General features: G+C 36.0%; 5 protein-coding genes across 6 annotated transcripts; 2 read left to right on the top strand and 3 right to left on the bottom strand.

Annotated features, from left to right (window-relative positions):
• Window positions 1-14,925: 14,925 nt before the first annotated feature.
• Window positions 14,926-18,837, top strand: LOC107774280 (cystinosin homolog). The gene is made up of 8 exons (XM_016593774.2): window positions 14,926-15,221; window positions 15,321-15,453; window positions 16,259-16,348; window positions 16,480-16,604; window positions 17,206-17,248; window positions 17,450-17,567; window positions 17,684-17,733; window positions 18,363-18,837. Exons 1-8 carry the CDS (start codon window positions 15,103-15,105, stop codon window positions 18,507-18,509), a joined length of 825 nt encoding a protein of 274 aa, XP_016449260.1. The 5' UTR covers window positions 14,926-15,102; the 3' UTR covers window positions 18,510-18,837.
• Window positions 18,838-19,295: 458 nt separating this feature from the next.
• Window positions 19,296-21,991, bottom strand: LOC107774279 (myb-related protein 315-like). The gene is made up of 3 exons (XM_016593773.2): window positions 21,720-21,991; window positions 20,601-20,730; window positions 19,296-19,992 (listed from the first exon to the last, which is right to left on the bottom strand). Exons 1-3 carry the CDS (start codon window positions 21,850-21,852, stop codon window positions 19,425-19,427), a joined length of 831 nt encoding a protein of 276 aa, XP_016449259.1. The 5' UTR covers window positions 21,853-21,991; the 3' UTR covers window positions 19,296-19,424.
• A 7,155-nt stretch (window positions 21,992-29,146) lies between these two features.
• Window positions 29,147-30,277, bottom strand: LOC142175548 (uncharacterized). Its single transcript, XM_075242553.1, has one exon. It carries the CDS (start codon window positions 30,275-30,277, stop codon window positions 29,147-29,149), a length of 1,131 nt encoding a protein of 376 aa, XP_075098654.1.
• A 22,628-nt stretch (window positions 30,278-52,905) lies between these two features.
• LOC107774278 (putative carboxylesterase 16) lies at window positions 52,906-56,944 on the top strand. The gene is made up of 2 exons (XM_016593772.2): window positions 52,906-54,009; window positions 56,299-56,944. Exons 1-2 carry the CDS (start codon window positions 53,120-53,122, stop codon window positions 56,834-56,836), a joined length of 1,428 nt encoding a protein of 475 aa, XP_016449258.1. The 5' UTR covers window positions 52,906-53,119; the 3' UTR covers window positions 56,837-56,944.
• Window positions 56,945-66,103: 9,159 nt separating this feature from the next.
• On the bottom strand, window positions 66,104-68,792 carry LOC107822001 (uncharacterized). 2 transcript variants are annotated; one of them, XM_075242191.1, is made up of 3 exons: window positions 68,405-68,792; window positions 66,769-66,903; window positions 66,104-66,676 (listed from the first exon to the last, which is right to left on the bottom strand). In XM_075242191.1, exons 1-2 carry the CDS (start codon window positions 68,648-68,650, stop codon window positions 66,808-66,810), a joined length of 342 nt encoding a protein of 113 aa, XP_075098292.1. In that variant the 5' UTR covers window positions 68,651-68,792; the 3' UTR covers window positions 66,104-66,676; window positions 66,769-66,807. The 2 variants fall into 2 exon arrangements, with proteins under 2 accessions (XP_075098292.1, XP_016503980.1); XM_016648494.2 differs by having other exon boundaries at window positions 66,813-66,903.
• Between the last annotated feature and the right edge of the window lie 3,297 nt (window positions 68,793-72,089).

The raw sequence follows: 72,089 nt of genomic DNA, 5'->3' as shown, positions 1-72,089 counted from the left end.
TGAGAAGTTACCCCTTATTTTTCAATTTGTACTACATCATGTATCATAGTAAATCAAAAATCTACTTATACAAAAGTAGCCACAGTAAATCAAAAGTTTACTAATGCAAAAGAAGATACAGTAATCAAAAATTTACTTATACAAAAGTAGCCACAGTAAATCAGAAGTTTACTAATGCAAAATCATGCATCACAGTAAACCAGAAGTTTATCAATGCAAAAGCAGCTACATCAAATCAGAAGTTTACTAATGCAAAAACAACTACAATAAATGAGAAATTTACTTATACAAAAATAGCCACAGTAAACCAGAAGTTTACTAATGCAAAAGTTTGTGCCATAGTAAACCAGAAGTTTACTAAGAGATAGCGCATGCCATGATAAACTTGAAGTTTTCATTTGCCATTTTTAAATGAGCTATTTGAGAATTCAGATAAGCATATACTGAACTAGAAGATTCTTCAATAATTCTCTTGTGTTGTTTGTTCTCATAATAAATTGATTATACCAGCTAAAGTTGGGACTAAGACCCCTGATTCTGAAATATATAAAAGGTGAATATGGGCTCATTCACCTGTCATGTGAACCACTTATAGATGCATATATAAGATGGTTACATGTATGTTTATTGTCAACCTGCAGTTGGCATTTGAGATTGCTTTTCTCAATTAAGAGCATAACTTTCAGATTATGAAATCAAGATAGTTCATCTTGATAATGTTGCTTTATATCCAAGTTGGTTTAACATTGAATACCTCCTACTAATAGCTAAATCGTTGCTTATGAGAACAAAGATTCATGTGTTGGTCTAAGATTTTCTAAATTGCATATAGTAGCACTTGTATGCATCAGACCAACAATATATGATAAGTTCTCCCCCCACAATTGGTTTAGGATCAGAAACCAAATATTTTTACTATGTTTTGATGTGTGGTATATGATTAATTTCTCTACCACAATGCACAAAGATATGTTTCCCAAATAAGATTGGGAATATATGTTAGTTTTCTAACATTTGGGGAATGGAATAAACAACTGAAAAATATGCTATATGAATCGAGTTATCATTAATATGATCTTCACTTAGAAGATAATTCAAGTCAAATGCTAGAAGCATTTGCTGATCCAAAATTCAATATCATATTTCATCTACAAATGCTCCTATTAAAATTAAAGTCCCTAAAGGATAAAGTTTACTATACGCGTGAAGCATGGTAGACCAATCGATTCCAAAAGTAACAATCCATGAAAAATGATAAGGATTTAATGATCAAAATGATCATAATGAGGAGGAAATGAGCTCTAGTGAGATCACGACATAACATTTCATGGAACTCCAGAAGAAGTTCAGGTACTTGAAAATAAAGAAAGTGATGAGATCTCAATAGGTTATGTCGCTTACGAACCGATACAAAGTGATCGTCGACGATATCTTTGATACAATATAGTACACAATACTGTGAAATATTGTGTTAATCAGACCAATAGTCCAGACAATTGAAGATGTCATGCCATTTAAATGCAAGGCATAACCTATATGACTCATTTGATTAAGTCTAAATGAAGATCCTTGAAGGATTTAAAATGCTTGAAGAATATAATTCAAAGTCTCAGAAAATGTACTCGATCAAATTATAAAGATCTTTGTACGGTTTAAAGCAATCTGGGCATATGTGGTATTATCGCCTCAGTGAATATTTGTTGAAAGAAAGTTACACATATGATGTTATTTGTCCATATATTCAGAATTGATATACTTGTTGTTTATGTTGATGGCATAAATCTTGTTGGAACTCCAGAAGAGCTCCAAAAGGCAATTGAATATATTAAGAAAGAATTTGATATGAAATATCTTGAAAAGATAAAACTTTGTCTCGGTTTGCAAATTGTACATTTAGCGGACAAGATCTTTATCCATCAATCTGCCTATACAGAAAGGGTCTTAAAACACTTTTACATGGACAAAGCACACCCATTGAGTACACCAATGGTTGTTCGATCACTTGAAGTGGATAAGGATTTGTTCCGACCTCTAGAAGAGGATGAGGAACCCATTGGTCCCGAAGTACCCTATATCAGTACAATTGGTGCACTAATGTATCTTGCTAATGCTACAAGGCCTGACATAGCATTTTTTGTTAGTTTACTAGCAAGATATAGTTCTTCTCCTACACGGATTAAGGATTCGTTCTTACCTCTAGAAAAGGATGATGAACTCTTTGGTCCTGATATACCCAAGTCTCTGTACTGTACTCTTATTCCCTTGCTCAGGTTTTTTCCCTCTGGGTTTTTTCTGGTAAGGTTTTTAATGAGGCAGCTTGTAATGTATATTATTAGTGTACTCTTTTTCCTTGACTAGGATTTTTTTCCCACGGGGTTTTTCCTAGTAAGGTTTTAACGAGGCACATAATAATGAACATCCAAAGGGGAATGTTTTGAAAATATTATTGTGGATGTTCATTTATTACTCCACTGTAGATAATCTTCCTGAAGAAGATTATCCATTTAGTACTCCATTGAAGTTTTCTACAAGCAGCTAATGCAGGCAGGTTGCAAGCAACTCAATGAAATGACTTGTAACAGCTTCTTGATTTGATGAGATTAATTTAAATCGATCTGAAATAGTGCTGGATAATATTCTCTACAAATTCAACTTTTGAGAAGATGGTATACAAGATTGTAATGCGGAGACTCGAATATTTGAAACAAGGTTTTCATCAGGGGGAGTAAATTACGCGATGCACTCTTTTTTCCTTACTAGGATTTTTTCCCACGGGGTTTTTCTTACAGGTTTTTAATGAGGCACCTAGCAATGCGTATTACGAAATATGTGTACTCTTTTTCCTTCACTAGGATTCTTTCCACGGGATTTTTTCCTATCAAGGTTTTAATGAGGCACATTATCTTTTAAATGAACATCTAAGGGGGAGTGTTATAAATATATATTATATTATGGATGTTCATTTAGTACTCTGTTGTAAATAAGCTTCATGAAGAAGCTTATCCATATGGGACTTCGTCGTAAATATGGTTATCTATTTAGTACTCTATTGGAAATAAGCTTCCTAAAGAAGCTTATCATTTCGATACTCCATTATAGATAAATATTACCCCCGACAGAAGATTATCTATATCTGGTACAGTAGCAACTTATAAGCAACTTACAAGCAGCTTACACAGCAGCTTGCGGTAGCAGCTTGTATTAGCAGCTTACACAACAACTTCTTTTCTTCTATAAATAGAGGAGATTTCAGTTCATTATGTACATGAATTTGAAGTTGAATAATAAATCTCTCTCTCTCTCTCTTCTTGTCTTCGGTTTCTTTACTTTAACGTCTTTATTATAACAATAACAAGATACCAACAACAACCTCAGTAGTAAATATTTCATTGTTCATACTTGTTTACCCTAAAATTCGAGTAACAATTAAACATATATTGTGGTTTTAAAGATATGTGATTTAATGCAATACCAATTGATAAACAGGGAATTAAATAGATAAATTAGAGAATAAAATAAATCAAATTAGTATGAAAGCCAAATCTCGACCTCGACCTATGGTAGTCTCAAGGTGTGATAGTAGGAATAAAAAACGATAAAACAACTCTGATGAACAGTAAGTGAAATAGCAAGAAAGTAATGGATGTATATTTTCTTATCAATAAATAATGAATGTTTACAAATGAATGGGATCCCTCTTTATATAATAGGGGAGTCCTAAATAAGGTACACTTTTAATTATAGTAGGAAATCATATTTGACAACTGATTAACCGTCGAGGATCAATCCAGTCCGAAGTTCACGCCATGACCTTCGGTCCGTTGCGGGTATCTCACTCATTGCATTACTGAACTATACCGACATCATCTCAAAGTATGCCCTATTCTGACCTCGGTAAGTGATATCGACCTCGATCTGTTAAAGAAACATCGACCCTGAACTTGACATCTTGGCCTTCCGATGTGGTATCACTTTTCCATCAAAGGACGAAATCGGGTAGCCCCGATTTTTATCGTATACAGATAGTCCCCTTATTTTTTAGAGTAAAATAATAAGAAAAGACTTGAGCCTCGATCTTCTGGGGACCCCAAGAATGACATTGTCCCATGACGTAAGCGGTCGAGGTGACCGAAATGTCCCATCGGTACAGTTCCCCAAATCATTAATGTTTGTCAGTGGGTGGTCGACCACTAACACCACCGAACCATTGCCGTGAGTCTATAAATACCGGCTTCCTAGTTGAATCAAAACTTTACTTTCACCTTCACAAAGCTTTCTAAGTCTCTTCCTCTCTCCACCTCTTCCCTCTCACCACCCGTTGATTCAAGTTTTTTAGTACCAAATATACCAAACTCCATTTTTTTCCGCTTCCTTCTACCTGAACCAATGGCGAAAACCTCCAAGACCATCCCATAAAAGGAGAAGGCTTCTTCCTCTTCTTCCCGGATGGGTGGTAATAAAATGTCGGTGAAATCGCTCCGTCACGAGTATGTTTCCGGCACTTGTGTTTTAAAAAATGATTTTAAATTCGAGAACCCTCAATCGGTCCCTAGCTGATATGAACACATATCGAGGCCAAAGGGTTGGAATTCACTCTCAGCCACCTTATACGGTTGTATCGACCTCATCTTTTTTGAGGATTAATCAAGCTCCAACGCCGATCTACGAAGTCCTTTTTTGCGAGAACCGATGAGGACAAGGACTGAGGTTGGATGAGCTGGTTTGTGGGGGTAAGGACCTGCGACCTCATCCCAGAGGAGAAACTGCCATTCCCCAAGAAGTGGAACCCTGATCGTAAGTAACGTATAACCATTAATCTTTGTATTATATTTTTTTGCTTTATGTAATACTTTCATATGTTATGTAGTGGTTGCTTGGATGCCTCGCGCGATCCCCAACCTCGAAGACTGGGTTCGAAAGCTGGCTGTAACTTCCTCCCATGTCGAGCGTTGCTGGCGTGAATTGGCAAGGGGTAGATGAGAGGCCAAGAATCATGGTAAGTTTATCCTGCAAGCCTTCGATGAGAGGCCTTTTAAATGTCTTCATTTATTATTGACCGCTGATATCTGACTCAAGTACGAGCATTCTTTCCGATACTCTGCTGATCGACATGGCTCTCTTCGGAACCCATCGTTGTACCTCAGACCAATCCTGAATTGATCTGATAGGCTCAGGCTGTCGGGCCCTCCGAGTTGCATGGAGATAATACGCCAAGTTTCGGGGCCTTCGAGAATGTTATCCTGAATGAAGGTCAACTTTGGGTAACTGGGGGTCCCTTTTGATCTTGATACAGATAGTTTTTTTAAAACGTATGGGATAGACTTCTGCTTAGGAGTTGCATGTACTTAGGAACTGCCTCGGGCCTTCGTGAAGCTTTCGTGATCGGAGCTTCCCGTGCTTATTCCTCTTTTTAGAAAGGGAACCATGAGACCAGGTACTGCCTTGAGTAGAGTGATGGCATTGAAAGCTTCTCGAAGTTTGACTTCTTTTTGGCGGGTATCCTCGAGGTAGAATGTTGTCTCGAAATTGGAGATAATACGGATGACTCCTCGAGTCTTGGCTTCTCGTCGAAGGATGCTTCCAGGATCGGGTATCACCCCATCGATCTTTATCGAGGTTGTTGGCTTCCTAGGGCTCACTCCGGGTAGGCAAGTCATCGCTGCTTCTCGCATATATGTATGGCAGCTTCGACTTCTTCGTAAGACCTTACTATTTTATATAGTTGCCCTTCCGCTTTGGCATAGGTTTATTCATTTCTTTAGGCGCAAAAAGCGTTGGCGCACGTCTTTTCTTTGATCTATTAGTTTTACCATAGTCATGGCAACTACTTCGGGGCCGGCCCAGCAGGGAGTGGGGAGTGCTGCTCCCGGCGCTCAGGAACCGCAGGAGTTCGCTCTGAAGACGGTGTCTTTGATAAGAAGGGAACATCTGGAGATGGTGAGGAGATACTGTGGATGGAGAAAGGGGATAACGCTACAGGTGCTTTCCCCAGATGAGAGTATTATGGACTCTACTGATGGATTTTTGAGCGTATACCTATACCCTTTGGCATTTGGCCCCCTTGATAGGGTCGTGCTTGATTTTTGCTTGAAGTATCGGGTTACTTTGGCATAGATACATCCGTCATTTTGGCGAGTGGTGTTGATGATGAGGTTTTTTGCAGAGAAGGCTGGGCTTGAATTCACGCTTAACCACCTCGTCAGGCTATACTGGCCCTTTCATCACCAAGGGTCCACGCCCTTTATTGTTGATGATGAAGAAGACGGGGATCAAAAGTGGTCCAGCTGGTTTATTCGGGTCCGGACGACCGACATTATCCCTATGGAGCTTTTGCCATTTCCCGAGGGATGGAATTATGCACGTAAGCAAAGCGTTTGGTGCTTTTTCAAATTTTGCCTATAGCAAAAATCAGTTGAGTAATTGTGTTTTCCCCTTTTTGCAGCAACTTCATGGACGCCGAGCAAAGTTCTTGACCTGCCCGGCTGGGTCCGGAGGCTGGTGACCCATTCGACCTGCGATGAGCATCGGTGGCGAGCTGTATTCCATATCAGATAGGGAGCAAAATACCAAGGTATGCGCGAACGCTGCCTTTGCCTTGGCCTTCATATTTTTGAGGTAACATTTCCCTCCCTTCTTTTGTACTGGCTTTGCCATCTGTACGTATCGGTCAGTTTTTTGGAATGAGGCAGTGCTCTTCCAAAGGTAAGAAGGAGGCGTCGGTCTCCGAGCTGAGGGACGATGGTGATAAATGGGATTGGCACCCGCAGTGTGATGGAGCTTTTAGCAGCTGAGCGGGCATGTGTCTTCGAGGAGAGGGAATCGTCCGAGCCTGCTGTTCTCGAAGTATCTAATTCTCGGGAGGCAGTTCCTCCGTGTGAATATGCTTTGCCCGAGGTTGGTTCTCCTAGGACCGAAGAGACAGGATCAACAAGAGTGTGTTCTGACTTTGAGGAAGTCCGTCGGCTTTACTTCGCAGTGAGTTTAGGCGAGGTTTTCCTGTATTTCGCGCCCTCCTCCCTTTATTGAGTTTTCCTTGTGCAGGCCAGTGATAGGCTTATGTCTGAGCTACTCCGTCAAGGGGCCAGGCTTCGGAAAATCCTAGACAAGGGTGAGTCCTTTCGGCTCCTTAGCAAGGAGAAGGAGGCTGAGTTGCTGCATTGGCGATATGAGGTGTACCAGAGCTCTAATTACAAGAGCTATTTGACGGAGTAAGAAACCTCTTGTAGCACATGCTTTGCTCCTTTTGGAAGTTAAGGTTAACCCCTTTTTGTTATATTAGCTGCAGAAAAAGACGGAGGCCTTTGGGTACCTCAAAGGCAACATTGACCCCGTCATAACTACTTGTGGTGAGCTAAAGGCTCAAGTGCAAGCTCGATCTCTAGAGGAGACAGACGCCTCGTCCAAGGTCCTTGCCTTCAAAACCCAACTCCACTTGGCTCGTGACAATTCCAAAGTTCAAGCGGATATGATCGGGAAGCTTGAATCCGATTTCTCAAAGATCAAGGCTGAGATAATTGATGCTCGGGCTGAAGAGGCACTAAGACGAACCAAGGCTGATCAGGATATGGCCATTCGTATAAAGGACAAGACGTTGTTGATGCACAAGCCAAGCTGAAGCGAGCCCTCGACCGGGAGAAGAGGATCGAGGAATATGTCCATTGCAGATCCCGAAGAGAGGTACTCTAGGAGATCAGTGTAAGGGGCTTCGTTCTCTCGGAGGAATTGGCTCGAGTAAGGGCAGACAAGCATGATGCTCGATCACTCCTCGCTGACGTTGCGGAGGCGAATCTAGCAAGTTGTAGCCCTTTGGTGCAGAGTGTATATTTCGCTGTTTTCCGCTTTGTATTTGATACTTGTAGAGTGCATTTGTAGATGGAGAGTGCCCCTTTTTTGCGTATGTAAGATATGAAGAAACTTGAAGATTTACTTCTTCAGCATCTCTTTCTGTACTGCTTTTGACCAAGCGAGCTGGTTTCAGTGTTTGGCGAGACCTTCGTAGGTCCGAAACTGATTAGGTAGGCCCGAAGGCTTTAAGTACGATCCTTGACGTGAGCAGGCGTCGGGGCCTCCGCATTTTTCCTAGCTGTTTGGGCTTAGTCTCCGAGTCAGGTCGTGACTCGAGCTTGCCTGACCTTCAATCTTTTGTGCCCGTTTGGGCAGACAATGATTGTTCTCATTTCTTGCCTTTGGGTATTTCGTTGTTTCAACTATTTTGGGTCCAGTCTCCGAGTCACGTTGCGATTCGAACTTTAATTGACCCTTAAGTTCTCTCCTGCCTGCGTGGGCGGACAATGGTGGCATTCATTTCTCGCCTTCGGGCATTTGTTGTTTCAACTATTTCGGGTCCAGTCTCCAAGTCGCGTTGCGATTCGAGCTTTATTTGACCCTTAAGTTCTTTCCTGCCTATATGGGAGGTTGACGATGGCCTTTTGTGTTTCGGGTCTAAGTGACCTTACAGGCGCGTGACTCGGAGGCTCACTCGGCTGGCCATAGTGGCATTTATGCCATGCCCTTAGGCATATTGCAGTTTACTTATTTCGGGTCAAGTCTCTGAGTCGCATTGCGACTTGAGCTTTAATTGACCCTTAAGTACTTTTGATTTTCAGGCCGGCAATAGTGCCTTTTACGCTGTTTTGGCCGTTGAGACCTTTTAATATGTGCCCCAGAGGCTTGCATAGTTAACTATTTTGGATCCGGTCTCTGAATCAGGTTACGATTCGAACTCATTTTAATCCTTAAGTTGTCAATTTTCAAGCTGGCAACAATGGCTCTTATGCTGTTTTGCCCGTGGGATTTTGTAGGTTTTCTTTTTCGCTCGTTAAGGTCTTTTGAAATAATTTTGCCTGACCCGTCGTCGGTTCTGGAAGAACCTCGATTTCAAGTCGTTATCGGCGATGTTTGAGCACCTCAGAGGGTTTTTAGCTCGTAGGTCGAGTAGATCGACGCCTTGTAATTTGGAGCTGACATGGTCGAAGCCCATTTTTTTTGCCTGTTGAGGGAAGCTTGTTTTAACCGGTTCTTTCTGAAGTATATTCGAAGTAATGGCCTGCGATTTTGTTTAGCGACGGTCAGGCATCCCCGAGTCGCATTATTTTGGATGACCGTAGTCATATGTGTTTGGCCGGAGCCATATTTGATCCCGAGTGATAGTTTAGGCGTCTACACGGAGGATATGCTCTTTCGGGATTCTTACAAATGCGAGTATAGCCTAAACTTCGGGATTTTCATGCCTGTTGAGGTCTTACAGTTTGTCATGCCTGTTGAGGTCTTACAGTTTGTCATGCCTATTGAGGTCTTACAGTTTGTGTTGCTTTGTAGAATAGATCTGGTTATACCGAGTTCGCCCGCTATGGGTCTTACAGTTTCGGGTTTCCCAGCGCATTGGCGATTAGTGACAACCTCTGAGTCATCGAGTTTGTTTAAGCTTGGAGACCGCTTTTAGTGAGCTCGGAGTTGCCTTGCAGGGGCTTTATGATCCTGGAGTTTCGACCCTAAGGTCATGCGGGTGCTGAATTGTTGACGCTAAGTCTCCGAGTATCTCGGGACACATTTGGTGGAGAGGTTCCTGCTGAGAGTACGTTGCCATTTCCTTGTTTAGAGAATAAGATGCTGAAAAGATATCATTTTATTGCTTGGCATAAACACACATTTATCGTGAGCTCGGCCAGCGCCGGCGCGCTCTTTGGACCATTCGATCCGGTATATAATTTACTATTAAAGCTTAGTCTGACGTTTACCGGTCCTTCCAAGGGGATGGTGCCCGTAAAAAGAAAATCATCGCTCGTCATTTGACCTTAGGAGAAAGCCTGTGATCTTGTCGGACCCTCTTTTAGGGGTATATTGCTCCTCTAATAATCTTGTTGGTGGGACCCTCTTCGGGGCAAAAATCTGATCGAGGGAAGAGAGCGTGGCGGGCCCTGCTAAGGCCTTGGGATTTTCGAGCGGAGTTAGAACTTCCGAATGTCCCAACCGATTGTCTGCATACAGTTTAGTAAAAAAATAATAAAGGAGTGAAGCAGTTCTTCCTCACCGTGGGATGTATAGGCGACGTTTCGAGATTTGGTTGCCCTTTCGAGGTATGAGCCCTAATGCAGCCCTCCGTTGTGTTTAATCAGGCTTGGCCGAAGATGTGATTGGTTTACCCTTTGATCTTTCCGAGGGTGGAGGCATTGATGCCGGCGATGCGCCATATGGTGGGGAATTTCCCCTTGTCGCGTATTACTCTCTGTCGACCTTTTTTTTATTCCGCCCTTTGCGTGTGATTTCATTCTTTTGGTGAAATGGGACCGACGCTATCTCCAGGCGGCGTACCCGCGGCCATATGAATAAGACGTCCACACTTTGCATCTTCTTTGATGGTATAGGGCCCGGCGTCCCAGCTCGAGCTTTAGATGGGCTATATCGAGAAAACGGTCTTCCTGCTTGTTGTGGTGATCGCCATTTGGAATCCATCAAAGATTAAGGGCGCGGGAGCAATTTCGTTTGTTAGTCTGAATCGCCCCATTCACCTAGGTCCGACATTGCCAGTATGCTCGATCGAACCACCTGTATTCATGAACACATGTTTTATTTGGAATAGATCAAATAAGGGAGAGGGTTACCAATGCGTTAGTGTGAGGCCGAGGCGAAGTCTCGGTGTCCTTTTCTCTGGATGTAAGGGTGTCCTCTGGAATATATCCCTGGACCCGTTCTTCCCTAGGGGTGTCGTCACTCCTCCACTGTCGTGGTAATACGCCACGGCTCTTTTGCTTCGTTCTTCCTGGTTTCCTTCCTTCCTTAGGTCTGGATCCGAGCATGATCGCTTGGTATTACTCGGTGGAGATTTTTATTGAGAAGCACGACCGTTGTTCTCCTGAGCTGATGGCCATTTTTGACCCTATGACCGCGCGCGTCCTGCGGTTCCCACACCGGGTCGTGGTTCTTTTGAAGGGGACTTGGCCGAATAGGTCTGAGTCGTTTAGCGTCCCTGGTTGCGCTTATGGTGATCACGATATTTGGTATAGCAATGCTAAAATCATATTTTGTTGGGCGGGGTGCCCCTGCCAGCCGTGCCTCATCGAATCTGGTTCTACCGAAGATTTCTCGAGGAGGTTGCCTTCGAGATGTTTCCCAATCGTTGCGAGGTAGGTTGCATCTTGTGGTGTTCCTCCTATCCGCGGCGCACGGGTGGTACCACCACTTGTTTGGCATTAATCGTTTTGCCGGGAGCCTACTTGGGTACTCCAAGCCCGATAAGGTTTCCGGGTGGCCGTCCACGGCCCTGATTCGTGGCTGGTGCCGGGTACGGGCTCCCGACCAGATCTTGGTTGGGTATCTGATCAAGCTTCGTTTGAAATGTCCTGGAGTCGTCGGGCATGGTTCGTTTAAGCTTAGGGCGAAGGCCTGTATTGCCCAGTTGTCTGAAACCGGGGGCGATCATATTCGTTCTATCAGGGAATGAGGCGCGACTTCCTATGGTGTTTCATTCTTTCTTTGTTCGGCCTCGGATATGTCGGGCTCTCCCGTTACTGCTTTGATGGCATCGGCGTGTGCTTCTGCAGAGGAATCTGTTGGTATGGTAAGTGAGTTTATGAGGTTAGGCGCTAGGCTACGGCGCCACATCATGGTTTCTTTCGAGAGTGTTTCCCTACTTTTTCAATGAGACGGGCTCGAACTCATCATCTTGAAGGTTGCTGCCTTTTTCCGCGCACGTGTAAGCAGTGGTGCGCTCATCAGGATTCGAGGTCCTGTCGTACCTAGGGAGTTCCAACGTACCAAATTTCCGTGAAACGGGTTTCAGGATCGCTTTTTCGGGGGACAACTGTTGCATGAACCTCCATGAACCTGTCTCGATCCTCTTGGGGAGATCCCCAAGCATCTTCTCTATGGCTGGGTCTGTTATCGATCCAGTGTTGCTTGATCTTTCGGGTACTCATTCGGCATGGGGAGCTATTTCCGGTGCTACTATGCTGGGAGTTTTCGGATGGCTCTACAACTGAGCGATAACCAACTGCTGTGCCTGCAACATTTCAAAAATATCGTGAAGACTAACTTCCTGTGTTTTCCGAGCCAGGGTTTGTTGGGATTCCTGCTGGTCGATATGCTGAATGCTCTCATCGGTGTACGAGGCTTTGTCAACCTGCTGCGCGCCTCGCAAACCCGCATCCGCTGGAATCGGCCCAGATGCATTATCGGGGTTCTACAACATCGTGCTAACCACTGGAACAACCACACCATTTCTGCCATGATTTTTGGGGTAGTCATTCTCGACTTTGTTTACTAAGCCAGACATTTTAACCTAAAATCAGGAGATCTTTGGACAAGAAAAAGTATGAAAGATAACGTGCATTTGTGCAATGGAACCAGCAAGAAAATAATCACTATTATTTTTAGCCCACGGTGGGCGCCAAACTGTTTACCGTAAAAATGGTAACAATAATTAAATTTGTAAATGGGATTCTAAAAATACGTGATCTATTCTCAAGCTAGTTGTTAGAGCATTTGATGCTAAGAATGTGAAGTTTTACGATGAAATGTAAGCTAAAACGAGATAGTAATCAATCCAAGGGGCACGCTGCCCGGGAATAGGACTGGTCGATGAGGGACCTCAGGGTCGAGCTCGAGCTACCGGGGATAGTCGGGAATGGGATAACAGTTAAGGATATGATTAAACAAGACTCTTTATGGTCAATACTAAGCGATAAACAAAGAACAAGTAATAAGGCAATAAAAGCTAAATAGCCTCGAGCCAGTGAGGGCAAGCGAGTTAGAGAGGAAAAAGAGAGAGAATATATTATTGCACTTGTGGAGAAATGGAGCGACATCAGTCCCTTACAAGGTAGTGTGAGTCCCCTTTATATAGGAGGGGAACTCGACTACAAGTACGTGGGCATTAATTACAAAGTATGGAGATGGGATGGCTTGACGCGACACCTCAGCATAGGCTCTAGATAGGCCGGCCCTATCAGACTTAACCATGTGCCTTGGGAGCTTCCTCATCTGTCCTGCCTTCGATCTCCGTCTTCTCTGAGTCGGGCCTCGACGAGCCCCGAGGTCGGAAACTCGGTCGTGGCTTCCCGTCCTCGGGGTCTCGAGGCGTTCTTGCGAAATGACTTGACAGCGAGAAATCAAGTCCTCTGATTTCTCCATGTACAATATTCCAATCTAACCCTATGACACTCCTTCCCATACTAGTTATCACATGTTCAATTATTTTTTGCCACGTTAGTGGAACTCTTTGTAGAGCAGTAAAAGAAAGTTTTATCAATGACATTATAAAGGGTCTGATACCATATGTTTGCTACAATGAGAAATGCTTTAGTGCAAAGCTCAATATATGCAAAAATATGCGCAAATGGTCTTGAATATATGACCCTAATTGCTTCATAGAGAATTTTAAGTTTAACAACTATTGTTCATCATTTGCCTCATGGACAACACTTTTAGCTTTTAACTTTAAAGTTCTATTCATTAGCCAAACGAAGATCAAAAGTTAAAGACCACCTCAAAAAAAATATCATATTTGTGCAATTTTGTGATTTTGAAATGAGTAAACTTATAGAGATTTAAAGTATATATTTTGCCTAATGTCTTATATGAGAGTCCTAAAAAAGGGCATTTACATCTATACCCGCTTTTGGGTCACGTTTTAACTTGTGCCCGCTTTGCAAAAAAAATTACAAGCATACCCACTTTTTCGCATAACTTCAGCATATGGGGCTGAAGCAGCAAAGACAATCACGCGACAGGCCTAAAGTAGCAAGTGTGCTGAACCAGTTTCTGCTTTGGAGATAGTAACTAAATACAGTTACTAAATACAGTTAAGAGAAGGAGAAAAATCTAATTCTCCAACTTATTATCTACAAAAAAGAATATTATTTTGTTCGCGACGGGCCTAAAGTAGCAAGTGTGCTGAACCAAGTGTGCTGAAGTTTTTGTTTATAATTGCTGAACTTAAGCATAGTAGCTGAAGTTTTGTTCTCCATTTGCTGAAGTTTTTGTTTGTAATTGCTGAACTTAAGCATAGTAGCTGAAGTTTTGTTCTCTATTTGGTAAGTTTTTGTTTGTAATTGCACTAAATAAGCTGAATTTTTTTTTTGTCCTGGATCCATTAGTTTTGTCATTAAGTTTTTTCAAAAACTTCAGCAGAAGATGCTGAAGTTATTTAGTTCATTTATAAAAACTTCAGCACTAAATAAGCTGAAGTTTTTTTGTCCGGGATAAGCTTTTCCAAAAACTTCAGCAGAAGATGCTGAAGTTATTTAGTTCATTTGTAAAAACTTCAGCACTAAAAACTGAAATTTTTTTGTCCTGGATTCATTAGTTTTGTCATAAAGCTTTTTCAAAAATTTCAGTAGATGATGCTGAAGTTATTTAGTTTATTTGTAAAAACTTCAGCACCATATAAGTTGAAGTTTTTGAAAAAAATTTCTAACATACTAGATAAATAATCAGATTGCCAACAGTATCTAAATCATAAATTTTAAAAACAATAAATGTGAAACAAATAAAATTATCATTGTTTACTAACTTACGTACGTGGAAATATTCACAAAATAATTGTCTACTAACTTACATAATTATTTATAATTTATTTTTAAATAATCTGATAAACATATTTATGGCAAGCATCCCATGAACTCAAATTTTATAGCAGCACCAACAACAACAGCAGAAGAAAGAAGAAGAAGAAGAAGAAAACAAAGGAGAAGAAGGAGGAGGAGAAGAAAGTGGGCTGAAATTGTTTAAAAAGTGAGTACAAGTTAAAACTTTTAAAAAATAAATATAAATTAAATGGGGCGATCAAATAGGCGCCCCGTGCCATTTTTACTCTTTAAAGCGGCTAGCTATGCACTTCCCCCAATGGAAGTAGGCGTGAACTGAGACGCAATTCGTGGCCGAATTCATTTACATATATAGCCACATCTTTGGGGCCCGATTCAGTTCATTTCCCAGGAGGGTCAAAAGGTCAGTAGGCCATTTAAACCGTACACAGTGCACCCAATGATTCCATTGGCTTAGCCATATTTCATCACCAAAAAGGAATCTTCACTTTACTACAAATATAAAGATTCACTCATTCATTTGTTTGGATTTGGAGAAAAACAATCCAAAGAGTAAGTTATGGCGGCGTGGAATTCAATTCCTCTGGAAGTTCTGTACAATACTTTAGGATGGATTGCTTTTTTCTCTTGGTCCATTAGTTTTTACCCTCAAGTCATCTTGAATTTCCGACGCAAAAGGTCCTCCCTTTTTATTTTCCTACTATTTTTTTTACATCAAAGTTCATACCATAATGGATTTTAATTTAAACCCTTTTTGTTTTGTGTATTGAAACGCAGTGTGGTGGGATTGAATTTCGATTTCGTGGTATTGAATTTGACCAAGCACTCATCGTATCTCATTTATAATGCTTCCATGTTCTTTAGTTCTGCTGTTCAGATGCAGTATCGTCAGAAATATGGCTATAATGAGGTTTGACTTTTTTGCTTTTTGTGGTTTTCTAGCTTAATTCCGCTGCTTTCTGTTCGAATTATATATATGGGGACAAAAAATTAAGATAGATTACTAATTTTAAATTGGCACTTAAGTAGGATCGAGGTTTAAAACAAACTACTGAACGGAAATTTGAGTGATTTAAGCATAGGAGTAATAACCTATTGATCTCAGGTTCAAATCGTAGCTACTACTTAGAACCATGAGGTTTTATGTTCAAATCCTAGGTCGAGGCATAGAAAACACTAGGTGATTCTTTCCATTTGCCTAAGCGTTGGTTGGCAGAGTTCACGGTACATGTGCTGGTGGGAGATAGCAGGTATACAGTTGAACACTCGAAGTGTGTGCGAGCTGGCCCGGACACCACCCATCATAAAAGAAAGGAAAATCTACATCTTAGCTACTATGACATTAGCTTAAGCCTACATCTTAGCTACAATGACATTAGCTTAAGCCCATCTTTGGTGGGAAGGATTATCTGGCATCTGTCCTTATGAGTTATAGCAAGCTGCTCGGTGGGCTAGTGAGGCACACAAGCTGGTGAGACACCATAAAGAAAAAGTACAAGAAGGCTGGTGAAAGCAAAATTTTTGGTTTGGAAAGCAATCCACTGGGGTTTCCTTGCTAACTGGTCACAAAGTAGTAGTAGTACTTTTGTCTTGTCTCATTTTCTTAAGAACTTTTAGTGTTTTGATCTCTTTTTAACTTGATTGATATTATGCGAAGAAGGCTTTCATGTAGTTCGATGACTTCCTTGCTTATTGCCTTGATTGTTTAACTGCAGATGATACCTGTGGCTGCCAATGATGTTGCTTTCTCAGTCCATGCTGTTCTATTGACAGCATTTACCCTGTTTCAGATTGCTATTTATGATGTAAGTGGACCATTCCTATTTGCTTTTTTAAGTTCAAATTTTCTATGGATAGGGAACTGGAAATGAGGTGAAGGACTGAGACCCTGATAAATGCCTTTTACTCACTTTGCCGATGATTGCTTTATTTACAGCGTGGAAACCAGAAGGTTGCAAAGACTTCTATAGCGATCGTGTCTGTTGCTTGGTTAACTGTTGCAGTTTGTGTGTTCGTAGCTCTCCCCAGCCATTCTTGGCTTTGGCTGGTCTCTTGCTTCAAGTAAGAACCCTTCCTGATTGAAACATAGTTCCTCCCCTTGAAAATCTCATCAGTTATTTTGATTGAAGTTAGAAGGCTAGCGCTGCCCGTGCTATCTATATCTCTTCTTCCAAGATTAATAAGGACTAACAAATAAGGCACCGATTTTTGAGTGTTTACTTAAAGGGTAAGAGATTTGTATAGTAATAGATGATCATACGTCAGCCTTCGCTGGCCACTTCCATAGTACCTTTTTCCTTTGGATAACCGAGAAATCCCCGAGGCTAGTGGTACACGGTTTGAAACTCAATGGATAATGGCCGTCCCTCTACCCTTCCACTTAAATACCTGGCTTCTGTCTGCGCAGGGTTCGAATCTGTGACGTCCGCCTAACCGACACATCACGTGATGAGCTCTTACCACTAGACCAAAAACGGGTGGGGTGGGGTGGGGGTGATGAGTGTACTTCTGAAGTACCTTATGAGCTTGATATCTTCTTTGTCATTTTCTTTCTAAAAGGCAAGTTTTTATACCTTATATACATGGTGTATGAGTTATTTAGATTCACTGGTAATGTGCATGTTCCAAGTGCTAATGTTTTATGTTTGACTCTTGATTGCAGCACGTTGCAGGTTGTTATGACAGTGATTAAATACATTCCTCAGGTAATAACTGCATACGTTCAGCTTGTTTGTTTTCAAAATTCTTGCACCTTCCGATCAATTGGGCTCTCTTTTTGGTTCTCTTTACTTTAAATACTAGAATTGTTTGATACGTGTATAGTCCTGTATTTCATTGATTCTGCTTGTTAGTGTAAGATTCATTCTACAGTCTGGATTAACTTCTTGCCTCTTTCAAATCTATAGGCTATTATGAACTTTCAGCGGAAGAGTACTATTGGATTTAGTATTGGCAACATTTTGCTGGACTTGCTTGGAGGTTTGACGAATTATGGACAGATGGCAGTGCAATCCATAGATCAAAGTGAGTTTCTGTCTTTCAAATATATGGACTTCTTCAGAACTAGTTAAATTTCTAGTAAAGTATAAGAGAAGTTATATTATGTGCTTAATATACTGTTTGAAACTCCTTTTCCACAGATTCCTGGGTGAACTTTTATGGAAACATAGGCAAGACTTTATTATCACTGGTACGGAATGTTACTTTTTATCCATCTATATATTTGCTGTGATCATCATGTCTATAGCTATTATACCTGATTTCGCTGTTTAAAAACTTTATTATACTTTGTTCTCTTTATAGATCAATTAATGAGATAATGAGGGGTTACACTTCCAATGGTATAAAATATACTCCCTCCGTCCCAATTTATGTGGCACTCTTTCCTTTTTAGGCAGTCCCAAAAAGAATGCTACCTTTCCTTATTTAAAAACAATTTATTTTTAAAATTCCTTCTTTACAAACAACAACAACATACCCAGTGTAATACCACAAGTGGGGATAATTTCTTCTTTACCCTTAATAAATTGATTTACAACCACACAAATACTATGGTTTGTTTTAGACCACAAATTTTAAATGTCTTCCTTCCTTTCTTAAACTTCGTGCCGAGTCAATGGGGCGGAGGAAGTAGCAAATTAGAGCTGGAAATGGTGCAAGGCCTTCTTGGTTTGAGCTAGGGATACTGGGATACCTTCACATAAAACCAATAAAAAATAATTTCTTCCTAATTAAGTTCCTCTTTTTTCCTAATGTTAGCAGTTCTATTGATAGTATCATGAGGCTCTGACTATTTGGTTTGGTGGATGAATGTTGCAGATATCAATATTCTTTGACATTCTCTTCATTTTGCAACATTATGTGCTCTATCCTGCTTGGAAGACTGCAACTTCTCGAGATGTTGATGTGATAGGCAAGAAACCATTGCTTAAATCTTCCGATCATGAAAACAAAGAAGATGTATAATGCATCATTCATATGAAAATGTCTCCACTGTAAAATAGAAAATATATATTTTAATCATGCATACAGTTACACTGAAATAGATGAGCCTAAATGGAGCGGCATGGACAATGAATTCATATAGCCGACCCCAACTTGCTGGTGTTGAGGCATATGTATTGTTGTACACTAGTTATGAAGTAAAGAAACTTCTTAAGAGAAAAGAAACTGCTTCAGTAACTTTCCTCTTTTGTGAATATGTAAGCATGAAGAAACAATGTTGGTGACATGCCTTGCATGTGTTCTTTGGCTTTTATGTGTATCTAGTTGGCTGATTGATGAAAGATGATAACCGAACTCTTAACATGGTGTGATATCAACGTTTCTTTTTGAGAAGTTTTTCCAAACTGACTAGTGTAGTTTACAAGTCATGTTCATCGCAGTGTTATCAAAGGCGCGTTTAAGCCCTGACGCGAGGCTCAAAACATGTTGAGCGGTACACCTTGCTTAACATGCGCTTCAGTGTTGTCATCAAGGCTCTAAGACATATTTTTCCTTGCTAACGAGCGTAATCTGAAAGAGCCGATACTAAACAGTTGATATTTCACTTTATCGTAAATTTTCTTCAATTTCTTTGCCCATATATTTAGTACACATGCTTATAGATATTAGTCTTGGATTACACATACATATTTGTAATTTTTCTCCGTTTGTGCCTTTCTTCCTTAAAGCCCATACTTTATTTGCATTTTGCGCTTAAAACCCCAACGGACCTTAGAGCTTTTTTGCGCTTCTCACATCGCACGGCAGTAGTTCAATAACAGAAAGGACCTCTTTTTGAAAATGAATTCGAGAAAGTTGTGTATTAATCTAGAATACTTATGATAGAAAAGGATAGATGTAGCTATGGAGATAGAAGGAGGAACAGAAATAGAGTAATCAATGGTTGTAGTTTCTCCAAAAGAAAAAGTCTTCTCCAACTCCATGTTGATTGACATTGTTGTCCCATGAGAAAAGTGAATCCACACTGTAAAACCATTGCTGCATAGAGTCTTGTCCTTCTGCAGGGACAACATTACTTGAGGATTCTGTAGCAACTGATGCTGATGAAAGATTGATGGATTCAGCAGTTTCCAAAGAATATGACACAGTTTCAGTAGTATTGCTCAACAAGTCCACATCCAAGTTTCCACACAAATTGGAACACTCATTCTCTACTACTGAGAAATCATTAGTAATATCATCAATCTTGATGTCTGTTTCTGTCTTCTTAGTTTTACTACTTGTCGACGAATTCATTGTTTCATGATCATGTGTTTGCATGTTGGATTGTGTGATCATCTCGTCTGGTTTTTGTTCAAGATTTTCAAGATTAATTGGCTTAATTGGATTGTGAGTTAAAGGGTCTATTCCCAGAAGCTTTAATCTCTTCTTAATCCGAGTGTTCCAGTGGTTCTTGATTTCATTATCAGTCCGGCCTGGAAAATGTGATGCTATCTTAGACCACCTGCATAAAGAGTTTAACAGAAAAGTTTTAAGTTTTATACACAAACAACAACTCAGTATAATTCCACAAGTGGAGTTTGGAGAGGATAGTGTGTACGCAGACCTTATCCCTACCCTGGGATAGAGAGGCTGTTTTCCGATAGACCCTCGGCACAAGAAGATGAAAAGCGACAATAGAATAATAAAAAACAGTTGTATAAAGTTTTTTTTCAAAATTACATTTAGTTGGCCTACAAACAGCAGTTAACTCTTAATGACACCTGAAAAGTGATAACTTACATACACTAATAATGTAAAGATTTTTGCACTACCATGAATTGTAACATGTCATAGCAGGCAACTTGCTTAATTTTCAAGTTATTTATCTCATTTTTACGGATGATTATATGTAATTATCTTTTAGATGAGCTGAAAATTTTACAGTAACAATGCATAGAAGTTAAACTCTCTGAAAAATAGAATAATAACCTATTATATCGGTTAAATTAAACTCATAGTATAAACGTTATTTACTTTTCGGTGTATATAACTTAAATCCTTATCTGAATCAACATTAAATGGTGAAAAATATGCAATAATATTGCTCTATACTATCTCAAATGAACAAACCTGTTACCAAAAGAGGCATGAAGTTGTATAATCTGATTCTCTTCAGCTTCTGATAGTGGCTCTCTTTTAAGATCTGGTCTCAAATAATTAATCCATCTTAGTCTGCAACTTTTTCCACATCTCTGTAAACCTTCATCACACAATAATTCAGTGTCACAAATTAAGCATTGTACTTTTAATCATCTATATAGGAAAAAAATTGTTAAAATATGCGAGTTGCAAAACTCCGCGTGTAGGCGTTGCAGCTATGATATATACATACATCATCGAGTTAGAGTGTGGTGGAATGGTTGAGATCCCTATACTGTTAACCAGAAGTCTCGGGTTCGATCCTAAGGAATAGAGAACTAAGGGGTCGTCTGGTTGGAAAACAAGTTATCTTAGGATTAGTTATCCCGAAATTGTTATCTTACCTCCCATAGGGATAAAAATATCACTCCAGTTTCGGGATAACTAATTTCGGGATTAGTTATACCGTGATTTTATCCCAACCAAACATGGGATAAATCATCTCAAATTAATCTCGGGATTATTATCTCTTATCCCTCGCATCAAACGATACCCAAGGGTACAAAGCACTTTATCCCTCAACGGTCATACCGGGCACGAATCTGAATTAGTCGAGCCGAGTATAGTTTGGATACCAGATGATTAGCACAAAAAAGAAAGATATAATAAATGCATACATTATCGAGTTGGAGTGTGGCGGAATGGTTGAGATCCCTCTACTGTTAACCAGAAGTCTCGGGTTCGATCCTAAGGAATAGAGAACTAAGGGGTCGTTTGGTTGGAAAACAAGTTATTTCAGGATTAGTTATCCCACCCTCCTATAGGAATAAAAATAACACTACAATCCCGGGATAACTAATTTCAGGATTAGTTATACTGCGATTTTATCCCAACCAAACATAGGATAAACTCATCTCAAATTTAATATCGGGATTTTTATCCCTTATCCCTCGTACCAAATGATACCTAAGGATACAAAGCACTTTATCCCTCAACGGTGATACCGGGCACGAGTCTGAATTAGTCAAGCTGAGTGTATTTCAGATACCAAATGATTAACACAAAAAAAGAAAGATATAATATATACAGACAGAAAGCAAAAACTGAAACCTGCAAACTTGGGAACCATTTTCCAACATTGAATGCCATTGTTAAGAATAAAGTTCAACAGCTTATGGTCTTCATCAATAGTCCAAGGACCTCTTTTTAATCCAATTTTATCACAACATGGCTGCCTTCCCATTTTAGTAGAGTCTTGTTTAGTGACTCTATTCAAGAGAGTTGTAAAGAAACTAAAGAATAGAGTTAAAAGCACAAATATATAGGTAATCTTTTTCTTCTTCTCAAGGGGAAAATGAAGAGGAGTTTGTATTAGAAGCAAAGAAAAGATGCTGCCAGATCAGTTAGGACAAATAATAAAAGAGATATGCTTCTTAAGAGGGGATATAAATGATTGATTGAAAAAAAAAATTGTAAAAGTTGATGTGCATGCAAGACCTTTTTTTTCTCTTTAGAAATGCAGGGTAAGACTGCGTACTATAGACCTTTATGGTTCGGTTCTTTCCTGAATTCCGCGCATAGCGGGAGTTTAGTGCACCAGGTTGCCCTTTATTTTTTAATAGAAGTGGTCAATCATCATCACATTAACCATTTACGGCCAGACCTTTGTATAACGACATCTCTATATAACAAGCATTCCCTCTAAAAGCCAAGTTTTTGTCGAAACCAATTTTTATGTTATGTGATAATATATGTCCTCTATAACAGCAGTTCTCTATAGCAGCAAAAAAATATCGGAACAAATGAGGCTTTTATAAAGAGGTTTAACCGTATATGGCACTTCTCAAATTTTTTTGATATAATGATATGATATCTGAAATTTGACAAGAGTGAGTTGCTCTAGTGGTAAGCACCCCAAGAGCAAAGTGGGGAGTTTTTGGAGGGAAGGATGTCGAGGGTCTATCGGAAACAGTCTCTCTACCCTAGGGTAGGGCTAAGGTCCGCGTATATACTACCCTCCCCATACCCCACTAGTAAGATTATACTGGGTTGTTATTGTTGTTGTTGTTGTTGATATAATATCTGAAATCTATTGGTCCGACTAATTAGGATTTGTGCACTGCATATGACCGATTAAAGGGTGACACACACCCTATCAAGAATTTTTCAATTTCAACGGTTCGAACATTAAGAATGAAGGGATCTCATCTATCCTACGATACTCCTCGATAGTGCAACTTCTCAATTGCTTGGAGTATAATAAACAATTCAGAAGGTATTATTTCTTTGACTTTTTTCTTTTCTTTTTTCTTCTATTTAGGAAGAAAATAATAAAGCAAGCCACAAAGTATCAACAGACGTGGGTCATCTTTGATTCCATTGAGAAATTTAATAAGAATATTTCAGCCAAAGTCTTCTTCATTAGTGTTTATTCTGCTGCCAAAAATAAATAATTTTTTTTATTAATACTCAAATGGATTATTCCTCTTGTCCCTTTAAAGCTGGCCAGTTTTGTCGTTGTAGGCAACTCCTTTTCTTGTTTAGTGCAAATTTAATTTGCTATCTCACATACTATTAACTTGTAACTATCTCAAGCCAGAAAATTAAAACAATAAGGTGACAGAGATTAAGCTAACGTTGGACCATAAATTCCCAAATTTATTTTGAAAAATCTGATTTAGGTAAAATTTGGTTTGAAGATGAAAATGTGTTTGGACATCAATTTTCAAAACATATTTCACTTTTCTTTTTTGGTTGAGAAAACATGAAACATGACTTATACCCACAAGTTCTAAAAACTATCACAATTCACAAATACCCTTCATCAATAACATTCATTATATTATCGCAAACTATAGTCCTGAACATAAATAAATTTGGTACAAAATTATCATTTTTATAACGAACTACATAATACACTATCAGATGAACGAGAAGACGAAGCAACATTGTTACAAAATAATAAATGGTAAGCTCTTTTATAAAATACAAAAGTTTGGGGCAATTTTTAAAAAATGCAATAGTAATATTTTGGGCCAAAACCAGCTCTCGAGCTGAATTTGGGATTTGGATTTGGGTTTTGAGAATTTACCAAAATATAAATAAAATTTATGAACAAACATGTGTTTGCCAAAAGAAAACCCAAATTTGGCAAAATCTATGGTAAAAAACGGGTCGTCATTCCAAGAATATCCACGTCGCACCACTTTAAAAAAACCAAAAAAAATCGTACTCGTCACATTAAACAAAATAAAATTAAATACTTATGTGGTACATGGTGAAAGAAAAGTTGGATGACTAGAGGCGGACCTACAGCCATGTTTGAGGGGTCACGTGAACCCCTTAATTTCGACAAAAACTTTATATATACATAGTTGTATATACGTTGGAGACCTCTTAAATATTTTCCTTGGCACCCTCATTAACAAAATTACGCCTACAGCAATAGTCCGCTTCTAAGAATAAGTCTTGCTCCTTGTCACACGACGAGGGTTCGAAACCCGCTTGCTATAATTTTTTTGATGGTGCCCCCGTTATTCTCAAATCCTGGGTCGGCCTCTGTGGATGACTATCCATAAAATTACTCCGGATAAAGATAAAAGAAATTCTCAATTTGAACTTTACATCACTAAGCTTAGCTACTTTAATTTGTCAAAGGTCAAAGCAATTAGCAAAATTTCAACCAATCAAAAAGTCAAGAGTTGTTAATCATGTTGTGGTTTTCTTTGGTGGCATAAAGGGTTCTATTACTCTGTAAAGCAACGTAAAATAAAACATCATTATCAGATTTTAAGGAATTAATTAAAAAAATACTTCAAACCAAATTATACAATTAAAACTTAATAAACAAATTAAACATTGAGTTCATGTACCTATCTAAGTTTTTTCACGCATACAAGTCAGGCATATATTCTCTAATGATTGTTATGAACTCAATTCAAGTCAAGTTCAACGAACGAAGTTTAAAGAGTAGTTTAAGCAGTTGTTTTAGTGATTTTATATTTAAAATATTGAAGAACATGATATTTCTAGGATTTTATACAGTACAATATACATAGACAAGAGGGGTTAGCTCTGATGGTAAGCAACCTCCGCTTCCAACCAAGAGGTTGTGAGTTCGAGTCTCCCCAAGAGCAAGGTGAGAAGTTCTTGGAGGGAAGGATGCCCGGGAGTCTATTTGGAAACAGCCTCTCTACCCCAGGGTAAGGGTAAGGTCTGCGTACACACTACCCTCCCCAGACCCCACTAAGTGGGATTATACTGGGTTGTTGAAAAAAAAAATATACATAGTTTACTAGCCTATTTGGCCAATCTTTTAAATCCACTTATTTTAAGAAATACTACTCTTTTTAAAAAGTGTTTTTCTCAAAAGTAATTTCGGGGAGAAGCAACTTGTGTTTGGTTAATTAATTTGAAAAGTACTTTTGAGTAGCAATTATTATTTGGCAAAGCTGTAAAAAAGTATTTCTAAGTGTATTTTTCTCAAAAAGTATTTTTTTTTTAAAAAGTGCTTCTGGAGAGAAACTACTTTTTTCAGATTCTCCAAAGCTGCTTCTGCTTCTCCTCAAAAACACTTATTTTTCTTCTAAAAGCTTCGCCAAACACTTCAGCTTTGCAAAAAAAAAAAAAAAAAAAAAATTTGAAAAATAAAATATTTTTGGCCACGGAGAAACATGGCCAAATAGGCTATTACTAAAGTTTCTCTCTCTTAACAATAAAAATTGAACATTCTTGCAAGTACGGCTCTCTAAAATGCGATTTATAAATACCATTCTGCAATTCCGATTTACAATTCGGATTCTCAATTTATTATTTATAAGTCGCTTATAAGTATCATTTTTCAGTTGCAATTTATAAGTCGCATTTCTCAATTGCGATTATAAGTCATATTTGTTAATTGCATTTTCAATTGATATATTGTATTTCTCAATTCCTTGATTATAGTCATATTTGTGGATTGCGATTATAATTACTATTAAATAGAAGAAAGAAAGAGAAGAAAAAAATTACTCGTATAACTTTTACATGAAATAATGCATTTTTGATCATTTTTACTTAACTAGTGTAACTTTCCTAAAATTACATATCTAGCTTAAATGCCGAATGTTGGGACAAAGCCTACATAAACTATTTATTTCTTTATTTTATTTTTATTTTTTACCATATATAAAAACGTATTATTTCTTTTAAAAATAGATTAATAAAAAAATAATGTGACATAATAATTTTTGTATTATAAATACTTAAATAGTATGTAATTGTCTATCTATGTTACTTACCGTATAACCATACGTATATTATAATCTGTACGAAGAACTTATTAGCCAGGATTATTCTGATAAATTTTTTTGCTTGAAATAATATGACATATAGAAAAATGATATTTGTATAACTAATATACTACAAAGTTTTTTTGCCATTTTCGCCCGACTCATACATCTCATAAATTTAATACGAGGTATAGGGTTTCAGAAATCTATCTATCTATATATAATAGAAATCTATCCATCTATATATAATAGGAGAGGCAAAGACACCATTGTAAGCCAAGTGACAACATAATAAAAGCCACTTGGCAATTTCTTTTTAAAATTATTATGCACTATGTGTCATTAATAATTAGTTACTATTTTTGAATTTGAATTTTAAACATAGGAGAAAAGTCTAATTTGAATTTGAAATAATTACAAATTTTATATTGAAAATAAAATATAAGAAAAGTCTAATTGCTTATTTCATATAATGTAGAAAAAAGTTCTAAGAATATTCATACATTTTAATTATACTAGTCTTTATGTTCGTGTGATGTACGCGATATCTTGTGCTAAATATTAAACATGTGCTAAAAGTAATACACTTTTAATGCGTAAACTACTTGTTATTCGTACATATAAAGTTAAATAATTAGTTCCTTGAAATAAAAAATAATAATATATAATTCAAACCAATTTATTAATAAAGTTTAGCACAATTGATCAAGGATAAAACTGTTGCAAGTAGATATATTTCAAATTATTATATTAAAATTGGTAAAAAGACGACTAGCTCAATAACGCTAGTAGATAAGAGCATGAGTATTTCTTGTCTTTGTGACGCATTTCTTTAATATGAACTAGTATTAGTACTCGTGCGACGCACTGACAAATCATTTCAAATTGCAATGTATGTTGTTTGAATCGTGTACAAATAACCTTAAAATATATATCTCTCGGATAAAAATTATATAACATGAGAATTTAATTATGAAGCAGGATCGTAGTAGACAACCAATCTATTTAACATATATTTGTAGCAACCTGACCCCTTGATTTTAGTACTTGCATTTCATTCCGTGGTGGATATTAAAGAATACTAAACATGTCATATTGTGATCAGTCTTGTTCGAGCACATTAGATCATATTATTTTAATAAAATTCTTACAGTCACTTTATTTTTATCAGGAAGTCAAATATGTCTTATTCATCACATTATTTTTACGTAAATTCTTTTTTTTTGTTTATTTTCTTATAGTTATTGTATTATTTAATATTTCATATTATTATACCATCATATAATTTTTTGTTAGCTTATAATTAAGTTAATGTCTTGCTTATTATCCTTTTAATAGTACATGATAAAAATAAATGTTTAATTCTAGAAATTTGATATATTTTTATGCTTTTATCCTCTTATTCATAATATTTTAATCATTTAAATTTGTCAGTAATATTTTTAAATATAATTAATTATTTTATTTTATCTATATTAAAATTAATTTAAAGTATAAGTATCCTCACACTACCTCTATTTTCTTTTTAATATACATTCTCTTTCCTACTATAAATGTTAATTAGTTTTATATTAATACATAAGTTATTTGATTATCATGTTCCAAATATATTGAGTTCTTTTATAATTAATTTTGTATTAGATGCAGTTAAATTTTCTTTCTTTTTTAGCTATAAGATAAAATTTAATTTTAATTTTAATTTTCATTATTAAGATTACCAATATTAGAATTTTTTTGTATTTTTAAAAAATTTATTTAATCATAGAAAAAAATTCTTAATTTTATGAACACATTATTTCTAAATATTGAATTAATGTTTTTACTATCATTTTAATTCTTTACGTAATATTTTTTTAAAAAAAGAAAATTCATCTCAAACTCAAATAATTCTTATCATTTTATTTTCTAAACTGGACCACATTTTCAAAAAAGTATGCTATAAATTCAAACTCAAACTAACTGCACTCGATTCAGATGTTAATCATAAGTCTAAAATATTAATACATAAGTGATTTGATTATCATGTTCTAAATGTATTGAGTTCTCTTATAATTAATTTTATATTAGATGCAGTTAAATTTTTGTTCTTTTTTAGCTATAAGATAAAAATTAATTTTTAATTTTCATTATTAATATTACCAATATTAGAAATTTATTTTGTATTTTAAAAATTTATTTAATGATAGAAAAAAATTTCTTAATTTTTTGATCACATTATTTCTAAATATTGTAATAATATTTTTACTATCATTTTAATTCTTTACGTAATATTTTCAAAAAAAAAATCCCATCTCAAACTCAAATAATTCTTATCATTTTATTTTCTAAACTAGACCGCATTTTCAAATAATTATGCTATACATTCAAACTCAAACTAACTGCACTCGATTCGGATATTAATCACAGAAAAATATTTTCTTAACTGTTTGAACATATTATATCTAAATGTTTTAGTAATATTTTCATTGTCATTTTACTTCTTTACATATTTTTTTTTCTTTTTTAGTTTGAAGATACAAATTTAATTTTAGTAAAATTACCTATATTAGAAATTTATTTTATAATTTAAAATTTTATTTTTTATTGTTATTTTATTTTTCATAAATAAGACTTCAATTCCGGGGTATTACTCATAATTTGAGCATTCGCATCGTAGTTTTAAGAACTTTCTAATCTTAAATTCAAATAGTCTTTTCTTTTCATTTCTACTAGTAAATTTCTAATAAGTTAACGTAATTTTCCTATTTTTAATCTAATATATAGTCTTATTATGTTTTATGTGGCTTTTCATTAACTCGTAACTTTATTTAATATCATTCTCAACTACTTTTCTTTAATAATATAAGATAAATATATAATTTTTTAATTATAAAATAAATATTTATTTTGTTTCAAAAATATTACTCGAAAAGTTTAAATTATTTAAAATTTAATAATATTTTTAAGTATTGTATATTTACTTTATATTATTTTCTAAACTTATGATTTATAAATGTCCTTACATTATCTCTAATTTATTTTTATTGTTCAATATTTTTAGTTTTTTATTTTACTATTAGACTTGAGTTATGTGGACTTATATTATAATTTTTTTATCATAATATAAAAAACTTTCTCATCTCAAATTTAAATAAGTTTTACACTTTTTTTTAGGTAATTAGCATTTTATTAATCACCGATAATCTTTACATTTCATAGCCTGCTTATAACTCAGCAGCTATATCTATCAAAAACTCAAGAAAAACAATTTCATCCTACATACTATGTCTAATGAAACATAAAATGTTGAACTAAACTACTGATTCCTTTTGTAGCTCGCACATTACATATGTAGGCTATTTCTCTAGCTATACTATCAGCACTTCTACTTCTCTGTTGAAATATTCTCATGTTCCTTTCAATCCAAACACCATGGGTTACCTCTGCATAAACCATTATGTATAGTTGTGCTCCATAGGATCTGCCCTTAGCTCTCTGTGTTATCCATTCTTGATGTTGCCCCCAGTTATCTCCAATTACTTCTTGCCTTCGCATCCATTGTAGTACCTTTTGCCACACTGTTTTAGTAAAGGAGCAGCTCACAAACAGATGATCTCTAGTTTCATCATTCAGCTGACATAAGGAATATCTTGGATCCACATTGACTCCCGATTTAATCAATCTATATGCAGTTAGAAGTGTACCTTGCAACTGTACCCACATTGTGAATATAACTTTTGGTTTAGCTTTATTTTTGAACATCATAGAATTCCACACAACTCTTGGACTATTTCCCAGTAACTGATAATAGAACTGGCTGATCATGCTCTTTTTGGCTTGTTGCCTATGTTGAATTTGTTGTAGTACTGTTCTGGCACTTAGAATCTGTCTCACCATCCAGCTTGCCTGTTGTGGGATTGCTATGTCTTCTATCCTCTTATCTTTGATGTAGTATGCATGAATCCATCTTATCCATAAGCTATCTCGTTTGCTTGCTACATCCCAACACAGTTTTGCTATAGCTGCCCTGTTCCACATTTGTAAATTAATCAAACCATATCCCCCTCTTAACTTAGGTGTACACATCCTATCCCAAGCCACCAGGGATTTTTTGGTAATGGTGTTGATCCCAGGCCAAATATAACTTCTGCAATAAGCCGCTATCATCTTCATAACTTTCATTAGTAAGTTGAATAGTTGTGACCAGTAAGATTGAATACCAAATAGGACAGTTTGTACCAGCTGCACTCTTCCCGTATAAGAGAGCTTTTTGGCAGTCCATGAAAAAATCCTTGCAACTATCTTTTCTATTAAAGGATGCCACTGTATCAGGGATAGTTTCTTGGTAGCAAGAGGAATACCAAGATATTTAAATGGTAATTCTCCTATTGTGTAGCTCAACTTTTGAATAATTTCCATCTTAGTACTCTGTTGTACTCCTCCAAAATACACTGAGTTCTTTTTCAAATTTGCTTGTAAGCCAGATACTTGAGAGAAATGATTGAAGCAGTCTTGAATATGAGAAACAGAATAATCCCTAACTTTGCACACCTTGGATGGAACTTAAAATCTTTCTCCTCCTTCAACTTGTTAAGATTTATGCTGAGATACTCCATTACAATTGCAAACAAGAAAGGGGATATGAGATCACCTTGTCTTAGGCTTTTGGCAACATCAAAAGGTAGAGTAGTCTCTCCATTAACCATAATAGTGTAGTTAACAGTTTTCACACATTCCATTGTCCAATTCACAAATCTTTCTGGGAATCCCATTTCAGTCATGACTTGCTCTAAAAAACTCCATTCAACTGAATCATAGACTTTTTGGAGATCAATTTTGATCATGCATCTGGCAGAAATGTTCTTCCTTGTATAAGCTTTGACTAGATTATGAGCTAATATAATGTTGTGTGATATCCTCCTTCCAGGTATGAAACCAGATTGAGCTTCACTTATCACTGATGCTATCACTTGTTGTATTCTGCCAGCTGGGACTTTAGAGATTAACCTGTACAACATGGTGCAACAAGCAATAGGTCTGTAATCTTTTATTGTACTAGGATTGACCATTTTAAGGACCAATGTGATAGAGGTACAATTCACTGCTTTATACTATTTTCCAGTACTGAAGAACTCTTTCACTGCTTGACTGACTTCATTGTTGATAATCACCCATGCCTTCTTGAAGAAGTAAGCATTGTAGCCATCAATTCCTGGTGCTTTGTCACTGTCAATAGCACATAATCCATTATAGATCTCTTTGTCAGTCACCTCAGCACATAGAGCAAGTTTCTACATTTGTGATAGTTTTCGCCCATTACTCATGATCATTCTATCAATTGCAGGCAGAGATTGAGCTGCTGATCCGATTAAAGATTTATAGAAATCTACCACTTCCTGCTTTATGTTGTCAGGTTGAACAAGTTTATCTCCCATGATTGATACAAGTTCATTTACTTGCTTTCTCTGACTTCTTTCCTTCATAACATCTGCAAAATACTTGGTATTAGAGTCTCCCAGTTTGATCCACTTAGTTATTGCTTTCTGCCTTAATACACTTTCTTCAATAAGGGACCACTTTTCTAAGTTCTGCAATAAGCTTTTCTCTTCTTCAATCAGATTGTCATTATATGCTGTAATTATCTTCTGTTGCACCTCCTCTAAGGTTGTTCTAGCTTGTTCAATCTTCATACTAATAGTTCTATAGTGCTCAGTGTTTAGGGTCCTGAACAAAGGCCTTAACCTCTTCAATTTTATCCAAATTTTCTTCATTTTGCCCTCAGCGAAAGATTGATTCCAGATTCTTTCTATAATGGATATAAAGCTTTCATGATCTGCCCAGACATTAAAAAATCTAAAAGGTGTTTTGCCAGGTTTGGGAGCTGAGGAAAGAGTTAATAGCATTGGACTATGATCAGATATGTATGGCAATCCATATTTAGTAGCCACATGACCCTACTGCATCATCCACTCATAATTGCCAAAAGCTCTGTCAATTCTGCTGCTGATCCTTTCTACACCATGTTGCTTGTTTGACTATGTGTAATAGTCACATGTCCATGCCAGTTCATTCAGAGTTAGATTAGCTACACAGTCAGCAAAGTCCTGCACTTCTGTATATGTAATGGGGTTGCCCATCTGCCTGTCATTGGTATGTAGGACTGCATTGAAATCCCCACATAGAAACCATGTTTTTGCGTTTCCTGTTGCAATGTCCTTCAAACCACTCCATAATTGTTTCCTTTGCTCTATGGTATTGTAACCATATATAGCTGTAATTGCACAATCAATTATTCCCACCCTATCTTGTACCAAATAATGTATGTATTGAGCTGCAACACTTAGGATAGTAACATTATACCACTGCGAGTCCCAAGTAAACCATATCCATTTATTTGAAGCATCCTGATAGTTGGTAGCATAGTTCCACCCTGGCAGTATATTTGATATGATTTTACTAGCATTATGTTCCTTAACTCTTGTTTCCACTATGACTGCTAGTTTTATTCTTTGGTTACTAATATATTTTTTTAACTCTTTTTGTTTATACCTCTTATTCACCCATCTAATATTCCAAAATATCCACTTCATCAGTAAGTTAGCCTACCTCTTCCTTTATCAGGAGGTACACTACTCAAACACCATGATCCTTTAGTCAATGGTCCAAAAGAATTCCTCATAGCAATGGCTGATAAAGCTGGAAAATTTGTCATATCCAGTTCAAACCTGTCCTCTATAGCTTTGCCTTTGTCCATTGAGTTTTCCATTATGCTCTGTTGCTGAGATAAAAATCTTAGTTTTTTCCTATGATAAAAAATATTAGTTTTTTTTCTATTTATTCTTTATTATTGATTTTACATTATTCAATACCTAATATTATTACATTGTCATGTGAATTTTTATTAGCCTGTTTGAATTTAATATCTATTTTTACCTCACTCATTCTAATATAATATAGATAAAAATTAAAATACTTTCTCATCTCAAATTCAAATAATTTTTATCATTATATTTTCTTAATTGGATCATATTTTTAAAAAATTATGGTATGCTTTCAAACTTAAACTAACTAAACTCAATTCAAATATTAATCATAGAAAAATATTTTCTTAATTGTTTGAACACATTATATCTAAATGTTGTAGTAATATTTACGTATAAAATATTCGTTTGCACGATTTATCAATATTAATATGAATTTATTTTTCTTGTTATTAAAATATCTTTTGCTGATTATTTAATTTTTCTCTTACCTTATAATTAATTTGTATATTTTATGTAAGATCTTATTTTGCTGCTTGAATTTATTTAGTTTTTAAATTCAATAAATCTTTAATATCTTAAGTAATTTTTAGTTTTATTTTATATTTTAACTTACTCCAAAGTATAAATAGTCATAGGTTTTCTCAATTTTCGTCTTTATATATTATTCTTTTTCTATTATAGTTTTTAATTAATTTTTCACCTCCATATTTCTAGCTAACATAGAAGAAAATTTATGAGTGGATCAATATATAGATATATATAGATATATAGATTATATTTGTCTAGATCTATTTAGATTATGTATAAGATTCATTAAACTACCTCCATTAATTATGTGTTTCTATATATAATTTCTAATTATTAATGTTGTCCTAAAATTACCAAGTGGCTTCATTTTAGCTTGCCACTTGGCTTAACCACATGCTTCACTACTCTCCTTTTAATATAACTAGTATTAAAACATGCGCGATGCATGGATCGTATTAAAGAATTATAATACTAAACATTTCAAATTGTGATCTTTGTTATTTGAGCATTGATCACATTGCTTTGAAAAATAAAAATTCAACCTCCATTTTTATTTTCAACATAATATATCTAATAAAAAATTCTATATGAAAATTTTCTATTATTCTATTTTTTTATTTTCTAAATTAATCATTAATATCTTCGTGCATTATCTACTTACTTCATTTTTTAATTAATTCAAAGTATAAATGTCCTCATATTATATCTATCTCATTAGTTGTGCATTTTTTAGATCTATCGTAAAATTTTAATTAATTTTTCGCATTTAACATTTTTACCTATAATCAAAATAATATCATATTTAGTACTAATTTGTGATATTGAATTTGTCCAGATTAAAAATAAAGAAGTTATTTTGTTATTTTATTATACATCTACTAATATTTTTAATAATTTTTAATTTTGTATTACTTGGCATAACCAATTAAAACTTTCTTCTCTTTTATTTCAATCATAAAATGTAGTTCACAAAAATTAATCCGAGGGAGAAATCACACAAATATTTTCTTTACTATCTTAATATATGTCAACAACATAAATTTACCTTGTCTCTTGTATTGAGGTCAAACCAGTTAATAAGTAAGCTCTAAGAGTATTGCACCATCAGAATTATTTGTTTCTGGGCTAGTTTTCAATTGATAAGCATACACAAAGATTCAAAAGTTAAAGAAGTATTACAAAAAATATCTATTAATAATTTTTGGGATTCAAAAAATCATATTACAACTTTGTGGAAATAATGGTCTTAAAACATGCCTGAATACATGATCAAATTAACATATGCATAAGCACATGAATAATCCTAATCCAGCACTATTCAAAGACATACAATTTAACAACCTCGTTAAAAACAATCGGAACCAAGATATCATAATTAAGTGATATGACAATTTCGAAATTGAAATCTTAAAATTGTAAACAATCTCTTAAAAAAGTATTAACATACCTTTTCTCGTAAAGGATACTTGTTAGTTAATGTTCAGTTCCCACATTGATCCAATTGTATTCATTTACCTTTGAAAATCTAGAAAGGTCAAATAGTTAGATGTTCTATATCATTTGTTTTACAAATAAAAAATTCAAATAAAATAACGTCTGAAACACTATTTATAAAAAACGAAGAGTACTCACATAAAATACGCTTTTAATTGAAATTTTTTTACTTACCAACTACTACAACATTAACTCGTGATTCTATTCTCATACTGTGATGACCTTTTAGGTCATCACTTGTGTTGTAATGAAATTCTACGTTTCGAGGCCTTAAAAACCTCCCTTAGCACCACCTCGATTTGTGTGCGCAGTCCGGACGCGTAGCCGGAAAGCTTAAATGTGAAAATATGTGAAAAATGATAAGTTTTGACTGTAAAATGAATAAATTTGACTTCGATCAATGTTTTGGGTAAACAGACCCGGACCCATGATTTGACGGTCCCGGAGGGTCAGAAAGAAAATATGGGACTTGGGCGTATGCCCGGAATCGAATTCCGAGGTTCCAAACCTGAGAAATGAATTCTTAAAGGAAATTATTTAAGAAAAATTGAAATGAAATTTGATTAAAACATGATGGTATCGGGCCTGTATTTTGGTTCTGGCGCCCGGTATAGGTCTTATATATGATTTAAGACATTTCTGTGAAATTTGGTGAAAAACAGAGTTTATTTGACGTGAATTGGACTTCCGGTTGAGGAGTTATGAACTTTGAGAGTTCTTGATGAAAATATTGAGTTTTGAGGTTTAATTCATGATTTACATGTTATTTCGATGATATGATCGGACGAGTAGGTCCATATGATGTTTTTGAGTTAGTATGCATACTTGGTTTGGAGTTCCGATTGCTCGGGTGAGTTTTGGGTAGGTTTCGGGATGTTTTAAACTTAAAACGAGAAGTTGCAGGTCTCTGAACCCACCAGTGCGGTCCGCAGTCGACCTCGTGCGGAGCGCGGTGGAGGCTGTGTAGTCCGCGGTCGGCTTTGTGCGGTGCGCGGTGGAGGCCTTTGCGGCCGCAGTCCATTTCGTGCGGTCCGCACAGGGCACTAGACCGCAGTACCCTCAGGAAGGCTTGTGCGGCCGCAGTCCATTTTGTGCGGTCCGCACAGGGGGTCTGAGAGGGGTATAAATAGACGTGATTTTCAGTCATTGTGCATTTTTCAAAACCCAAAAAACATAAGAGGCGATTTTTCAAACAACCTTTCTTCTCCAAATCAATTATAAGTCATTTTTAACTAGTTTTTTTTTAATCATTAACGTCTTTTAACATGATTTCAACTTCAAATCAATGATTTTTATGGGGGAAATTGGGTGTTTCGGGTAGAACCTAGGTTTTTCAAAAATTAGGGATTTGGACCTCGATTTGAGATCCGATTTCAAAACAAATTACATATTTGAGCTCGTGGGGAATGAGTAATCGAGTTTTGGTTCGAACCTCGGGTTTTGACCACGTGGGCCCGGGGGCAATTTTGACATTTTGGGTAAAAACTTTGGAAAACTCATTTTTTCATGCATTCAAATTGATCCATTTAGCGTTTATTGATGAAATTAAGTAACTTGTGGGTAGATACGAGCGAATTGGCGGCGGAATCAAGGGATAAAGCTATAATTGAAATTTGAATTGTGTTCGAGGCATCGAGGTAAGTGTTTGGTCTAACCTTAGCTTGAGGGATTAAGAGTTGTGTCTTATTTGCTACATGCTAATTGTGGAGTACGACGTATAGGCAAGGTGGCGAGTATCTATACGTTGGTGTCAAGCATGCCCGTGAGTCTTGTATTATAATTGTTATGACTCTGTTGTGGTTTATTGCGCTTCATATGTTGTTATCACCGTTGTTCCCTTGCCGGGAAGTTTGTTCGGTGTTATTGTTCCCTTGCTGGGATGTTATTGAAATATCATTTTTCCCTTGCTGGGAAGTTGTTATATTGCTCCTGTTCCCTTGCCGGGATTCCCTGTGATTATTGTTGGCTTGTAAATCGGAGCGGGCGGTACGCCTACCACAAGGTATAATGAAATGGGAGCGGGTGGTACGCCTACCACAAGATATAATGAAATGGGAGCGGGTGGTACGCCTACCACATGAAATGGGAGCGGGTAGTACGCCTACCACAAGATATAATGATATGGGAACGGGTGGTACGCCTACCACAAGATATGATGAAATGGGAGCGGGTGGTTCGCCTACCACAAGATATGATGAAATGAGAGCGGGTGGTATGCCTACCACAAGATATGATGAAATGGGAGCGGGTGGTACGCCTACCACAAGATATAATGAAATGGGAGCGGGTGGTACGCCTACCACAAGATATAATGAAATGGGAGCGGGTGGTACGCCTACCACGAGATACAGGAATCGGGATCGGGTTGCACGCCTGCAACAAGATGTGAAAAGAAAATGAAATCTGCCTTTGTTTTTTCCTCATTCTTGTTAGTGGTTGATTTTGATTCCTTCATACTTCCCTTGATGTTTTGTTTTACCTGTTATTCCCCGTAGCATGTTTTCCCCTCCTATCTTTATTTGGTTATTTCTGTATTTCTTTTCCGCCATATATATATATAACTGCACAGGTTTATCTGGAGTCTGGTCCTAGCCTCGTCACTACCTCGCCGGGTTAGGCCAGGCACTTACTAGCACATGGGGTCAGTTGTGCTGATGCTACACTCTACACTTATGTGCAGATACCGGAGCAGCACTGGGTCAGCAGCAGTAGCTGGGGAGCCGACCTTCGGTCCACCGAGATTTCGAGGTAGTCCTGCAGGCATTCGCAGGCCCGACGTCTCTTCTATCAGTTATTTTGTTCTGTTATCATTGTATCCGAGACAGACAGTGTTCCTTATTTCAAACGTTTGTATGTAGTAATCATAGATAGTCCGTGAAAGTTGTGATACCAATTTCTAATTAGAGGCATATGTTGATTTTCGAATTATTTTGGTTTATTTTGTTTAAGTTTTCCGCTTAATCTCATATTCCGCTATTATTTAAATATTTGTCACCTGTTAAAGCAAGTTGTTAAAGGGATTAAAACAAAGAAGTAAAGAATTTTCTAAATTTCGTGGCTTGCCTAGCTTCTACGAGTCGGTGACATCACGACTCTCGAGAGTGAAAAAATCCGGGTCGTGACACATACATAGACTACTTGATAACCAAATCTCATAGATAAATATCTGCAAGAAGATTCAAATTTGCAAAATCGAAAACTAATTAGAATACATTCACTTTTATAAACCATCAATATCGCAATTCATGATTCAATTTTAAAGTTCAATTTTTATCTTTAACAATAATATATTATTGAAAAAAGCAAAAGTATTCATCTTTCCTAGAATCTCAAAATTGCATTTGGAACATAATCATACCAATTAACCTCAAAATACTTCTTTCAATTGATTTGGATTCTTCACCATGTAAGAGGTTGCATCACTGTGGCCATTCGTTGCTTCAATGAATGGACTTGAAAAAATCTGAAAAACATAAACACTAAATTTTATGATCAAACCAAAAATCACAATAAGAAACTTAGAGTAGGAAAATAACAATCTCTAGTAATTTTGCTACATCTATGACACGAACATATTTAATTGCCTTCTCTTGATTAGTTTGGCCACTTTTAATTTGGACTTCTTTGTGATCTTGAGACTTCTAGGTAATCTTAGTACTCCTTTCTTCCTAAAATAAGAATTAGACTTGAATCTTTTTATTTTTGCCTAATGAAAGATTTGCCAAAAGTATGTTTTCTGCCTAACTTTCCCCATTTATATAGTAAATTTAAAATATTTTTAAATTTTATCCTAAAAATTTCAAGTAACCTTTTCACTACGCTTAATATGAAGCTTGACTATCTTTGAAAAATATGAAAGCTATAAATATAAATTACAAATCAGTGATCATTTAGTTTTTCATGGCAACATAATCATATATAATCTAACATGTTTCGAAAAAAAATTCCGTCCATTTTTATGACAACATGAATTTTTTTTATATATTTTTCTCATTACCTAACAATTTGGCGAAAATTGTATATTTCAAAAGAAAAAATATAAGAATCTCTCTTGCCATTCTCTTAACTATATTAACTCAAAGCATTAATTCAAAAAATTCGGAGAACCTTTGCTCAACAGGAAAAGGTATTTGCATAAATTTTACTTAAAGCAATAATATAAAAGATATATTAGTTTGATACAATACAAATAAAAAATAAAAAATAATATTTCAAAATCAAGGAATGTTAGATATGAACTATTGATTCTGCCTTGGTTTAATAGTACTTATAACCTGTTATCTAATTAATGCTTACTTTATTTTATCTTTGGAGGAAACCATGAATATTCATTTCCTTAATTAAACCATGAATACGTTATTTTCTCTAATTAATACTTACTTTAACTCATCACTTAAATTAAATCATTTGTCATATAATATTACTCTAAATATGGTAATTATAAGTTACAGAATATGCAATTCCTCATAGATATATATTTTAACTATTAATTAGATCCAAAAGAATATCTATTAATAAATTTTTTCATTGTTATACAAATAGAATCCAACAAATAGATTCCATAAAATTGCTATGTGGCTTCATTTTAGTTTGTCACTTGACTTAATCACATACTTCACTACTCTACTTTTAATATAATATAGATATATATATATTTTTATACAATAATAAATTTAGAACAAATCAACCGAACCTACACCTTCAGTAGAGAAAGAAGCACGAGAGTATTGCCAATATATAATATGTAGTCACACAAGTTTATATTAACATGCATCCGATAGAAAAAAATAAAATAAATATAACAAAAAAAATCAACCAAACACAATCGTAAATAGAGAAGGAAGCGCTAGTGGCGAAACCAGAAATATTTTCAAGAGTATTCAAATTTGAAAGAAGTAGAAAAAGAATTTCGACAAAGGGTGTTCAATATAAGTTTTATATATCTAAAATCAATATTTTACTTATATGCACAGTATAATTTTTCGTAATTTTTCAGCGAAGAATGGTCAGTTGACCACCATTTGCTCAAGGTGGCTTCGCCCATGCTAACCACATAAATAATCTAATACAATTATTTTGACTATGATACTAAATACGTCTTATAAGCATGTGACTTGTGAATAATATGAATCATATTAGTAAATAAATTCATTGAAGAATATGAATCCTAGTATGCACAGTATATATCAAGTTATTACAATTCTATCCGATATGAAAAAATTCCTTTTGGAGAAATATTCAATATTAAGGCCATAGAAGTACGTTAATATTTCAGGGATAATATTTGTCGTTCAACATTTAACATAAATTATTCATGCTTTTATAATAATATAGATAGATAATTATATTATTACACATCTGTCTTCATATTGTTGCAACATATTTATCAGTTGTAGGGTTTATATAATAATATTATCTACTATTTCATGAAAAAATAAAAAGAAGATAAATATTTTAAATATAAGTTTTTTCCTTATTTTTTTCAATTTTTTCAAGTACTTAAATAATTAAATTGTAATTCAAGAAAAATAGGAGAATTTGGATGGACTTGAATATATGAATATCCAGTGTATTTACATGTTCATAAATTAATATTATTTACATGTTTCTTTGCATCGTAGTTTTTAAGTAATATTTTTTTATGAAAAATTATATTTAATATTCTCCGCGTGGGTGTGAATACTAGTAACAACTAATAATCTTTGAGGGTATTTGGATTGGCTTAAACCTGCTTTTATGCTCAAATAAGCTAAAAGCAATAAGTTAGGTTACCCCAATTTTTTTTTTTTTTTTTATTTTTAGCTTAGAAGTCATCTATCTTTAACCAAATATTTACCCTTTTAACCCTAATAATATTTCATTATTCCAAAAATGTCCTTCACAACAAAACCCAATTTTACTCTATTCTCCCGTTCTTCTCCATTTCTGCGTCTTACTCCATCTTGTATTTCTTCATTTTACTTTTTTTCTTTACCATTCTTCTCCAGATGGTAATGATTCGTTTGCTTCCCATTTTTAGTTTTTTACTAATTTTTTACTACTTTTAGTTTTTTATATCAGTAATCACACAACTCAAAGTTAAGTCTTATTTTTAGGTATATAAATAAACCTTACTCCTCACATAAATTGAAATTGAGTAGGTTGCATTGAATTTTTTGTCACGACCCAAACCAATGGGCCGCGACGGATATCCGGTGTCCTTACTCAACCGAGTACCAATTTAACGTGTCTTTCTCATTACATCAACATAGGTAAATGGATCAGAAGGGTCGTATGAAATAACAAGAATAAACATAAGGGAATACTCAATATAGGACGACCCAAGCTAATATAAAAACTTATACATGTGACATACGGGCCTATAAGGCCAAAATGAGCACTCGTACACTAAACATAGGCCGACAAGGTCATACAATCTTTCATATACATGACATCTGTCTACAAGCCTCTAAGAATACATAATTGTCATAAAGATCATGACAGAGCCCCGTCATACCAATCAATACATGTCTAAATCATACTAACCAAATAAGCAACTCCGGAGCAAATGAAGCGCACTAATATCTTCCGCTGAGCTGATAGCCTACTTGGAGGACTCTCGACCTGTCTATCGGGACCTGCGGGCATAAAATGCAGCATCCCCAGACAAAAGGGACGTCAGTACAAATAATGTACTGAGTATGTAACGAATAAAAATCAGTAAACAATATACACAAGAGAATCATGGAGTAAAAGACTCAAAATGTATATCTGAATAGCTCATGAATCATTTAATATTATAATGTCATGCATATACGTATAAATATCATACCATGTATGGGTATATGTGTTCATAACATCATCAAGCCTCTGAGGGCATCCCATCATATCATCTCGGCCACTGTACGCAAATCATCAACGTATACTAGTTGATCAGGTGGTGGTGCGTATATAACGCCGTTGTTGCGGAAGCCAAATGTATATAGTGTGAATTAGTCATAACTACTATACCAAAATATATGGCAGCCACCAAATAATAAATAAGACAATAAAGCAACAATAAAAGGAACACCAGAATTTACGAGGTTCGGTCAATTTTGCCTACTTCCTCGGACACAACCAATATTTTATTCCACTCCAAAAATACAAGTGAAATAATACTAAAGAGAAAAGATACAAATGCCTTAAGAAGATAAAAAGGCAAATAAGATATGTGTTTAAATCCTAAACATTAGGCCTTCTTTTATAGGGTGAAGTACCAACCAAAATTGGTACTTCACCGATGTGGGACTTTGGCACAACAATCGTAACCTTTTTCCATATCCCATATACATATATATACGCGTATATAATGTCATCTGGTCATGAGTCAATGTACTTGTATAAATGAATGCAATGCATCAGAAGTACGTCTATAAAATCTCTTGGAATGTCATAAGATCATTATGCCTTTGATTAATATCATGAAATAAACTCTTTATCAACTTACGCATTTTCTGAGACCCATGAACAGATGAGAGAATAATAGGACACATGGGGAATCAAGAATATAAGAATCTCTTGCATTTCTATGAATAGAATCATTTATGGAAGTTGTGCATTTTCTCGTTTCGTTTGTATCGTATGGATCATGCCAAAAGGAAAGAAGGGATAGCCTTAACATACCTGAGTTGATCCTCTTGACAATCCCTCTAACACACGTCAATTGCGACAAAACACGTAACGGCGGATCGAAGTAGGAAAAAATCCGCATAATATTCTTGAGAAAGATTGTACCGTACTTTCTTAAAATTGCATCTCACGCATAATCGGATCTTGTATGAAATTTGCTGAAGCTCATCCATCACTTAGTGAATATGACCATCTTCAACTTGAGAATTTAGAAAAGCCTTTTGTTGTGCTAATCATGTCACCATTCTAACTCACTTCATATTGTAGGATTCATATCTCCTTGCAAAGCTTATCATTATTTTGTAGAGACAAAAAATGAATTAGAATGATTTTTAAGTCTTTAGGTGTGTGCCCACACTTTTGATGACTTAGCCAAACTTTTCTCTCTCTATATATATTTTGAGGCATAAGATATTTGCTAATTTTCTACCATTTTAGTTTTGAGGAATATGTCTGCATTTTGGATTTTTTGGGTTCTCCCGGTCTCCATGTTTGCTTGTATAGCTTTTGCTCAATCTCATCTGAAAGTTTGCCCCTTTTTTTCCTCTCATATTCTGAATTCCATGCTGTTGCTTTTGTTTATATTTACTGTTTTTGTAGTGTAAATTAGTGGTGTTTCATTGTGGTTGAAATTTTATGGTTTTTGAGTTTCTACCTAGAAACATAAAGGAACGAGGGTAGTTTTAGTAGCACATAGTTGTTGAGAAATGCCTATATAATCTTCACCTAAGTGGGCGTTTGGACATAAGAATTGTAAAATTCCCAAAGAAAAGAGAAAAAAAAAATTTAAGTGAAAATGGTAGTTGAAAATTAGAAATGTGTTTGGACATGAATATAATTTTGGGTTGTTTTTAAAATTTTGTGAGTGACCTGAGTGAAAATTTTAAAAAACGGTTTTTTGGAGTTTTTCAAATTTTCAAAAAATTCCAAAATTCATCTTCAATTGAAAATCGAAAATTTTATGGCCAAACACTGTTTTTGAAAAAAAAGTAAACTTTTTCCGAAAAAAGTTTACAAAAAATCTTATGTCCAAACGGGCTCTAAGTATATCTGTGATTTATGAATTTTGTACTTGTATTGGACTATTGCTTGCTGAAGCCTTCTTGTTTGTTTTTTTTAAAAAAAAAAAATCGCAAAACTGAATTTAAGTTTTTAAAACAACCAAAGCTACCGAAGACATTTTGTTAGTGTTTAAATTATTAAAAGCCTATCAAAGATAGACGAATTAAATAGTTGGCATTAGGAGAATTAGGATTACTGAGGACATGGCTCTTGATAGGGAATTATGTAAGTCGAGCATTAAGGTTGTAGGTTAGGGGAGAGTGTGAATATTTCTACAGCACAATAGAGTGAGACTATCCAGTTAGGAGTTAGACTAGGAATGTCATTGGTCATCTATTGATGCAGGACTTTACCTTCTAGTTGTACTATACCAGCCATCTATTTCGTATTTCGTATTTCGTATTTCGTATGTTGTATTTCATATTTCATGTCTCTTGTATATTGTTGTTATTTTTATCACGCATTTTTATGGTACTAATATATCATCTCCTATTGCTTTTTTGAGCCGAGGGTCTCCTGGAAACAGCCTCTCTACCCTTCGGGGTAGGGGTAAGGTCTGCATACATATTACCCTCCCCAGACCCCACTTGTGGGATTATACGGGGTCGTTGTTGTTGTTGTTGTTGTTGTTGTTGTTGTTGTTGTATTAGGAGAATTAGTAGCTGTTTTGATTTTCCGAAAACGTTCTCAGAGAGTTTAGGTTGATAATTTGCAAAGGCCACAAATTTTATTCCTAACCATCATAATTTAGTAGCTAATCATCCTCTTTGCTATCACCAAGGCATGAATGTGTTTCATTAATCATAATTTCAACTGCACTCAGAGACTCCGGTATCTTCGTTTATGTTGTGCGGACTCTCCAAATGCTGTCACATCCATGTCGGATCCTCCAAAAATGCACTACTTTTAAAAAATCCGACACGCACCAGACAACATTTTTGAAGAGGCCAAACAACATACTTCGTTACTCTTACTTTTCTATTGAGGGTGACCAGTAGGTTATTGGAGTATTCTGCTTTATCAGCTGGAGAAAGTAGTGTAATTGATCCTTATATCAAGAAAATGAAACATGCCAGATAAGACATAACTGGTGACTGTTTATAGGGAAGTCTATTTGCATGACATATAAAATGAAGTGTAGCTGTCAAAATAAAAACATGAACTTTAGCTTTCATAAACAGTTGGTCATAGCGGAAGGGAGCTTGAAGCAGTGGTAAAGTTGTCTTCGTGTGACCTACATGTCACGGGTTTGAGCCATAGAAGCAACAACTAATATCTTGCATTAGCGTACGGGTGCGGTCCTTCCTCAGACCCTGCGTGAATGCCGGATACTTTGTGCACCGAGGTACTTTTTTAAATAGTTGGTTGTAGTATCTCCTTAGGCACATAATGAATGTGTGAGTGTCAGCTAATGGTTGCCATAAAAGAAGATTTGTCAGATCAATTCACATTCACACTTGCTTAAAGGGCACAACCCAAATCTTGTGATAGAAAAAGTGAAAGGACTTTTTCAGCTTATTAAGCTAAGCTTTTGATGATTTAAAACTATGAAAAGGGTATGGCTTACCACAGTTCAATGATAAGCAATGTGGTATTGGCTACCAATGTTTATAGTAGTAATCTTGGTTCTTAGCAGTCTTATATGGGCTATATATGTCGCCCTCATTCTCCGCGGGCGACCTAAGTCGACCACATACTTAGGTCGCCCGTCATACAGAATGAACAAAAACGGGCCGCAGATGATAAGTGTGGTTGATTTGAGGATGCGTAGCAAATCAATTGGACTGTAACACACTCAATTAATCGATGGACGCTATTCCACCTTCTTCCTTGACTTGATCTACACATTTGTGCCCGTTAGACAAGAGGTGTTGCTCTGATGGTAAGCAACCCCCACTTCCAACCGAGATGTTGTGAGTTCGAGTCTCCCCAAGAGCAAGATGGGAAGTTCTTGGAGGGAAGGATGTCGGGGGTCTATTTGGAAACAGTCTCTCTACCCTAGGGTAGGGGTAAAGTCTGCGTACACACTACCCTTCCCAGACCCCACTAAGTGGGATTATACTGGGTTGTTGTTGTTGTTGTTGTTGTTGTAGAGTTAAAGAACTATGGTTACAATATCTTATATTACTGTCGCCTATTTGAATCCTAATACTCAATTGAGTCTACCTTACTTTGAGTTAACTATTTGAATATTGATAGAAGAACGTCGCGTTATATTATTCTTTAAATACTAAGGTACATTCTATAGGGTATACTTTAGGCCTAAAATGGGAAATGGGTTAATGGTAATTCGCTTTTGGTGATTTAATATTATTTGAAATTTTATCTCTTATAGCAAATGTATATACCCTATTTATTATAAACCAAAACTATTTTAAAATATTATTTTCTATAGCTACTTTTTACATTTCATAGCAAACTAGGTATTTATGGCACATACTATAATTGAGGCGTGAAATACGCTATTTATGTTTTTCTCTCTCTTTCTTTCAATTAACACACGATTCTCTCTCAAAATCCCAACAAAATTTCTCTCTCTCTCTCTCTCTCTCTCTCTCTCTCTCTCTCTCTCTCTCTCTCTGAGCAAAATACCTGCTTAGTTGCTACGCGGGATATTGTAATGGATTTGATTTGTACTGCTTAGTTTCTACACCGGATATTTTCAATGTATTTGTATTGCAATATTAGAAAGAAAGAAACTGCGGCTTTCTTCTACGCCGGATATTGCAAAGGATTCCTCTACATAGATACTGCAATATTTTTAACGCCGGAGAAGATTTGAGGGCCGGGATTTTTGTTCGTCTCCATATTTAATTTTAATACAATGTATACAATATTTTGCTTGGCCGAAAAATGCCATCTACGGCAAACCTTCTTCCCTTCTTTGCTATTTAGTTACATACAATGATACAAACACATTGTATTTTGTATAAATTCACTCAAATATATGTATTTTTATATAAATATATTTTTTTAGCCTGTATTTATGTATTTCGATGGTTTGTATTTTTTAATACAGCTGAATACACTTGTATTCATGCATGAATACATGATATAAACATTGAAATACATTGAATACAAACATTAAAATAGAACATAATATAAACAATGAATACATTTAATTTTAAAATACAGTAAAATACACTAAATACAAATAGAAATACAGAGAATACAACCGATGAAATATACTGAATTAATAACATATATTAGGAATAACTAAAATACTGTTAATACAAATACATCTGAATACACTAAATATGAAATAGCGAACACAGTAAATAAAAATATTGAATCTAATGAATGCAATACAACTGAAAAATCATTCTAATTAATTGGTTTGATAATGAGGTATGTTAGAATTGATTTTGTTGAGTTATATTAGGAGTGTATCACACTAATTGATGTTGTTTCCGTTATTAGACAACTGGATATATATACCTATTTTTAAGGTGATTGTCGTTACTGTATTCGTGAATACATGACGCAAATACATGTGAATACATGCGCGTACAGCTGGACTGCCATGCTTTTAGGCGCTTTTTGATGTTGTATTCTATACATGCGCGTACAGCTGGACTGCCCTGCTTTTAGGTGCTTTTTGCTGCTGTATTCATGAATACAGCGCATATACATGTGTGTCCAGCTGGACTGTCATGATTTTAGGCGCTTTTTGCTTGAATACAGCAGTGTAAATATATGTGAATACATGCGCCAATACAACAATGCGAATACATGTAAATACATGCTCGTACTGCTAAACTGCCCTAATTTTAGGCGCTTTTTGTTGCTGTATTCATGAATACAGCAACGCGAATACAACGAATACACTACCGTAACAACTGAATAGTAGCTATAGGAAGTAATTATGTACATGGTAACTATAGAAAATTAATAGCCACTAAACAATAGTAATTTCTGAAAATTCCTCGTATTATTTTCTTGAAGTAGTTTGTCCATGAGACTGCCAACAAATCACGGTTCATGCCAGACAATAACATTCAAGTGATATACATAAATCTGGGTTAGTCACATTTTTGGCGATATAATTTCTAATAAAAAGACCCTTCTGGCCAGAATCAATGGTATTCAAAGTTCTCCCCACTACCCCACTAGCCACTTCCTTAAGAACCTCGAAATTAATCTCCTCAATGATTATAATAATCTGCTTAGATTAGAAGATGAACATTGGAAGCTTAGGTAGCATATTAATTGGTTAAACCAAAGTGATGCTGCTACTAAATTCTTCCATATTAGTTTCCTAAATAGAAGGCGTACCAATAGAATTAACTATTTTAAGGATGAAAATGGTACTTGGATCACTAGTCATGACCGCATCATTGACCATGCGGTAACTTATTTGAAAATCTATTCCAAACTAACCACCAGCTTACAAACCTCAAAGACATCACCCACCATTCATTATCCACTACTCACATAGATCTCTCATCCTTAGATAGGTCCTTCAAGACCAAGAGGTCATTAATGTCGTTTGGTCCATGAAATCCTTTAAGGTACCCAGACCGGATGGCATTCACTCCTTCTTTTACCAAAAATTTTGGAACCTTATTAAGATACCAATCCTTGACTTCTGTCACAAAGTCTTCGACAACCAATCATTCCCAAAAGTTATTAATCACGCCTACTTATGTCTTATTCCAAAAATTCCAAATGCTAATGACCTCAAAAATTTCAGACCTATTGGATTATGCAATACCATCTACAAAATAATCACCAAGATTATTGCCAACAGAATTAAACCATTTCTAGGCAAACTCATTAGTCCCTTCCAATCTAGCTTCCTGAAAGGTAGACCAGCTAGTGACAATGCCATTATTATTTAGGAAATCATCAATCACTTCCAAAAAATCAAAGGCACTAAAAGAAAGATCCTGGTTAAAATATATCTAGAAAAAGCCTTTGATCGTCTGGAATGGTCTTTCATATATAGAGCCCTCAATTTCTTTAAATTCCCTCCAAAAATCACAAAACTAATTATGACTTGTATCTCTACATCAAAAATTGATGTCTTAGTAAATGGCTAAGACTAAATTCTTTCACCCTTCTAGGGGGATTAGAAGAGGAGACCCTATGTCCCCATACATATTCATCTTGTGTATGAAGATCCTCTCCACATATATCAACCACCAAGTAGTTCTCAAAAATTGGGACCCTTTTATACTTAGTTGAGCCCCTCTACCCCCCTCTCTCTCATCTATTCTTTGTCGATGATCTCACTTTGATGGCAGAAGCTAATGAAAAATCTATTCATTCTATTCATCACTGCCTATCTCTTTTTAGTCAATTTTTTGGGCAAAAAATCAACTATCTTAAGTCAAAAATCATCTGTTCAAAAAATTGCAATCAAATCCCAAGAAACATTGCCACTTCTATTTTGAACACTATCACTAGTGATAACTTTGGGAAGTACCTTGGATTCCCCATTCTTATTCGCCACCCTAAGAATTCTGACTTCCGTTACGTTATCGATAATTTGAACAATCGCCTTGCAAATTGGAAAACTAACTTCCTTTCTTTGGCTGGAAGAGCCACCCTAATCAAAACAACCCCTTAACGCTCTTCCAAGCCACTCCATGACATACTTCCTCCTACCTCTACCTATTCAGAAACGTCTTGATAAAATCCAAAAAGAGTTCCTTAGGGGCTCCACCACACAATCAAGAAAAATTCATTATGTCAAATGGGACACATTCACTTTACCAAAAGATAAAGGAGGTCTAGGAATTCACAAATCCTCTCACAAAAACCTTTCTCTCCTACCCAGCCTTGCATGACGTTTATTCACACAACCCTCTAAACTATGGGCTAGCATCCTAATTGGCAAATATAGTAACCGCACCAATGCGAAAAATTGTTTCATTATCTGGCGTAACATTCTTTCTGGTTAGAATCTTTGCTCAAAAGGAATTGCTTGGAACGTTGGTAATGGCACATGTGTAGATTTCTGGAATTCCATTTGGCCTCCTAATAATCAATCACTATGCAATATGATTTCTGGTCCATTATCTCCTCATGACACCCACAAGAAAATCAGCGAGGTGTGCAATAATAACAGCTGGGATCTATCTAATCTCTCCTTTATCAAACTTATACTATCAGCAAATCTCTCTCTTAATAACAACTCCACTGACTGTCTCTATTGGTTTTTGACCTCTAATGAAATTTTTTTCACAAAATCAATCATGTCCCTTCTTCACCATGAATGCTCACAAACAACTCATCCTTCCTTTGAATGGATATGGAAGCTCAATACCTTAAACAAAATCAAACACTTCCTATGACAATGTATGCACAACAGACTCCCAACAAAATCATACCTCAATCATATTGGTATGCAAATCGACCCTATTTGTTCTCTTTGTCTTCAAGGAGAAGAGACTATCACCCATATCTTCCTTTACTGCCCTTATGCAAGTCACTTCTGAAATACTATTGGCCTGAATACTAACACCCTAAATATCAACATACACTGGCTCACTGCCTTAAGACAGACTTCCCACCCTATCCCTAATCTCTCCTTAACCTAGGAAGAGTTCCTTCCATTTGTTCTTTGGTTTTTATGGAATACCAGGAATAACAATATCTTCAACTGTAACAACAACATCCTCTCCAGTCATCTCGTCTACGCACGAGCCCTAGAATACAAGCACTGTGCAATCAGCCCCCATAATAGTTCGTATTCCAGTGCTCGCTGGCATCCCTCTCCTGCTAATCACGTTAAACTAAATATTGATGGCTCTTTCCATAATAAATACTCAATAGGTGGTATTGGAGGGATCTTCAGAGACGCCCAAAGACAATGGATTCTTGGTTATAGTAAGGCCATACTGGGCCCTACCCTGATTGCCATGGAACTCCATGCTCTAAAACATGGACTTCAATTAGCTATGGAAAATAATTGGACGCACCTTGTGATTGAAACGGACAATACCAACATCATTGATTTCCTAGACTCAGATACGTACAATCCTCACACTAATATTATATTTGATTGTAGGTACTGGATGAGGAAGTTGGGGAATCCACCAGTCCAACACATCTACCGTGAAGGCAACCAAGTGGCACACGAACTCGCAAAGCAAGCATCAACCCAAGCCAATGTCAACTTTTCAGCCACATTTTTGCAAATGCCAGAATCGCTAAAGGATTTTGTACTTTTTGATATTTCTGCCACTACTACTATGACTACCACTAGTACCAATGTTGATGTATCATCCAACTCAACTCTACTACGTTCCTATGTAAGCCTTAACTTAGTAGATAGTAAGTACCCTAACAACTAGTTCTCTTCAGGTTAATCAAGATCATAGTTCCTCAAGGACACCCCCTTGTACTTATCCTTAATAGTATTATATAAAGGATTTCCTGTTTTCAAAAAAAAATCCAATATGCTAATTATGGAAATTTTTTAATCAGTTGGTTATGAACTTTACATGTTTTACTAAGTGAAATTCTTATAAAGTAAAAATTGAGGATTTTTTAAGATGAAAAGTGAAATCCTTTCTTCTTATTTTATCACACTACTATCTGGGGACATTTCTTTATTAGGTTACTATTTTGTAAATTCTTTATTATTTATTATGTAAAAAACATGAATAAATGTTCTTTGAAAAAAGTAAATACTTGAGACAAATCTACCGCAGGTGCCAGCCGTCAACTGCCAAAATTGGTATCTCCCGATGCACCTGTCTAACCTTATTTTTATATATAAATTCTTTAGTTTATGTTAAATAAATAAATTTAACTCAGACAGTCACAAAACTAAAATTCTTATAATTAAGCATGGTTAAGTTTAAAAATTTACATACAAAAATACATGTATTGTACTTGTGGGTTCTATACAAACATAGGGGGCAAACTAGCGAAGCCTGAATATGAAGTTTATAGATTCTAAATTTATTAATTCATAATTCATTTTAGTTACTTAATTCGTAATTAAATATTTACAAACTGCAAAAGTTAATGGATTCATCCAAATCAGTACATAACATAGTAAGATCAACCCCTGATTTTTCTACATAAGTAACTAAAGTTTTTTAGATCAACATTGATTGAGCGGTTATATGCCGCCTCATTACAAATGTCATTTTAGTTATATCTAATCTAATTTATAGAAAATTTTATATACTAATATAAGACAAAGAACATTCCAGACCCCATTTATGGGATCAAACTGAGTTTTTTGTTGTTGTTGTTGTTGTTGTTGTTGTTGATAAGACTCATAACATCAATGTATAAGCATTTTCTTCCATTCACAGCTTGTTTGGATTGTAGTTACATAATGTATCATATTGTATTGTTTGATACATACAATGTTTGGATAGATTGTATCGTTTGCTGTCGTTTCATGATGTCACGCACCAACAATATGAAGAATAAACTTGCAATATTATTAAGAAAAAATATGATACGGAATAGAATTATTATATATATAAAAATAGGATAAATGATAAAATATGATTATTTAATAATAAGGAAGGGCAAGATGAGAGAAAAAAACAAGGAAATAACGTCACCAATGGCGGATTTAGGGGGCGCAAGGGTGTTCACCCGAACCCCCTTCGCCGAAAATTACACCGTATATATAAGGCAAAATCTGATTTTTACCTTTATATATTATGTTTTGAATCCCCTTCATACATTCCAAAAGCATGGTTTAGTGGTCAAGGGGGTTCAAAATCATTATGAAGTCATTGGTTCAATTCCTACAAGCTACAATCTCATTAATTTTTTTAAATTAATCCTTTTTTAAACCCCCTTACCAAAAGCCTTGCTTTCGCCACTGGACGTCACTACACTAAATTTGTTATTCAATAAAATAATATTTTTTATCGTTACAAAATGATAAATTTAACAATATGATATAATAATATTTAAATAATAATTAAAATAAATATTATATTTAAAATAACAATACGAGACAATACAATAATTAGCAACCATACAAACTACTACTACTTGTTAAACACAAATGGAGATACCACTACAAAGTACCCGGCTACAGACGATTACAGCCCCACCTCAACCGCCCAACACAAGTTTCGAAAGGCCAAATTAAAACAGAAAACAGCTCTTCTCTTCTGTTTCTCACGAGTCATGATTTATCAATGGACTGTGACCGTGTTTGGCTAAACTTATAAGCTGATCAAACTGGTTTATAAGTATTTTTTGGTTTATTTGTGCGTTTGGTAAAATTAAAAGTGCTTATAAGCCAATAATAAGTCAAAAGTCATAAGTTGGTCTCCCACAACTTATCAAATTTTAGCTTATAAACACTTTAAGTTTGACCAAATATTTATTATTCTATCCCTAAAATACTTCTTTTTAAAACAAAACTCTTTGTATACCCAGTTCTTCAGCTGCATATTATTAATTTCAGCACTTTTATTCAAACACGTAACTGCTTATTTTTTAAATCAGCTTCAACACTTAAAAGTGCTTTTCAGCACCTAATGCTTATCAACTACTCTAAATCAGCTAAGCCAAACGGGCTCTGTTATTGATTTATCATTTGACAAAATCTTAAAGAAGGAAGCAATACTTCTATTTTCAAAACAAAAAAATGAAAAAAAATAAAAATCAAAATCTTTTTCACTCCCCTTTCTCTCCATTTCAATCAAGTAATCTCTCAATACCTTTCCCTTAATCACAAGGAAATCCTTATCTTAAACCCTAAATTATTCCCTCTTTATTTCAATGTAATTAAATTCCAAAAATTTCTTCATTAAGCTTGTGTGTAGAGGAAATGCCAAGTGTGGCAGTGAAATTATACAGTGTATTCTTCAAGTTTATGTTGAAGCATCGGTTGCAGAATCGAATTCAAATCGACGACACAAATGGGTTGAATAATGGTAGCTCTTTCGGTATCACATCTCGGCCTAATGAGGAATCCATTGCTGCTGCCAATCCTTTATTCACTGACGGTGTTGCCACTAAGGACTTACATGTAGATCCCGCCACCTCTGTCTCTATTCGAATCTTCCTCCCCGAAACCTGTTTAGGTTCCCCCGATTCGGATTCTAAATCTAGGGTTAGGGTTTCGACCCGACCCGGATTAGGGTCCGACCCGAACCAGGCTGTCGTTTTACGTCGAAACAGCTATGGATATTGTACTACTGATAGTGTGATGGAGAATCAGAAAAATTATAATAAGAATGGTTTTAATAGTTTTAATCATAGGAGAAATAGCTATGGTTGTAATGTTGTTGATGATTTAAGTTTAAAATGTGATAATGGGGTTTATAGAGGGTATTCGCCAGCTGGCAAAAAAAATTGCAGGAAATTGCCGGTTATGTTGCAGTTTCATGGTGGGGGGTTTGTGAGTGGGAGCAATGATTCCACCGCGAATGATTTGTTCTGTAGACGGATAGCGAAGCTATGTGATGTTATTGTTTTAGCTGTTGGATATAGGTTAGCGCCTGAGAATCGCTATCCAGCAGCATTTGAGGATGGACTGAAGGTGCTGCATTGGCTGGCAAAACAGGCCAATTTGGCTGAATGTAGTAAGTCGGCGGGGAGTAGACGCGGAGGAGGAGGGGCGGATTTGAGGAAGTCGGATGCTTACAGGCATATAGCTGATGCATTTGGAGCATCCTTGGTGGAGCCTTGGTTGGCTGCTCATGGAGATCCATCAAGGTTAGATTTAGCCCCTTATTTCTACTTTTAAGTGACAAGCTTAGATCATGGATTGTTATCTGTTATGGTATTGGTTTGATAGAATTGATGAAGCATTTAGTTGAATATTGGTCACAAATGTAGCTTCTAACCATGCTGAATTCATATACGTTAGGTAATAGTTGTGGTTTTGTAAACCGTGTGAAGAAGCATTCACTTCTCGCTCGTGTATATCTCTTGCTTTTTTCTTTTAAAACAATTTTCAAAATTTATGCAACAAAATTCATTAACTCGACCTCCTTCACCACCCAAAGGACTAGCATCTACCACTAGTTCGTGAAATGCTTGAACAAGTCTCTGCTGGTATTCTTTTGGGTGGAACTACAATAATTGGTGTGGAATGCAACATAATCGCAGTTGAGAGCATTAGATGGTTAGAAAAATCTTTTTCAGAAGAGGAAGTAATTTTAATAGGTGAATTAAATATTTAGTCATCATACCACAACATCAAGAGATTGCTAGTTATGTAAAGTTACATAAGATAGGAATTAAGAAATTGAAATACAGAGTTTATATTCTATAGATCTTTCATCTTTCTCAAAAAAAAAAAAAAAAACCATTAGATCTTTCATGTGCACCAGAATGTTTGGACGGTACTGGATTCCTGCATGCCAATAGGGCTTCAGGGCCCTTTGATTCACCATGTCTTTAAAAATGTTGGAATATAGTGAAATAGTGTAATTTATACACTAAACCGATCTCATGATACAGGGGTCTTACAAAAGAGTTTTAACACCACCTTTATATCTGAATGCGGAAAATGATATGGGATGTGGAATTATACCACTTCCTTCTCATTTGTTTGGGAGGTTGTGTCTATAAAATCCTCGCTAAACTGATATTCTTGAGGTTAAAGTTAATCATGGGAAAATAGTATCTGATGCTCAATTTTGTTGGAGAAAGACAATTGATTGATGCAACTCTGCTTGCCAATGAATGCGTTGGTTTGAGACTTGGAGACAGGCAATTGTGGGTTGTGTATAAACTAGATTTGAAGAAGCATTGCAACCAAGTTATTGTGGATAGTATAAATGATAGGATTTGGCTGAAAGTGGATAAATTGGAAAGTATTGTATATCCACAGTTAAATTCTTGATTCCCAATAATGGGAGTGCAAAATGATTTTTTTGGTGCGCAGAGCTGTTATGTCTAGGTGATTCACTATTTCCCCCCTTTTTAATCATTGTTATGGAAACTTAGAGCACAATGCTATTGATAGTAATATACAAGGAATGGTTAATGGGCTTCCATGGCAGTGAAAATCAAGAGCCTCTTGTTATAATCTGACATATTAGTTTGCGTACGACACTGTGATCTTGTTGAAGTGAAGGTATTAGTGTTTCTGTATTTTGAAGGCATAGTGATTCCACATAAATTTGACAAAAAGTTATATCTGCCTTGTAGGCTAGTGTGTTAAGTGCACGATTTAAGGAGATGTTGAATTGTGACATCCCACCCTCCCCAAACTCCACTTGTGGGATCGCACTGGTATGTTGTTGTCGTTGGATTGTGACACCAGTCGTTTTGTTAGTAAGGGCTTCATCCAAATCTTGCTTGGTGCGGATGGTAAAAGAAAGATTCAAGAAAAGACTAGCTGCCTGGATAAGACAATTTTTGTTGAGAGGCTAGATCACTTTGGTAAATAGTGTTCTCTTTTAGTCTATGTGGAGCATGATCCCAGTGAAACTTAAGAATTTTTGGGCCACAACATAATTGTGTATTAAGTAGAGCTTGTGGAAGGAGAGGAATAGGAGATGCTCTTTTGTTGTCTGATAAGGGAAATTATTTCATTAATGATGGAGAAATCTCCCGTAAGAATAAGAGAGTATTAAAAAATTAGAGAACCTGCAAAAGAATTTGATAGGGAAATTTACCGTATAACTTTTTGAATGTGAGATGCCGTGAAAGGATAAACAGCCACTCTTGACTGTATTAAGTTTTCCTGTAGTAACTTTTTTGAATTATGGTGTAATATGGTAATACCCAAGAAATAGATAGATCTAAGATTTAGCTCCTGGGGGCTATAATATGACATACAATTACAAAGCACTTCCTTACTGCTTGATGGTGACTGTAATATCTTATCATAAAAATGTTCTATATGTTAGATGGCACTGTTGAGATGTGAATACAAGCCTAATAACTTTACCAAATCAGAGCCAAATGAAGACTCCCTTTTCCTGTCGTTCTTTCAAATGTAAATAATAACTCACTAACTAGTATTTTTGTTCTTTTGATATGTTCATCCAGGTGTGTCCTCCTAGGAGTGAGTTGTGGGGGAAATATAGCTGATTATGTGGCTCGAAAAGCTGTAGAGGAAGGTAAGCTTTTGGATCCAGTGAAGGTGGTGGCACAGGTTTTGATGTATCCTTTTTTCATCGGAAGTGTTCCAACACATTCCGAGATTAAGCTAGCAAATTCCTATTTCTATGACAAGGCCTTGTGCACGCTTGCCTGGAAATTATTTCTACCTGAAGGGGAGTTTGACTTGGATCATCCTGCTGCTAACCCTCTTATCCCTGGGAGAGGACCTCCATTAAAGTGGATGCCCCCAACACTAACAGTCGTAGCGGAGCATGACTGGATGAGAGATCGGGCCATCGCTTATTCAGAAGAACTACGAAAGGTAAATGTTGATGCTCCTGTCCTCGAGTACAAAGATGCAGTTCATGAGTTTGCAACTCTTGACATGCTTCTTAAGACCCCTCAAGCTCAGGCTTGTGCCGAGGACATTGCCATTTGGGTTAAGAAATATATTTCGCTTCGAGGTCATGAGTTCTCATATTGAGTCAGATAGATGGTCCTGTATAGTGGTTTGTATGTGACATAATAATACCTAGGATTTTTGAGGTCTCCTGTATCTTGCTCTGAAATTTCAGGCATATTCTTTCGTCTCCTTGTTGTGTTCCTCTTGTAATATAGATGACTTACCGGAAATAGAATTTAGTTGAGTTTGAGCCGCATATTCCTCCTACATGAGTTAAGCATGCTTGTTTGATCATGAGTAATTGCCAAAATTTTGAAGAATTCTGTTTTTTCCCCCTCTCTTTCAGTGTGAAATATAATCGCCTTCGTCTGGGAAACTTGGTTAGATATCTTGACTGGGGTCTTGACGTCTATTGTCAGCATTGTTTTGGTTGTTGAAACTTTTTCAGCCTGCAACTCAACCGTATTTTCATAGGTTGGTCTTGTATCATTGAACCTTTTTGTCATTTTGAATCATATAATCACTTGGGGAAAAATTTCACATAAGAACAACTGAGCTTCCTACTTTTCAATTTTATAGCTCACATTTCAATTTACAACCAATTAGCCTAAAAATAATAGGTTAAAATTCAACATCCAACTTTAATAGGTTCTCGAAATTACTATTTAATTTTAAAAAAAGATTGCTCAAGCTTTTAAGTTAATTTTCGAATCACTAACTGTGTTTCAAAGACAAGAGGGGTTGCTCTGATGGTAAGCAACCTCCACTTCCAACCAAGAGGTTGAGTTCGAGTCTCCCCAAGAGCAAGGTGGGAAGTTCTTGGAGGGAAGGATGTCGTGAGTCTATTTGGAAACAGCCTCTCTACCCTAGGGTAGGGGTAAGGTCTGCGTACACACTACCCTCCCCAGACCCCATTAAGTGGGATTATACTGGGTTGTTGTTGTTGTAACTGTGTCTCAAATATTAGTTCAACAAACCAAATTCATTTGGGTGGTGAAAATTAAATTTTTAACAAGGTTAAATATGTGGGGTTAAATTTCCAATTTGATTTTGTGAGAAATTTAGAGTGGGTGTTATTTGGACTTTGTTAGAAATAGTATAAGGAGGTTTAGTATAAAGAGGTTGTATATAAAATTTGAAGTCATTTAAAGAAGATTTGGACTGGTTTTGAACAAGAATTGCAACTGAAAATCGTGGAAGGAGTTCGTTTACAGACGTTTGTATAAAGGTGTATAAAAGTGTATAATAATGTATAAGATGTGTTTATACACTCATATACACTATTATACAAGATTATACATAATTATATAAAAAAATGACTGCATCTTCTTCCTTGTGCCTTTTCTAAAATTTAACTCGAATCTTGTTCAAATCTACTCCAAATCACTTCAAATTTTAATTTTGAACTCCTTTTGATATTTTCAATCAATTGGAACAACACCCAATCCAAATAACTAACAAACTCAAAAAATCCTATTTTCAAAAGCAAAGCTTTGAATGGCCTTCAATGATGGACTTCTACTCTTCAATTTCCTTACATTGCAACCAAGTGAACAGGGGGAGAAGCAGAAAATACATGGCCCCTTGAAGCATATGTTGAAGATGTGAGAAGAAGAGAGAGTGAAAGCAATGATTGTGAGAACAAAGATTTAACTCCATAGCTTTTAGAAGCAATGGTTGTAAGAACATAGCTTTTGAATTTGTAAGTGCTTTCAAAATATGCACAACATGGGCTAGGTCAAGTAAAACTTAAAAACATGGATCATTTTTTGTTATGGTGTGAAGTCATGTGTATTTTCTTGTAATTCTTTCTTTATTGATTCCATTGTTGGGAAGCGTGTCAAGATAATAGAAGGAAAATAATATTTAGGAGAGAAACAATAAATTGCACAAGACAAAACAAGACAAGATTTACGTGGTTCGACAATTTTTGCCTACTCCACGGCCACACAAAGAATAACTCTTTATTAATTGAAGAGAGAAAGAAGAAGTTTTGGGATGTTCTACAAATGAAAATGTAGACCCCTATTTATAGGCATTTGAATGCCCTGCCGAGGTAAGCGCTTACATCATAAGAATGTCGATGTAAGCGCTTACATCATAAGAATGCTGAGGTAAGCGCTTACATCACAAGAATGTCGATGTAAGCGCTTACATCATATTTTCATCTCTTTTTGATTTTTCTTTCTTTTGTTTTGTCTACTTTCACATACAACAATAGGTTTGGTCCTATCAATCTCCCCCTCAAACCTATGTTACATCAAGAAAGAAAATAAAGAAAGATTTGATATTCTCTGGTGGCGCCTTCACTCTATCAGTCTTGAAGACTAACTGAGGCAGTGCACAACCTCAGTGTGTCAACACCGACAACTTTGGTCAACATGTCTGACGGGTTCTTTGATCCTGGTATCTTCTGTAGGGAAAGAGTTCCTTCATTTATCAACTCTCGGATATGATGATACCTCAACTGGATATGCTTCGATCTTGCATGAAACACTGGATTCATGGCAAGATGAATTGCACTTTGGCTATCGCTGAAAAACTCACAATTATCCTGCTCTTTACCTAGCTCTTTAAGAAAATTCTTGAGCCAAATCATCTCTTTTCCAGCTTCTGAGATTGCCATGTACTCTGCTTCAGTGTTAGATAGAGCAACACTTTTCTGAAGTCTGGACATCCAACTAACAGCAGTACCACCCAAGGTGAACACGTAGCCCGTGGTACTTTTTCGACTATCCAGATCGCCGCCTAAATTTGCATCAGCAAAACCTTGTAAGATAATATTGCTCTTTTTAAAACAAAGTGTCATACCTGAGGTGCCTTTGAGATATCGCAATATCCATTTTACACCTTCCCAATGCTCCTTTCCTAGATCTGACATGTATCTACTGACAACTCCAACTGCATGGGCTATGTCAGGTCTAGTGCAAACCATAGCATACATCAAACTTCCTACTGCTGAAGCATACAGAACTTTGGACATGTACTTCCTTTCTTCATTTGTCATAGGTGATTGGTCCTTTGACAGATTTAGATAGCTTCCAAGTGGAGTGCTTTTGGTCTTTGCATCATAAAGACTGAACCTGTTTAGTACCTTCTGTATGTACTTTTCTTGAGACAACTTTAAGGTTCCTTCCGACCTTCTGCTAATCCTCATCCCAAGCATTTGCTTAGCTGGTCCTAAGTCTTTTATTTCAAACTCCTCTGTCAGTTGTTGCTTAACCAAGTTGATCTCATTTATGCTAGATCCTGCAATTAGCATATCATCAACGTACAATAATAAAATGATATAGGATTCATCAAGATTTTTGATATAACATCAATGGTCCATCTCACATCGTCTGAAACCATTTTTATGCATGAATCCATCAAATTTCTTGTACCATTGTCGGGGAGCTTGTTTCAAACCATACAAACTCTTCTTCAACTTACATACAAGGTTTTCTTTACCATAAACTTGAAAACCTTCAGGTTGCTTCATGTAGATGTCTTCTTCAAGGTCACCATGCAAGAAAGCAGTTTTAACATCTAGCTGCTCCAAATGCAATTTTTCTGCAGCTACGATACTTAGCACCAACCTGATAGTAGTTAATTTGACTACAGGAGAGAAAATCTCGGTGTAGTCAATTCCTTCCTTCTGCTGAAAGCCTTTTACTACTAATCGTGCTTTGTATCTCTTTTTACCATCATGCTCTTCCTTGACTCTGTACACCCACTTGTTCTGCAATGCCTTCTTTCCTTTTGGTAACTCCGTAAGTATCCATGTTTTATTCTTTTGAAGAGAATTCATCTCTTCTTTCATGGCTAGCTTCCACTTATCAGAGTCTATCACCTGCATTGCTTCAACAAAATGCTCTGGTTCTCTAGCATCAGTAAGAAGTAAATAGTGAAGAGAGAGAGTTAACCTATCTGGAGTATTCCTGATTCCAGATTTGGTTCTGCATTTGATTCTATCTCTGGTTCCGGTTCTGGTTCTAATCCAGGTTTGGCTTCTTGTTCTTCTTCAAATTCGGCTTCTGGTTCTTCATCTTCAATTTCAGAATCAGTTGTAATCCCTCTAGCAACTTCATTTTCTGAGATTTCTTTTAACTCAACTGTTTCAGACATTGTCTGTTTGCTGGTATTGGTTGGTTCTACTTCAAGTTTGTCCTTGTACATCACATTTTCATTAAATGTGATATTCCCGTGTCTTAGGATCTTTCTATTCTGATCATCCCAAAATCGATAACCAAAATTATCATCACCATAGCCAATAAAGAAACATTTCTTTGCTTTAGGATCAAGCTTATCTATATCATTAGAGTTTACATGCATATAAGCAACACGACCAAAAATTTTCAGATGTGAGAGAGTTACCTCCTTTCCTGTCCATACCTCCTCAGGAATTTCAAAATTCAGTGGTACAGAGGGTCCCCTATTTATGAGGTAAGCTGCCGTGTTAACAACCTCAGCCCAAAAATACTTCGGCAATACAGAATGTATTCTCATACTTCTGGCTTGTTCATTCAGGGTTTTGTTCATCCTCTCAGCAACACCATTTTGTTTCGGTGTTCCAGGAACTGTCTTGATCATTCTGATCCCATTCTCCGAGCAAAATGCTTTGAACTCTTGGCTATCATACTCTCCTCCATTGTCAGACTTCAGACATTTTAACTTTAGACTTGTTTGATTTTCAACTTCAGCTTTCCATCTTTTAAAGGTAACAAACACATCAGATTTATTTTTCAGAAAATAAACCCATACCTTTCTTGTGGAATCATCAATGAAGGTGACATAATAGTGTGAGCCTCCTAGAGAAGTTACAGGAGCTGGTCCCCACACATCTGTATGCACTAGTTCCAGCTTTTCTTTCTTTGGCGTCCTTCCCACCTTTGAGAAACTAACTCTCTTTTGTTTCCCGTAAATGCAATCTTCGCACAAACCTAATTCAACATGTTTTAGGTTTGGCAACTTTTCTTTGGATGCCAAAAGCTTTATTCCCTTCTCACTCATATGCCCGAGCCTCCGGTGCCACAATGTTGTATCACGACCATGATCAACTGTTGCTATAGTATCTCTTTCTATTGCAGTTGCATACAGTGTTCCCCTTTTGAAGCCTCGTGCCACAACCAAATTCCCTTTGGTTATCTTCTACGATCCGTTGCCGAATGTTGTTGTATATCCTTCATCGTCAATCTGACCCATATATATCAGATTTTTCTTGAGGCCAGGAATATGTCGTACATTTTGCAATTTTCATAGCGTGCCTTGTGAAGTCTTTATATGAACTTCACCTTTTCCGGCAATGTCGAGAGGTTCGCCGTCTGCTAGATAAACTTTCCCAAATTTTCCAGCAATATAATTATGCAATAATTCTTTGCATGATGTAGAGTGAAAGGATGCACTTGAGTCCAGAATCCAAGATTCGACTGGACTGTCTGCACAACAAATTAGTGTATCACCGACTTGTTCAGCAATTACATTTACTGAATTTTCTTCCTTCTTCTTCTTTGGTTCTCTACACTGGCTACTGTAGTGACCCTTTTTATCGCAATTCCAACAAGTAATGTCCTTGCGATTTTTGGATTGTCCTCTTTTCCTTGACTTTGATCTGTCACGACCATAACTCTGTCCTCTTTGGTTGATTCTCCCCCTGCTTTCGGTACTAAAAGCAGATCCTGGGGAATCACTTGATTCTCTTCGGCGAATATCTTCGCTTAGAACCATGTCTCTAATATCATTCAATTTGAGTTTGGTACTTCCTGATGAACTGCTAACTGCAGTTACTGTTGCAGACCAACTCTCCGGTAGAGATGATAGTAGAATCAACGTCCTGATTTCGTCATCAATTGTTATATTAACAGAACTCAACTGAGTTAATATTGTATTAAACTCATTGATATGTTCCGTGACTGATCCACCTTCTGTCATTTTTAAGTTGAACAATCGACGCATCAAATAGACTTTATTTGAAGCAGATGGCTTCTCATACATATTTGATAACGCCTTCATCAGGCCTGCAGTGGTCTTCTCGTTAATGATGTTAAACGCCACATTTCGTGTTAGCGTCAAACGAATCACACCAAGAGCTTGGCGATCTAATAGATCCCAATCCGCTTTGGACATAGTCTCCGGTTTCACCTCGGTCAGAGGTAAGTGTAATTTTTTCTGGTACAAATAATCCTCTATTTGCATTTTCCAGAATCCAAAATCTTTGTCATTGAACTTGTCAATCTTAACCTTCCCTTCTTCCGATGCCATTTTTCACAAAAACAATTTATGTAAATAGTGCTTGTGAATAGTAACAATGATCAATAATGTCGCACTATTCTTGTGAATAGTACCTGCACCAATACTGTACTTTTCTACCAGAATTACACTGTCTGTGCTCTGATACCAGTTGTTGGGAAACGTATCAAGATAATAGAAGGAAAAGGATATTTAGGAGAGAAACAATAAATTGCACAAGACAAGACAAGACAAGATTTACGTGGTTCGGCAATTTTTGCCTACTCCACGGCCACACAAAGAATAGCTCTTTATTAATTGAAGAGAGAAAGAAGAAGTTTTGGGATGTTCTACAAATGAAAATGTAGACCCCTATTTATAGGGCATATGAATGTCATGCCGAGGTAAGTGCTTACATCATAAGAATGCCGATATAAGCGCTTACATCATAAGAATGATGAGGTAAGCGCTTACATCACAAGAATGTCGATGTAAGCGCTTACATCATATTTTCATCTCTTTTTTATTTTTTTTCTTTTGTTTTGTCTACTTTCACATACAACAATAGGTTTGGTCTTACCATCCATGAATGCAAATATGTACCAATTGATAAGATATAGTCTGCCCTGGATGCTTGGACTAATTAATAGTTCCCATCTTTATAAGACAAATTGTTGCAATTTGTTGAAAACTAGGTAAAAATAGCACGGGTTAGCAAGTTTTCGGATTGATCGTTTAAAAATAGCCAACGTTTGTAAAATCATTGAAAAATAGCCATTATTTTGCTGCAACAGGGACCGGTCCAACATAATGTACTGGAGATCGGTGCACCTGTGTATGAACTTCCAGCATATTATGCTATATTATACTGGATTGGTATATTATACTGGAACTCCAGTATATTATGTTGGAGTTCTAGTATACTTATGCTGGAACTCCAGTATATTATGCTGGAGTATTTTCCGAATTTTGAATAATGTTTTTATTCAGATTTATCTTTACATGAAAAGTGACTAAATTTCGATTACTTTTGAAACTGTATTTATTTTTGAATGACCACTAGAAAATGTGGCTATTTTTAAATTTCTCCCGAAAACTAGGGGAAAGGCTTGGTATTTTATCGTTCGTTTCACACCCTTGTTATTAGCAAATTGTTCGTATGTGCCTTTAACTTTAACATATCTCCAGTATGGATTTGGTGGATTTTCTATTTCAAAATTCTTCGACAAAAAAAGTTCAAATTTTTCTTTCTATTTTATACTATGGCATAAATTATCTTTCGGTATACGTTGGGCTAAAGGCCATTAGCCCAGACACATATAGTGCATACTAGGGGTGTACATAGGCAGGATTGGTTCGGATTTTTCAATTACCAAATCAAACTAATTATCTCGGATTTTTAAATTTATAAACCAAACCAAACCAACAAAAATCGGATTTTTCAATCACGGTTTTTCTCGGTTTTTCGTTTTTCTCGGGTTTTTCGGGGTTTTTTTCCGACAAAACCTTCATAGCATAAAATTAATAATTTGTACTCTAATATTTCTTGGGTCCTAGTAGGATAAAACTATATAAGATGTTACCCAATAAATGATACAAAATAATAGGAGATGAGTCATGATTATACTAAAATACTCAACAAATTTCATAAGATAAATATTGCTAATTAATAAGCCATAATAAAAATAAACATAATCTAAAAGTATTAAGTCATGTTAAAATAAGTACGACTAATAAGTACAACTAACAAGTACTAAGTATTAATTACATAACTAAATAATATTAAAAGTGAGTTATGCATTTTCACTATCTAAATCAATGCAAAACTAAAAAAATAAATACTATCTAATACTATTGTCATTTCTGGTATTGAATTGAATTTTTTTTTGTTAGCATTAGTATTAATTTGATTTTGCTTTGGGCTTTATTTGAGTTACTAACTTTTAGGGGCTATAAAACATATTTGACCATTCAAAAGTTCTAAGTGCAAGTTTGAAATAATACATTAAAAGAGAGAACTATTAAAGAGTTTAAATTATATTACAATAATTATTTTTATATATAAAATATTTTTAAAACTTGTATATATGTAATGTCGGGTTGGTTTGGTTTTGGTTTGGCTTTTTTTAGTTAAAACGAAACCAAACCAATTATGGTCGGGTATTTATTCTCACACCAAACCAAATCAAACCAAATTATTATCGGGGTTTTTTTTTCCTCGATTTGACTCGAATTATCGATTTGGTATGATTTATCGGTTTCCTTTGTACACCCTTAGTGCATACACCTTATGCACTATATTTTTCTGCCGCTGCAGTATCCTTTTGTTGTGTTAAAGAAATCATGCTACGTACATGTAATTCCACAACTGCACTTGTCTCTTAGGTGCGTCATTGATGTATTCAAACTTGATTTGGTGGCATGGCATTATTATTTTACAAAAAGGATGACATGGTTATCATTACAATAATGGTTAGACTAAGCAGATTAGTAAAACTGATTTCTGTATAATATAATATGCTTCTTTGTAAACTACAAGGACCGCTAAACATCAATGACTAGAACAAGGTAATGATATATATATATATATATATAAAAATATATATGGAAAATATTTTTTGGCGATTCAAATTTTTTAATATTATTTGTTTTATTAGGACTAATGTCTATTTCTGGAGTTACTTTCTTTTTCTCTTTTGTAATTTTTTCTATTTGATTATTGATTGTACTTGTTCTATCAATCAAATCCTTCATTTTGCTTTCTATCATTGAAGAATTTGGCCAATTTTCAGATTCAGTTTGACTAAATGATTCGTTAATTATCTGATTACTAAGTAGAGCATCTTTTTTTTTTTCCGTTTCATTCGATATATATATATGCGCGCGCGTATGTTTCATCCAATAATCTTGTATAAGATACTGCACTTAATTATAAAATTTTAAATTTTGTCGCAACCAATAAATCATGAGACTAAATAGCAGGAATTACTTCAAAACACAAATCAGTAAACTTAAATGAAAATTTGCAAACTAAAAGCAATTGACAAGTGCCTACAAAATAAAACAGGGAACAATTTTGCATATAAATGAAATTTGTCACCAAAACTTAAAATTCATAAGAAATTTGAACATCATATTCACTGATGATCAAACAACATAAGCATAAGAGAAAGTTAACAATCCCAAAGTTTCAGCCTAATAACTTATAAATATATGGTTCCACCAAAACCCCAATAGAAATATTAACATGCTGAAAACATCAGAAGAAAAAAAGGAAGTCCAACAGTTCTGATTGCAGTTTCAATACGTTCACTGAATCATTCGCGATGTTTTGGTGGCAGGTACTAGTACATCGAACCTTAGAGAGCCGCTGAACTCCATACAAGCCGTTACGAAGCGCCATCAGCCCATGTCAAGCTAAGACATAAACAGCCTTAGCCTTTGGCATGATGATACAACAACAACAACAACCCAGTGAAATTTCACTAGTGGGGTCTGGGGAGGGTAGTGTGTACGCAGACCTTACCCGTACTTCGAAAGAGTAGAGAGGCTGTTTCCAAAAGACCCTCGACTCAAGAAGACTATATCTCTCACCACCTTTGCTTGAAAAGTGTCGCGCACACCATTTTTAACAGAAAAGGTAATATAGAAAATAAAGACACGACAACCACCTCCATTCACCTTCAAAATGTCATCGACCTCATAACTGGTTTCCTGAAAATTCAACAGAGGTAACTTTCTTCGTTAGCAGAAGAAAACATAGGAAAAAGACAAATTGAGAAAAGTGCAGCGGAAGTATAAATTACTATCGTTGTATAGCTTAAGTGCCTTTCCAGCATAATCCTTCAACCTGTCAACATTCTTAGGATCATCCAAGTAGTATGGCATGGGGAAGACAGTCGTATCCAGCACCGTCCTGGAAAATCTTCGATATCAAAACCCTACCAAAGTACAATCAAACTAATAAGAGACAAACATCACCTATTGCAACCAATTTGCTGTGTAACAAGATAACCTTACAAGAATTGCAGAATCCGTATAGACAGAGTATCCAAAAATACATGGGCCTGCTGGTACCACATAACATAATATTTTGCTTTGGATATGTTACCCCTATAAATGCAGCCACTCAAAACCAAGTAAAAGCTACAAATAATTTATCTTATTCCTTTTCTTTTCTTTGGGCAAGTAAATTTTCATAACTCTGTCTCTCACCCTACATCCTTAATAACAGATAGAAATAGCCAAAGGGCGTGGAGGCGTGGACAGAGTCCATTGTACCCCATGATCCTGCCATTTGTGTGAAATGTGCATCATTATTACTAAACTCAGTAAACAAAGAATACGTACCAAAATGCATCTCATGGACTAACTATCACGCACCAATTGCTTCTTTGCTAATTTAGAGGAATAAACTTAGATAGTCCCTTAAGGATGGATAAGAGTATTTTTATCCTTTATCTATACAATAATATAGAACATTCTTTATGTAAGCAAAAGTGAGGGTCAGATGGTTCAGGCACGTACAGATGAGACACTCAAATGCCCCGATAAGGAGGTGTGAGCTGCTGGCTTTGGTAGGTACAAGAAGAGGTAAAGGGCGGCCTAAGAAGTAATGGGGAGAGTTGATCAGGCAGAACATGGCATGACTTTAGATTTTCGAGAACATGACCCTTGATAGGAAGTTGTGGATGTCAAGCATTAAGGTTGTAGGTTAGAAGGCAGTTGAGCATGTTTCTACTTCGTACCAGTGTGAGGCTAGTCTGCTAGGATTTTATCTTAGACTGCTAGTGGTTAATATTGTGTTCACACTACTCTTCCGTTTTTCATAGTGCCGGACTTTATTTACTGGTTATTGTTTTTGCTTCTCATCTATTTTTTGGTTCTTAAGGTGTTGTTATTACTTCAATGGTTTCTGTTGATAGTACTGATATATTGTCTTTTTTCGTCTTCTTGAGCCGATAGTCTATACAAAACAACCTATCTACTCCCTCGGGTACGGTTAAGGTTTGCGTACACACTACCCTCCCGGAGTGAACAGCTTCGGTCTAAGTTTATTCCTCGCTAATTTATGCAAAATCAGAAATGCACAGTCAGATTAAAATTAACGCAAGCACAACGAAACCATGGCTTTACAAATAAAAATGAGTATATATATACACATTACTTTACATGGCTGAGGTATAGATAATGCAAGACATACTCCATTACTAAGGTAATTTTTTTTTTCTTTAAAACATGAATAAAGCAAAATTCAGTCAGGTCCTCTCTTAACTTGAACACAAGGATCTAACAATATCTTAATTTGCACTTATTGTGCCTAAATCAGCTGAAAAACAGCTACTTTGACTCCAAAAATTTCACAAACGACTCGAATTAATCGTCAGAGAGTGGGAGAAAGCTAAATTATAGAGCAATTTCAAGTGAAAGGTTAAGATTTACCTCGCTCTCCCGAACCTGTCTGTAGTACTTCTCCCAGAGAGCTTTATCCATTTTCTCTGTGCCATTTGGGCAATAATCTTCCTCCGAATCATACTCGCTACAACTATCATCATCCTCTACATTCATGCCATCATCAATGGAAGTTACGTTACCACCGATCTTCTCATCACCTTCTTTGATCTTATGTTTCTTTTGCGGCGGGGACTCTGTTTCCTCTGCTATTGACAATGGCACGTTTTGTGACATTGTGCTCAACGACGGCGGCGGTGGTGGAGACGGCGATGGAGGCAGTAAAAGATTCACGTCGATCGTGAGAGAGAAAACTATACAATTGCCGGAAAAAAGGATTGAGAAATATGGCAAGGGCTACAGCCTTAGGCGGAATTTATATGTATTATTTCTATAAACGCTTACCTAATTTAAAAAGTTTCCATATTTGTGTTTTTTCCAATGTTCTATTGTAAATTATATTGGTTTTTTGGTTTTGCTGAGGGGCGGCAAACGAGCTGGTCGGGTCGCATATGCCGCAATCAAAAATGGGTAATAAAAACGGATAAATTATCTGACCCGACCCATATTTAATACGGATAAAAAATGGGTTAACCAACGTATATACATAGCTTCTTGAATATGATCACTTTTGGAAAAATTTCTAGTCTCTCAAACTTTAGGAATCTCCGATTTGAGGTTTTACAAATGTAAAAGTTAAACCTATTAGTTATCCATTGTTTATGCATTTTCTAAATGGATAATATGGTTCTTATCCATATTTGACCTATTTTTAAAAAGTTCAATGTCCAATCTTTTTTTAATTAATAATATGGGTGGTTAACTGTTTTTTGTCAATTTATACGTAAATCTTCAGTAATTGAAACATGCAATGAGATACTCTATAATGGAGGAAGGTTCTAGAGAGAAGGAAGAAGAAGATTTCTTATTACAGCCTCTCTAACATATATGAGTACACTGTTCTTATATAGAACATTGTTAACTACCCTTTTAAACAACTAATTACAACTTTCTCTAATTACAAATTGACTCCTACTACTTATCTTATATCACAACACTCCCCCTCAAGCTGGAGGGTGGAATACATCGAGCACTTCTTGCTTGTCCAAAGAGTAACTTGTGATGGGCTGTTGCAAGTCCTTTTGTCATTAGGTCTGCCATCTCTTGCTTTGTGGGAATGTAGTTAGTTGTGACCATTCCTTCCTTAATCTTTTCCCTTACAAAATGACAGTCGATTTCTACGTGCTTTGTTCTTTCGTGAAAAATTGGATTTGCTGCAATTTGTAATGCTGCCTTACTGTCACAATGAAGATGTATAGGTTCCTTCACTTTGTTTCCCAATTTTTCCAACAAACCATTCATCCATATGAGCTCTGCTACAGCTGCTGTCATGCTTTTGTATTCTGCTTCTGCAAAGCTTCTACTAACAGTTTGTTGTTTCTTGGATTTCCAGGACAATAGAGAATCACCTAGTTTCACCACATAACCTGGCACTGACCTCCTAATGTTTGGGCAAGCTGCCCAATCTGAATCACAGTATGTTGTGAGCTCATCAGTGGCTTCACCTTTTAGCAAAATTCCCAGACCTGGCCTTCCTTAACATATTTGACAACCCTTAGGGCTGCTTCCATATGTGACTCTTTAGGATGTTGCATGAACTGGCTCAATACTTGGACAACAAAGGATATGTCTGGCCTTGTGATTGTCAAATACAATAGCTTGTCAATTAGCTTTTGATAGTTGCCTGCTTCCTGCAACTCTGCATCATTGATATTTCCAGCATGCTTGTCATATTCAACTATGGTAAGCTTGTGATTTTGTTCCATTGGTGTGGATACTGGCTTGCAAGCACTTAGTCCAACTTCTGAGATCAGTTGCAAGGCATATTTTCTCTGATTGAGTAAAATGCCATTATTGGATCTCATCACTTCAATTCCCAGAAAGTATCTGAGTTCCCCTAAGTCTTTCATCTTAAAATTGTTGAGTAGAGTCTCTTTTGCTTCCTGAATCAAACTACTATTACTTCCTGATATTAGAATATCCACATATACCAATACAATGACAATATCTGCCTTATCCCTTTTGGTGAATAGTGAATGATCATAAGGACTCTGAGTGAAACCAGCTTGTAATAGTGCACGTGTTAACTTGATGTTCTATTGCCTCGAGGCTTGCTTGAGGCCGTAGAGGAATTTAAGCAGTCTACATACTTTAGACTCCCCTTGATTGTGAAATCCTTGAGGTAGCTGCATGTAGACTTCTTCATATAAGTCCCCTTGTAGGAATGCATTGTTGACATCCATTTGGAAAAGAGGCCAGCCTTTAGATGCTGCAAAAGTAATGCCAGTTCTGATAGTCACCATCTTAGCAACAGGAGAAAAAGTTTCATGATAATATAAGCCTTCCTGTTGTGTGTATCTTTTGGATACAATCGAGCTTTAAACCTTTTAACCTCACCATTGGCTTTATACTTGATTTTGTACACCCATTTGAATACAATGGCCTGTTTATCTGGTGGAAGATTGACAATCTCCCATGTATGATTGTCTTCTAAAGCTTGGATTTCTTGTTGCATAGCAAGTACCCAGTCTGGATCTGCTGCTGCTTCCTTGTATGATGTAGGCTCCACTGAAGTAGAAAAAGCTTGAAGATATGTCTGATATATAGTTGAAAGTTGAGTATAAGAGAGATGATTGGACATAGGATATATATATATATATATATTTGCCTGGTAGTTTAGTGGTGACATAGTCCTTGAGCCAGAGTGGTTGCTTGGTGTGAGCACGTGATTTTTGCCTTACGAAAAACTGCTCCAAAATAAATCAAAATAAATTTCTTTTACTGTGTAATTTCTGAATTTGCGTGGTGATAAATATTTGTTTATGTCCGTAAAATGTTTGCTTTGTTATAATTAAACAAAATTAAAATAAAAATACATGTTTCGTCTAGGATTTAAGTATGCATTTAATTAAGTTAATTTAAATAAAATTACAAAAATATGCGTTTGTTCTAATTTTAATGTTTCACTATGTGATTAATATTTTTGTCTATGTGTTAAATTGTTAAAGGTTGATTAATATTTTGAAGGAGTAATTTTTTTTTTATAATTGAAGAATTAAATTGGAAATTAAAAAGAGTGGAATTAAATGGGCAAAAACGGATCTGGGCCAAATTTTCTAAACAAAATCAGGCCCAATCCAAATGACCATGTCCAGTCCAATTCAAAACAGAATCAAACGACGTCGTTTGGTTACCCCTTATCAAGGGCCGTTGGATTAAATCCAACCAACGGCCAAGATTTCATCACCCTAACCCAAGACCCTTACCCGATCCGATACCCGATTCAACCCGTCCCCCTAACCTAAACCAAACGACACCGTTTGGTTAAGTGAGTAGATCTCAGCCATCCATTCTACTTGATCCAACGGACGATACCAGTCCACCCCACCCCTATATAAATCCCAAGCCTCTACCCAGCCCCTAACTGAACACCCCCCCCCCTCTCCTGTTCATCATCGTTCCAAAACAGACCCCTAACCCTAGCCGCCCCTATTCCCCTTCGCCTGAAACCCGGCGGCATCAACGCCGCCGGTCACCAACTTAACACCCTAGGACCCCCTGAACACCCTCTATCCGAATATGTTACCAGCTTGGTTCGAATCTCCCTGGAGGTTCT

This window comes from Nicotiana tabacum, chromosome 21 (genome assembly GCF_000715075.1).
Source record: "Nicotiana tabacum cultivar K326 chromosome 21, ASM71507v2, whole genome shotgun sequence".
Classification (NCBI taxonomy): Eukaryota; Viridiplantae; Streptophyta; class Magnoliopsida; order Solanales; family Solanaceae; genus Nicotiana; species Nicotiana tabacum.
This window is presented reverse-complemented; position numbering and strand designations above follow the sequence as displayed.

Coding starts and splice junctions, on each gene's coding strand:
- LOC107774280 (XM_016593774.2), top strand. CDS start 15,103: ATGGCGGCGTGGAATTCAATTCCTCTGGAAGTTCTGTACAATACTTTA. Junction 17,249..17,449: donor TGATTAAATACATTCCTCAG/GTAATAACTGCA, acceptor TCAAATCTATAG/GCTATTATGAACTTTCAGCG. Junction 17,734..18,362: donor GCAAGACTTTATTATCACTG/GTACGGAATGTT, acceptor TGAATGTTGCAG/ATATCAATATTCTTTGACAT.
- LOC107774279 (XM_016593773.2), bottom strand. CDS start 21,852: ATGGGAAGGCAGCCATGTTGTGATAAAATTGGATTAAAAAGAGGTCCT. Junction 20,731..21,719: donor AATGGTTCCCAAGTTTGCAG/GTTTCAGTTTTT, acceptor TGTGTGATGAAG/GTTTACAGAGATGTGGAAAA. Junction 19,993..20,600: donor CATGCCTCTTTTGGTAACAG/GTTTGTTCATTT, acceptor CTCTTTATGCAG/GTGGTCTAAGATAGCATCAC.
- LOC142175548 (XM_075242553.1), bottom strand. CDS start 30,277: ATGGAAATTATTCAAAAGTTGAGCTACACAATAGGAGAATTACCATTT.
- LOC107774278 (XM_016593772.2), top strand. CDS start 53,120: ATGCCAAGTGTGGCAGTGAAATTATACAGTGTATTCTTCAAGTTTATG. Junction 54,010..56,298: donor GCTCATGGAGATCCATCAAG/GTTAGATTTAGC, acceptor ATGTTCATCCAG/GTGTGTCCTCCTAGGAGTGA.
- LOC107822001 (XM_016648494.2), bottom strand. CDS start 68,650: ATGTCACAAAACGTGCCATTGTCAATAGCAGAGGAAACAGAGTCCCCG. Junction 66,904..68,404: donor GACAGGTTCGGGAGAGCGAG/GTAAATCTTAAC, acceptor GTACTTTGGTAG/GGTTTTGATATCGAAGATTT.